Below are 53,622 nucleotides of genomic sequence, written 5' to 3'. Positions count from 1 at the left end.
ATGAACGAGTTTAAAAGTTTTAAGAGTTTAAGACTTTTAAGAGTTTAAGAGTTTTTAAGAGTTTTAGCCAAATTCTTTATAATATAGTATAGATATATATATATATATCATGTAGTAGTGTATCTATTCAGAAATTGGGTTCTTGATTGATATTATAATGAACATCATTAGTATTTGTCTAATTACTTTGAGGAGTGTTTTCTCGAAAAACCACAGGGATCAAATTTGTAGTTTTAGAAGTTAATTTCAAAGTTTATTCAAAGAGCGCCATGCTGCTGCCACGTGTTAGCAACGTGTCGCCGTCCGGACGTGGTTCAGTGTCAGTCGCCGGAGCTCGCCACGGCAACTGAATCTTCAGGGCTATTTAGTCACCGTAATCAGATAAACCATCTCCATATCAACAGCAATGTATGGTAGACTCATCAGCTTCGCTATGAACAAAAATGTTCACCAATCCACCATTAGGGTTTACAATTATCCCCCTAATTTCTTTTCTTCAAGGGCTACCAATCCTAATAACAAGGTACAGACGATAAAATCACAAGTTACCGACACATGATTTCGTTGAATCTGATTGTTAACCGATACATCTTTGTGGTATTTATGCAGGATCCAAACTTAGTTGATGATATTAGGGGATCAGAATCGGGATCGTCAACGGGCAGGGATGACCGTGTTAACGCTGTGAAATCATCCACAACTCCGTCGTCTTCAACCTCTGAAAGAAGGGAGAACGTCGGTGAGACGGCGAAGCAAGGAGTAGTGAAAGCTGTGGAAACGGGATTGGATATGGGAGAAATGGCTAAGAAGACATTAGATAACGTGTGGGATGTTACGAAGGATACTAGTCATAAGATAAAGGAGGCGGTGGTCGGCGATCGGGAGGAGACGAAGCGTGTGGAGGATGTTCCGGCGACCGATCATTTTGTTGAAGATCTGAGGAAGCGTGCCGACGGCTATGATTTGAAGAAGAAATGAGTTCAGTTGTTAGTTGCGAAGTAGGAAGGGGGGAAAGTACCATGTTAACCCAACCGAATACTCTTATAAAGAACTGTTATAAGTAACATGTTAAATATGGGTTCGGTTCATGCAACATCACACCATTTTCGAGGTATGTGAGATCATATTTTTACAATTTAAAACTTCACTGATAAAAAAAATTCTAAGTTTCACAACAAAAACATCATGAAGGTTACCTTGTTGTGAAGTTTTAAATGTAAAAAATTGATATTTCAAGTGTAAAAAATGGATATTTCAAGTGTAAATAAGTTGATACTAAATATATTTAAATATCGTTTATTATGAAGCATGTCTTTAAAGGCATGGTAATTAGTTATATAATATATGAACGAGTTTTAAAAGTTCTATAGAATAAGTCCCTATAAAATTAATTGGTAAAGTGATAATTATAATAAGCTCTATAAACTTACCTATTTTTGGTAAATTAAATGAGAGCCGTTTTTTTTAAATATAGCCGTTATATGACCCTTTTTTGGTCTTTTTTACCTTATATATAAGTGTCATGAAATATTTACATATCAACTTATAAAACGTTCACAATTCTCGGTTTTAATTATAATAAAACGTATTTGTTAAAAAAATCTATTATTAAAAAAAATAAAAATAAAAAATAAATATCTTCTTTTGCCCAACCATAACCGGTTACAGGAATGCTTAATCGGGCTTTGTATTTTCGATTGGGACCGGTTATAACCGGCACTATAGAGGCCTGGGACTGTTTTTTTGGCCATCACTAATTGAAAGGTTCCCTTATTGATTCATCGGTAAAAAGTTCTCTCGTTGATCAGTCGTTGAAAAGTTCTTTCGCTGACAGCATTACCTACGAACTTTTGACCGACGGATTATCAACGACGAAAGTCCCCTTTAGCAAAGGAATTTTCCCTCGTTGATACTCCTCATTTTTGTTTTTGTAGTGTCGTAATAAGATATTTCATAAAACTGATAAATCAATTAAATACGAAACCACTAGCCTAATACTTTCGTCATCAAAAACAGATTCAAAGTTACATTTGGTTTAAACAAAATATAGAAATAGCACACGAACATTACTACTGGAACCTAACAACAATGCAGGAAATGTCATCCCTACTCTTCCTCCCAACTGCTTCTTTAATCACTCGTTTTGCAGCTAATCGTGGATCCTCCACATCCTTTATGCTCTCTACTGCCTCTTCATTCGACATTACCTACCAAAAACACTGTTACCGTTAATTTATGTTTACTGTTACAATCCCACATCAGCTACACTTTTAACCATTTCTCCCCCGCTTCAAAGATTCTTTTACAGTTCTGCATATTCTCAAACGGTATTAAAACCAATGGATTCGTGGGTCATTTTACCTTATCGGATGAACGTGACAAAGATTGATAATCTTAACCGTTACGAAAGATGACAAAAACCAAGAGTCATATCTGATAAGTTCCGGTTTGTACTAGGTAGGCGTTTGGGGGTAGATGACTGACCTTCCATACACCATCACTGGCCAAGATCAGAAACTCGGTATCATCATCCACCACCTCCACAACCACATCTGGTTCCGAACTTATGTGTTCCTTCAATCTTTTGTCGCCAAACGATCTCGACATTGACAAACTTGCATCGACACGAGCACAATCCCCTGTGTTCATAATATATACAACCTACCTAACGAATCCAACATATATTGAAAAGAAATGTTTCAAATGTAACGAGTGGAAAAATGGTTCCTTTTCATGGACTTGTGGTTTCAAGAAATCTTGATACCTGGAAATTCTGTTACAAAACCCCCTTTCTCTTCGATGATCTTGCGCTCCTTGTTCGGCTCGTGGTCGACGGATAACTGTTTGGCCACACCATCTTGGCATAAAACCGCCCGTGAATCGCCAACGTTGGCTACCACCAAAGTTTCGCAGTTTATCAAGATTGCTGTAACGGCTGTTGAACCCCCTTTTCGCTTTTTGATTTCTTTGTTTATGATGTTACAGTCGGTGAATTCATATGCTCTCCTAATAGCTTTCTCCGGCTCCGTCCAAAAGTCCGGCTAATTGTCATCCAAGAGGTCAGTAATGGGTGCAGTAGATGATTACCAAGAAAGAAGTACGTAGACAGGGCGGACCTCTGTACGTACATGAAGAAAGTTTTTACCTCATTTATGATGTTGTCGAATAAATGTGATCGGAGATAATCGGGAACTTCTTGGCTCAAATGACCATCGAATACAGCAAACAATCCAAGCTCATTGCCATCCACCTGCTTGAATTGTGCAAAAACATAATCTTCCATTGGATGGGGCATCTTTCCTTCAACTGAATGATATCCATGGCGGATCTTCTTGTTTATCCGGCTCCTTCCCTTTCCGGTTTCCACTGTAGGTGAACTCATATTACGTTTTTCCTATTAAAATCGGTATATGTAATCAGATAGCTACGAAATAAAAGAAGTTGATATGATCAAAAGTGTTGAAATGTTCAGAATTATTTGAAGTTTGAACAGATTTAGGGTTAAGCCACTTCTGATTCGTACTAATCTTAAATGAAATCACGAAGTTGGAGGAATTTTAGGGATACCTGCATCTTGTGGTGGATAGTAGGTCGTGATTGAGTTTTGGTGGATTTGGCGGACGTGATATAGAAACGGTGGCCGACGGAGAAGGAGGTGGCGGTGGGGGATGACACGTTGTGCAAACTTGACACGACGAAGAGATTGACGATGACTCTCTGCTTGTTTTAGCCAGCGGTGAAGTCACCGCCATCTTCGTCTTTTTTAAAATCAAAATTGCAGAACACAGAAGTCGAAACCAAGCAATATTCTTTGAATATATAAAAGATCGTTAATGTTTAGGAAGTCGTTACAGATAAAAGTTTACCTTTTAATAGTTTTATTATTGAATTATTAAGGGTAAGGGGTTGTTTATCAAATGTTTATTCGAGTAAGCACTTACCAAGTCATATTACCTTATCGAATCAATATAACAAGGACCAATAATCTTATCGGTAAGAACGAATGCAAAAACTGAACGTCTTACCTGGTAAGTGAAGAAGACGACGACTCTTACCACGGTTAGCACTTACCAGGTTAGTTGTTGCATACAATACCGTTTTGATGAACTAAAATATTAACCAGTAAGTAATTGATAGTTTTGAATTTTTCCGATAAGAATCTTGTTTGGCAAAAGAAATATTTGTTCTTGATGATTTTAAAATCATCCGCATAATTTTGCATCATGGACCTCCTTTAACCATTCAACCCCCTAATTTCATTGTAAATAATTACCAAACAATTATATTTTATGTTACACTATATCATAAAACCTCTTAATCATTTTGATCACTTAATCATTCTTAATCAAACATTTCAACAACTATCAAACAGCCTATAACAATTTATTAGATAGGTTCTTAGAGTGGTTTTATGTAGAAAGTCAAATTTTTTTTAGAGTTGATCATTTGCGGGCTTGGATCGGACCCGAGTTGGGATTAACCTATTCTTTTTCTCCAACCCCCCTAATATGGTAAAACCAAATCCGTTTTTACGGGATTGAAAACTTACTCATACCGTCCTATAAACGGGCCGGGTTTATTCATAGGCTAACGGACTTAAAAATCTTGTTATATTTATATGAAAACAAAAACTTATATGAAATCATAAGTTATGTAAAATAATTCAAAATACATGACAATTTTTTCAACTTAAAATTTGATGTAAATACATAACAATATATATAGTTTAGAAAGAAATTTTGTTTCACTAAATATAAAGTATTGATAAAGAAAATCACTAAATGAGATAATAAGGAATTGATCAATTGAGATAATTATATTTTCAAAAGAAATTTTTAAAAAAATAAAAATAAAAATGGTTTTTTTAATATAGGACCGGTTTGGACCCGACCCAGGACCGTAACCGATTACAAATACCTTTAACTGAGCCTTGATATTCTTAACGAGACCAAGACCGGTTCAGATTATTACTTGGGTTCACGTGAGACCAAAGGTTTTTCGTGAGACTCGTAAGACCAATTTATGTTCATTGATTAGATTTATAAACTAATGATCTAATGGTTTAAAATTGTACGATGACAATTTTGTAATCATTGAGAAGTCTCGTGACGTTTATGAATTTATAGATCCGACGATTGTAAATCTAATTCAAGGATTGAGAATTGGTCTTACGAATCTCACGAACAACCATTGGTATCCCAATTCGTTTAGACCAGGAACCGATTTAGTCGCAAACCCATTTTCTTCCTCTTCATTCGTCTTTTAATTGCCATGCCACCAACCCATTCCTAACGTCACGCTGACGTCATCAAACAAGTCATCTCCTTTGTTGTACCAAATGCTTCATATGTTTTAAATTTTTTAAATTGGGTTCCCATGATTTTTACCCCTCTCTTTATCAGCCCTTATTTTCAATAACAATAAAAATTCGAAAAACAATTCTGTTTTCTTGATCTCCTTCGAAGTTCGAACACTTTCAATTTTCAAAACCCCCCAAAACCATCTTCAACCTTACTGTTTTCGATTCGATTTCACAAACCCTACTTCATATTTAAACCCCAACAAGTGTTTTCAAGAAAACTCCACAAGTTCAAGGTGCTTGCTTTCTTTGGGTAGTGTTTCGCTTTCAGTTTCAGTTATATTGTCCTTCACGGTTTTTCGAAATCAATCTTTCAACTGCCATTTCATCGTCTTTCACTTCACCTAATGATTTTATACTTTTAACTTTTGAGTGTTCTTCTCGCCGCATTATGATCTCCATTGACAAAATCATTGCGTTTTTCTGTTGATTGTGGGGGTATGGAGTTTCTTGCTGATTGATGGGTCAATTCTTTTCTTAAAGTGTTGTTTCAGATTTGATAAGTTCGAAGTTGGAAACTGTAAAGGATTAGTCTTTTTTTGAGTGGAGATGGAAGATGCAGCAGGTCTTATGGTGGCGACAGGATCGCGGTTTAGTAGCCTTGAACTCATTGGAAGAGGATCTTTTGGAGATGTCTATAAAGGGTAATTCTGGGTTTTTGCCTGTTGCATATATACATATATTAACTTTGGATGATTGGCTTTCTAATGTTCTTTAACATGTTTTTTTTTTTCTCTGTTGAACCAACTTTAGAATTTTGCAGTCTGTTAACATTCAATGTGGGAATGCATGATAGTACTTAAGGGGCTGTTTGGTTGGTTTTCCTTTAAGTTATGTGTGAATTAATCTGTTCGTATAGATTGAAAAGGATTTTGTTTGGGAGGGTTCTTTTATAGAATGAAGGAGTGTGTTTTTTAATTGGGAGGACAGGTTTGGAATAACCTTTGCTTTCTGCATAAAGCTCTCCCCTAAAGCTTACTGAATAAGCCACTTTCTATATCATTACGCCACTACCAAACAATCATATATTGGTATAGTTGACCGAATAAGCTGTCAGTCCCGTTAAGCTCATTAAGCTGCTAATGAACAGGTCCTAATCTGTCTTCTTAAACATTAAATCTAGATGGATACAAGAAACCCATATGGTCTTTCTGATGGGATTGCATTATATGCTATTTTGAATGGCCTTCCTGCTATATGAGAGGATTAGATGTAAATTGAATGGTTAGATGGTAACCCTGATGTCTGAGAGGCCAACAGTCTTGGATGATGCTACTTAGATGCTGTTTGGTTGTTTTTTCATTAAGTTCTGTACAGGTAAAATTGCCTGTGTGGTTTAATCTGTCAATATAGATTGGAAAGTTTTTGTTTGGGAGGGTTTTTTCATATAGATGGAAGGAGCATGTTTTTTACTGAATAAGCAACTTTAGTAAAAAAGCAACTTTCTATATCATTAAGCCACTACCAAACAGTCATCTATAGCTTACCAAATAAGTTGCAAGTCCCATTAATCTCATTAAGCTGCCAACAAACAGGCCCATAGATGTTCTTCCTGCAGCGTGAGAGCAATCGGGCATTAGGGTTTTGCAATACTATGTGAAAAGCACGCTTGTTTAGTGTTTATATTGTGCAAAATTAACTTTTTTAATGCTGTTTTTGGTGGTTCGTGTAAGCATAACGTTTCCTGGTTGTAATTAACTTATATTAGACAAGGATTTGGTGTAACTGTCAACCAAATTTCCAGATCCTACTGCTACCATACATGGAATTAGTTCACTTAAGGAAAGATGTTTTCGTTTATTTGGTTTCGGGGAATTCTTAATGGGAATTCGTTGGTTTATTCTTAATGGGAATCGTTTATCCGTTTATTTGGTTTTGGGTAGAAACTATTTGGACGCAAATTCATCGTGAAAAAACGCTCATCATTATGGTTGGACCAATGTTAGCACCATCCATTGTAAATAGTTGCATGTCTATTGACTAGTTGGTACATGTGGCGTTCGTATATACATTTCTTCTCAAATTATTATATATACAAATGCGCACACGTTATTAAAATGGCATAACACGACTTTACAAATAGGTCATGCCGAAATTTCGGTAGAAATGTTAAATACAATTTTTGAAAGTGAGTGAAAATAGAACACTATAAGTTGAATCTTGTTATTTAATGTGATATTGCTCTCGCTTCATCATGTTTTCCCTTCATATTTTATATCATTATACTTGATACTCTATAAACACATTACAGTTATCTTCGCCCTTTTCGCCTTGATGACTAATATGGTAAATTGGTCATTTTGTTGCCTCTGAAAGAACGTCTCTTCGTTTATCATACATACAACTTTATCCATACAGGTCTTGATGGAAAAGGAACCGAACAGCCCCTTCGTTTTCTAGAATAATTCTTCAGATGCATCCAAAAGCAGGGATGTCTGTATGCATTGTAAAAATAGGTTGGGTCATGGCTGAACTTGAAAAATCGCTCGTTAATATCTTGAAAGGCTCAAAACAGACGAACTAAAAAGAAGCAACTTGGACACAAGAAATGAAGGGGCTTTCACAAATCTTTTCATCTTGATATATTTCATTCCGTATTCTTTTTGGTTCATATCTTTTTATAAGCGGATTCGTATATATACATGGTCACAATGTCATTATCCTTGCTAAGCCAACAGCCGTAACTTTTTCTTTTCGATGTACAGGTTTGACAAGGTTCTAAACAAAGATGTTGCTATTAAAGTTATTGATTTGGAAGAATCGTGAGTTTCTTCTATCTTGATAACGTTTAATAACCACTCGGGTTCTGGCGCACTGGTTAAGCCTCAGAGGATGTAATGGAAAATCTCATCTACCCCGGGTTCGAATCCAAACGCTGCCAAAACCAATGTGGCCATGGAGGTTCACCTGCCGCCCCCGGGATTAATCAGTGCGCGTAAATTGGCCCAGAAACCCACGTTTACTCAAAAAAAAGATGCTACTAATTACTTTTCGTGTTTATATTAAAATTTTCATCTATGTTCTGCAGAGAGGATGAAATCGAGGACATTCAAAAGGTACATCCATGTCCTTATAAATTGTATTTACTTCTAGTAAAACTGTAAAATATTAATAGCTTTGTCAATAATATTTCTTTCAGGAGATAGCAGTTTTGCAACAGTGCCGATCTCCGTATATAACAGAATACTATGGGTCCTACCTTCACGAAACTAAACTGTGGATAATAATGGAGTACATGGCTGGCGGCTCTGTTGCCGATCTAGTAGGTTACTTCACTGACTTCTTGATGTTTTTCTGAAGTATGTAATAATATACGGCAAATGCAACAAATAAACTCACACACCCTCCTCATCTTTGGTGATGTTTGAACCCCTGACCTCCTAGGAGGCCAAAGGCTACGATACCGCTAGGCCAAAGGCCCTTTGGTGACTTCTTGATGTTTATTTTCACAAAATAACACATTTTTATATTCCAAACAAGAATTACATATTCCCGTCTCCCATTTTCTAAAATAATCAATTGATGAAGTTGTTCTTTCGCTTAAATGTTCATTTTATTTTATTTTTGTAAAATAATTAATCGATAAAGTTTGTACCTTTCTTCCCCAGATCCAACCAAATCAACCGTTGGATGAAATGTCTATAGCCTGCATTTTACGTGACTTGCTTCTTGCAATCGAATATCTCCACAACGAAGGGAAGATCCACAGAGACATCAAAGGTTCTCACAACCCCTAAGACTTAGTAATGAGTTACATATATAAAATTTAGATCGCGGGTGCTCGGTTTTTGATCAGCTACTTCTTCTAAAAATTAGTATGGAACTTGCCCGAAGGAAATCTTTGATCTTTTTGCTGAGAAAGCGTGTTTTTACATCTTCGTTTTCGTTTTTCCTGTATACTACAATATTGGGGGAATAAAATTCATAATATGTTGAGGAATAAGATGATATATTTTCTTTATAGGTAATTTTTGATATTCTATGATGTTTATTATTTTACGCCTGCGTGCGTAACGACAAAATTTTTCTCACATTTTGGCAGCTGCAAACATTTTGTTGACGGAGAATGGTGATGTTAAGGTACTTCTAACGTTAATTTGTGTCAATCGAGGGTCATTATTGCTATATTTGGAAAAAAAACTCTTATGACGACGAATGATGCATGTAGCCATGTACTAAATATGAATTTTTGTGCTCACGGTACTTCTTTTCTCAATCTTGTGACAGGTTGCGGACTTTGGTGTGTCTGCACAACTAACCAGGACAATTTCTAGAAGAAAGGTATGATCGGGTTCATGTCCTAATGACCGTGTTTTCCAACGTTGTGTTTTTCATGTCCTATTTGTTTTTATATTGAAGGTAAAATATTGACAAACGGTCGGTTTTTAATAGATTTGTTGGTAATAGACATTTGTAGGAACACCATTTTGGATGGCGCCAGAAGTAATTCAGAATTCAGATGGATACAATGAGAAGGTTCTATTGCATTTTTACCTTGTACGTTTGGTACAGTGGACAAGATAGAACAGAACGGGAATCACTGTTCCACATTTGACAGAACTTTTATTCGGAACAAAGTGAAACAAAGTGGAACAGTCGTATTCCATCCCCACCCCATGGAACAAGGTGGAATAGACTTATATTTTACCAATATAACCTCAAAATAGAACTTAATTCTCTTCTAAAACATCATATACACCTCCTTTACATTTTATTCATTACTTAGATTTTATTTATTGTATTTTATGCTATTTAAACTTTCACTTTACGGTCCTCAAACTATAAAAAATATTTAGTTTATCATAGTTTCATAAATTACATAATTAATAAAAATATACAAACAACTCATTAGGGGTAAATTGGTTATTTTATCTGTTCTGTCATGTCCAATTCTGTCTTACCAAACGCTGAATAGCTCTTCTGTCCTGTTTAGATACCAAACGCACCCTAAATGGGTAAGACAAGATTCAAAACCTACTCCATTTGGTTTATTTGCTTCTTATTTTGGTGCGTTTATTTGCAGGCAGATATTTGGTCTTTAGGAATAACTACAATAGAAATGGCGAAGGGGGAACCTCCGCTAGCGGATCGTCACCCAATGAGAGTACTTTTCATTATACCCAGAGAAAGTCCACCTCAGGTCCTTAAATTCTCTTTCTGTAACATCATTTAGGTTGCCTTTTATATGTGATTCACTCACCCTTTTTATCTAGTGGGGGCGGATTTTGTGTAACGTGATTTTAAGACATTTTCATAACCGGGGTCTTTATTTTTTATTGGACATGTTCTTTTGGATGGGTTTTGCTTATACGATGAGTTACTAGAGGTTACAACGTTGGCATTTACTATTGGATCTTTCTTGCAGTTAGACGAGCATTTTTCTCGTCCAATGAAAGAATTTGTTTTGTTGTGTTTGAAGAAGTTGCCTGCCGAAGTATGTACTTTTCCCCCTTTGACTCCCACTCATTTGCGTGTGATCTTAGTATGCGAATTAAGATTTGACTATGTTGCCCTATTTGTTTGGTTTTCTTTTGAAAAATATTTCAATATGAAGCTTAATGATATACAATCTCTATATTGTGGTAGAGAAGAAAAGCGTTTTACAATTTAAAATGTGTGCTTTTGTTAACTAAGCGGTTGTTTGGTTGGTTTTTCATTAAGTCCTGTATGGATAAAACTGTCTGTGTGGATTAATCTGTCTGTAAAGATGGGAAGGTTTTGGTTTGGAAGGGTTTTTTCATAGATGAAAGGAGCGTATATTTTAATTGAGAGAGGCAGGTTTGGAAAAAACTCGACTTTCTCTGCATAAAGCTTCCTTCTAAAAGCTTATTGAATAAGCCACTTTCTATATCATTAAGCCGCTACTAAACAGTCATGTATAGCTGACCGAATAAGCTGTAAGTCCGTTAAGCTCATTAAGCTGCTAACAAACGGGTCCTAAATGAGGTCTATTAAACTATGACTATTGGGTCCTTCTGCTTATGCTGTTTCATATTTTTTCATATTTCAGAGGCCAAGTGCAAAGGAACTTCTGAAGCATCGGTTTATTAGGAATGCTAAGAAGACTCCAAAACTCCTGGACAGAATCAGGTGCACAATTGTCCCAAAATTACTGTCCATTTTCAAACGTAAATGCCTACTTTCCAATTCTGCCCTTAATTAAAAGATGGAGAAATTCATCACTCCCTCTATTATCAAGGGTAAAATTGTCATTTAGTTAATTGAAAAGTGCAGTAATCACACACTTCTAAAACTTTGGCTTGTAAGAAATTTGTAACATCTAGTGTGCTATTATTTCATCCTCCTCCCCTCACAAGTAGATTGACAAAATTCTTGCGTTTTTTTGACAGAGAACGGCCAAAGTTCCAAATAAAGGAAGATGGGAATTCACCAGATGGAACAAACGTATTGGGGGAAGGATCTGATACCGTGAAAACGGCGAGCGTTTCAAGAGTTGAAGATACTGTTCAAGTCAGGTGGATTGTAACCAAGAATATGTTAATTAACGTTTGACCATACTTGAAAACTTTGGCTGATTGGTGTTTGCTATGCAAAACTATCAGAAATGCCGGCTGGGATTTCAGCATAGGGGGGTCTACAAGTACTGGGACAGTTAGAAGTGCTATAAAACCACCTCAAGCTAGAGAGAGGAAAATGGACGGGCTTTCAAATCAAGCAACTCAAAAGAAAACGGTTGGAATTTCTGGGGGTGCATCATATCATGCCTCTGAAGTTTCGATTGGTAGAGATGTTGGAGAGTCATTTCAAGAGGAAAAACAAGATTATTACAAGGATGATGTGAGTCTTTCCTCCGTACCTGACGTACTATGCGTTTCTTGTCCTGTTTTTGTCTGAAGTTGTTTTAATTCCTTCCCACAGGAAGTTACATCTCTGGGTGGCACAGGAACTATTGTCGTTCGATCTCCGAGAGCACAAACATCCTCACACTCCAGTGACCAGAGTACTATGGTAGGATAAAGTTGTCGGTGTGGATTATCTGCTATATAGATTGGGGAGGTTTTTGTGTGGGAGGGGTTTTTCGTAGATGGAAGGAGTCTGTTTTTTAGTTGGGAATGACGGGTTTGGAAAGCACTTGGCTTTCTGCATAAAGCTCCCCCTAGAAGCTTACTGAATAAGCCACTTTCTTTATCATTAAGCCACTACCAAACAGTCCTGTATACTTGATCTAATAAGTTGCGAGTCTCATTAAGCTCATTTAAGCTGCTAACAAACAGACCCTCAGTCTAATGTCATGCCAAATGTGCGACTAATTTTCGTTTTGCTCTGTCCTGTTTATTCTGTCCTGCTTACCAAATGCACCATAATTGCATGATGTAGAACTATGTTTGTCCTTGGCTTAATGGATTTGTTGGTGGCTGTACAGTTGAGCAGCATGTTTACTTCTCCTGAGGATGCTTCCATCAATGGCACTGTTGTGTACCATGGACAACATGACAATTCAGATTCTCCTCGAACTCCTAAGTCAAGGCTGGGAAGTCAAGAGAGAACTTCAATTGCTTCCCCTGAAGACAGTGCAATAAACCTTGCAGAGGTTGTTTGATATATATATATATATATATATATGTTGACATTGATGTTTTTTCACGATCAATTGATAATCTCTATCACCTTCTAAATTGTTTGAGCTCGTATGATATCAGGCAAAGGCTGCAATTCAAGGAGGAATGAGGAAAGGAAATGTCAGAGATAGGTCTGGTTTGGGTAAGGCTAACAAAGATGCCCAAGAAAGTAGAAGAGCAGAGAAATCAACAAATACTACTGATTCTTCGAGGTAAGACTTGGTCTCATCATGGTTTTATAAATCATAACCACACCTGAGGTGGCGCCTCTTGGACCTTGGATGAGGCTTATGCCTTGGTTCAGTGAGGCGGTTTGGTGGTGCGTGAGGCAGTGTCGAGGCGTATGCCTCTGATGATCTTCTTTGCTAATGGTTTTTTTTGACTTTTTTATAAGCTTTACAGTAGTAGTTGTACTTTTATTTATAGTATAAGAGTCTTTTTACTTTAAGAAAACAAAAAGTCAAAAGTGCAATGGCCCCAATGTGTACTTTTAATATTTTAAAACCCAAAAAGCGAGTACTTTTCTCACTCAAAAAGTGTGGTTTGACCCTTTCTCTTCCTCCAAGCAACCAGATTTTCCACCCTTCTCGGCGATCTCACGGTTTCACTCTTTCATCTGTCAAGAACCGCTGAACCAACGCTTCTTAGTGATTATCATATATATGTATTATATATATAATATTATATAGGGATTTGGACCCTTGATCACCTTTAATCTCAAACCCATCCATGAATCGCGCTTGAGATGGGGACGGATCTGGTGCATCTCATCCTAATGTGTATCCAAGGGTGGAGATCCCTTCTTACGCTTCTCACCTTAACTCTCCTCACTGAAATCCAACCCATATTATATTCTCACCTTAACTCTCCTCATTGAAATCCAACCCATATTATATATATAAAAGGGGTTGGTTCCGGCGAGAAGGGAAGTTACAGTGAGAAGCGTAAGAAGAGAACTCCACCCTTGGATCAATCATAATTGAATGTCAACACTAATGAGGTGCACCGAGATGCACCAGATCAATTCCCTTCTAAAGCGCAATTCATGGGCGGGCATGAGATTAATAGTGATCAAGGGTTCAGATCTCTTCTTACACTTCTCACCATAACTTCACTTCTCACACGATCCTTCGCCTATATACAATTGTATATAAGTTTGTGTAAGTATATACATATTTTGGTGTATATATCTCCGCCTTGTGCTTACGCCTCGGACCGCCTTGAGGCTTACGTCTCGCCTCGTTGAGGGAAAACGCCACAAGGCCCAATTCCGCCTTTTAAAACCTTGGGTCTCATTATTATAATCGAGGTCTGTTAAGTCAAGCCTGTTATGTTGGAAGACAAACAGGTAACTTATTTTTAATTCTTTTATTACAAAAATCGTCCCTTGAAAATTATTTCATCATTTTCATCTTCCACCACTATTGCCACCATTAGAAACATTAATTATCAGCTAAAATATTGTAATCCTTGCTACAGAGATAACCATGACTACCATGATGCAATAAAATCATTTTCGAAACCTCGGCAAGCAAGTGGTGATGAAGAGGAGAGACTCCGAGTATCTGCAACATCAGCGTCTGCTCCGTTGTCTGTTCTGTTAATGCCTTCTTTGAAAGAGGTGGGCATGCTTGTTATATTTATCACACATTATGGCATGTTTAAGGGGTTGTTTGGTTGAATTTTCATTAAGTCCTGTATGGATAAAGCTGTATGTCTAAATTAATCTGTCTGTATAAATTGGAGAACTTTTTGTTTGGGAGGGTTTTCTCATAGATGGAAGGAATGCATTTTTTTAATTGAGAGGGTCATGTTTGGAAAAAAAAACTTGGATTTCTGCATAAAGCTCCCTCCTAGAAGCTTAGTGAATAAGCCACTTTCTATATCATTAAGCCACTACCAAACTGTTATGGATAGATGACCGAATAAGCTGTAAATCCCATTAAACTTATTAAGCACATTAAGCTGGTAACAAACCGACCCTAGGTCTAGTAATATGATGTTGATTCGCCTCTGCAAAAACGTCATTGAAAAAGAAAAATAGCCACTAGCCACCCATTACATAAGACAACAAGGACCTAGAATAGTGCAGTTATGTTGCATAATAAGGTGAGAGCGTATATTTTAAAGGTTGTGATGAACTCTAGTAGATGCTATTTGCCTACATTCAAATAGGAAGTGAATCTTTTGTTGGAGATGATCCTAAAGTGATTTGTTTTTGCATATAATGTAGGCAGTTTCTGACGATTTAGACACTTCTGTTGTGCATACGGTTATAAACTCTTTGATGGATATGGAGTACACAAAGCCTGGTTCTTGTGAATTCCTTGTTACAAGGTTGCTTCACCGGCTAGCAAGGTACATGACCTATTATATTCCCATGCTCTCATGTCATACTTCTAAGGGTTCGTTTGGTATCCGTTTGGTATCCAGGCAGGTAGGATAGGATAGGACATGACAGAACAACTATTCAGCGTTTGTAAGACAAAACTGGGCAGGACAGAACAAATAAAATGACCAGTTTACCTCTAATGAGTTGTCTATATCTTTTATATATTTTGATTAATACATGGGGATGGAACACGCTTGTACCACTTTGTTCCTGTCTGTTCCACATAAAAAAGTCCTGCCAAACGTGGAATAGTGGATCCTTGGTTTGTCCTATCAAGTATACTAAATGTACCCTAAAGGCTAGACCTTGGGCCTCTTCCCCATTTGTTGTTAGTTCGAGTCTCCTCATGGCCACTAGCGATTTTCCTAGCTGTTATGTGCAGGGCCCCATGGGATTAGTATTTCTAAAGATATACTTTTTGTTGCATTTTTACATAAAGATGCTCTTTTCTTTCAGTTCAAAGGAACCATCTTTGAAAAATCTGCAAGATGTGGCGATTCGTGGTTTTTCTAAGGGTAAAAAAGCAAGTGAACCGCCAGTGAATGCGAATCCAGAAGCTGATAGCAAAAAGAAGCAACAGAACAAGGAGGCTCAGTCAAATGCTAACTTAAGCCCACTCGCAAAGTTCTTGCTTTCTAGGTATGTCAGCTGATCCCTTTTTTTATCCGAGCATCTTGCCGGTCTTTTTCAACTCGTGAATACAAATGGTGTCTTGAGCATTCTTTGAATTGGATTGTTACTTTATCTCGGTGTAATTTATTAGGTTCAAGTAAATAGATAGATTCTTTGCCATATGCCAACCTTTGAGGCTTAATGGAATGGATTTTAGTACCACCCGATGGAGGAAACACTGAACCCACAGATTTTACAGTTCCATTTCGTTAATACAGTACAAGAAATCAATCAAATTTGTTATGAATGATGAACTGATAAATTATGAATGGTTTTTATGGATCATATGACTGTATCCTATATATGTTTCTGGGAATGTGGTTGTAATCTGGACATTTTGTTTGGTGCAGATGGCACGGACATACTTCTCGAGATGCCAACACAGCTTAAGAGAGATTGGATTTTGTTGATTGCGATTTTATGACTTTCGTGATGCATTTTATGTTCTTTATCTATTAATTTATTCAAATGTACATAACATGTAGAGAAATCTGTAAATTGTTCTCTCGTAGTTTATCAAATCTTTTTGGCTGAAGCTTAGTTTATACTGCATCACTGTAGTGGAATGTTGTTGTACACTAAAATGCCTTGCCTACATCTCTTTTTGTTCGTGGGTTGTAAACTTTATGCATCTGCTGTAAAAGATCATACTGTAATTTGTTTAATTATTGATTTTGATCGGTATGTTGTATGGTTGCGTTTAGGGGTGTAAACGAGCCGACTCGAGTAGTAGGTTTTTCGAGCTTCGAGTTTTAAAGTGCTTGAGATCTAATGTTTTTTGGATTACCAAGCTAGATGCTTGTTTTATGGACTCGAACTCGCGATCGATTGTCTCGTTTATTGGCTTAGAGCTTGATAATTTTTATATTTTATGATTTATGAATATATGAGAATGTTTGACTCGAAAAAGTATATGTTCGAATAGTTCGGCCCGACTCGGAAAATTTAATTGAGTTCTCGAACGAGTTGAGTCGAACAATGGTAATTATTAAGCTCAAGCACGAGCAGCTCATTAAAAGCTCAAATCATTTACATCCCTTGTTGCACTTAAACTTCCTTTGATATTTTGTTAGGATCTGCTATTAATTGCAGATTCTAACGAAATATTAAACATATTTTACTAATATGGGGTTGGTACGATTCTTATTATGGAAGAACAACTCCATTTATACGAAGAATCCCAAATAGAAAATGGATAAAAGATGCAAAATTGAAACCAAAATCCTTTTTAGGCATATAATCAAACAGTTGGTGACCATAAAGCAAAAAAAAATGATAACCTCTGGTACCAAGAAGAATGCTAGCAACGAACCCATCATCTCGTTTGATCCTTGATTTTCTTTTTGAGCTTTGATAGACGCTTCTATTAACTCGAAGACTCGAAGAATTATTGCAAAATCTTTTTCACGCATAGTGTCAAACAGAAGAGACCAAATTCCCACCTGATTTGATTTCTTCAGGATGAAGCATCTTCTGCAACTTGGGTATGGCTGAATAGAGCACCAATGCTGCAAATTGAGGAAAAAACCATGGCAGACTGGGTTCTGTGGAGTCTTTCCGGTGATGGAGATGAGTGGATCATGGAGATGGCGATGTGGACCGACTGGGTGCGTTTTTTAAGTGTTGATTGACGCCATGAAAATGTACTGCGATAAGATTTTTGTGTTATTTTCTTGGTTAAATATTTCTCTTTGCCCCCTCGGTTATCTGACCTCAGGCGCTTCTACACCATGTCAATGCTGCTGGCTTCTTTCCGTAGTCATTTCTTCAAACACTTGGCGTGCACTTCCTTCTCATCGATTCGCAACACTTCAACGCTCACTCATGGATCCACTTCTATGTTAATTGGTTCCACCAGAGATTATCCATCAAGAAAGTTGACAGACTTCTTGAATTCCAATCCAATTACTGCAGCATTCTCTACATCTTCTTCTTCGGTTTCTGAAACTTCGACCAGTGGTTCATACTTAACTGTGGACATCCAATGTCGTCAAGATGTTGCAGTAAGATCTTCCCTCTAACCCCTCTTCAAGTTCATGGAATTGAAATTAGAGAAAAGCAAACACACCTTTTCATGTATACCCTAATATGGTTACTGTTCATGTAATGATTTCAAGTTCCCATCTTGTTTGATCAGGATATGCTTTCAGAGGCGCTTTTATGTTTTGGTGCAGCTTCCACAAGCATGGTTGAACCAGACACCTGCAACTCTAGTGATGAGGTAAATCATTGGATGGGGTTGGCTTCTCATGAAACCCGTCTGTTTTTTTGACACCACGAGATCACAAAATAACACTGAACCTTCACAGCAAAACACACTAGGTACAAAAAACATTGAACTTCACAGCAAAAACAGCGAGAAGGTTTACCTTCATAGTGTCCCTTTACGGTGTTTTTGCTATGTGTTATAACACTGAACCTTCACAATAAAACACCGTGAAGGTAAAAAAAACGACCGAACCTTTCACAGCAAAAACACTATGAAGGTTTACCTTTACAGGGTTTTTGTTGTCGCTGTTATCACAAGTGAAGGTTTACCTTCGTAGTGTACCTTTATAGTGTCTTTGTTGCCGGTGTTATAACACTAAACCTTCACAATAAAACACTATGAAAGTACAAAAAACCACACAACAAAAACACCGTGAAAGTTTACCTTCATAGTGTACCTTTACAGTGTTTTTGCCGAGAGTGTTATAACACTGAAACTTCACAGCAAGAACACTGTGAACGTACAAAAGAACACATAACCTTCCACAGCAAAAACACCAACTCTGTGAAGGTTTACCTTCATAGTGTAACATTTACAGTGTTTTTGCTGTCAATGTTATATTGTGGTCTCACGGAAACAGGTTGGTTTCACATGATCTGAAATCTCATTGAAAATATAATATTGGAGTTTTTACTCTTTTGCTTCCTGAATCCATATCACTTCGCAGATCTCGTTTAGTTCGATATTTACTGTAAATCAAGATGTGCATCGAAGTATTTCACAAGCTGCCGACTCCATAGGATTGAAAGAAACACCTGTTTACAAAGTCACAGTCGGTTACCAATCCGATTGGATTGAGAATTCTCGGGTTAGATTGCTTTCTTACCTCTGCTACTTAATCCATACAGACAGCTATGGATGCTACTTAATCCATACAGACAGCTAAATCCATACACAGGCTTAATTCAAAGTCTTGGTATATAAACTTTTGTTGCAGGATTCTTTCCATCCCATTGAAGTTACGGAAGGACTTTGGATTGTGCCCGAGTGGATAACTCCCCCAGTATGATTTTTCATTTATTCTTCTCTTTTCTGAATGTGACATCCCCAGCCAACCGTACCAGATATTATCTACTTTATCTATACCTGGACTTGCTTTTTTTAAAGCGCAACTGATAGAGGAGGTATCCAGTTCCTTATAAGGCAACCTTTGTTCCCTTTATCGGTTATGAGATCTCATACTCCATTCCCCCAGGGATCCCATAGCAGTCCAGTTCCCGGCTCTGATACCATTTGTAACATCCCCGACTACCCGTACCAGATATTTTCACTTTATTCGCACTTGCACTTACGGTTTTAAAACATGAAAACGATATTTGACAGTTTTTTTCCATAACAATTTAGCATGATGGTTTTGGACAGGATCTTGAAGCAACAATTATAAGTTTAAACCCTGGGTTGGCATTTGGAACTGGAGACCACCCTACTACCAAGTTATGTCTCTTGGTATTACATGGTTTAATCAAAGGTGGAGAAAAGGTTTTGGATTACGGCACCGGTTCCGGGATTCTTGCAATTGCGGCACTAAAGGTAATTCCGCTCTACATCCATCCGGACCCCACCTTCAGGTCGGTTTTCATGAAAACGGTAGCTCTATTATTTCAGAGTAGAGGTCAGATCTGCTTTCAAAATGAAGAAAATATGAGACAAAAGGAAATCTTCTCCGTATTTGAAAAAGGTTGAGAACCGCTTATTATGTGTTGTTTTCACGTTGTGAAATAATGCATTGGGGAACATTGTTGTTTCAAAATGTGGAACAAACAGTATCAAAAAGTACGAATAATGTTGTGAAACAACGTTGTACTTTCACATGAATTGTGATTGAAACAAGTCAACAACACATGATCAGTGGTTCTCAATGTCCCTACACACACACACACACACATATATATATATATATATATATATATATATATATATATATATATTATGGAGAAGCCGTTTGAGATGCTCTAAACATCCATCGTGTAACCATTTGCATATGGCTTGAATACACAGTTTGGTGCAGCCTCATCAGCAGGGTTGGATATAGATCCTCAAGCCATTACAGCCGCACGCCATAATGCCGATCTCAACAACATAGGCCCCGACAAATTGCAATTGCAGCTTGTTCCTAATAACACCAATCCTTTGTCGACAGACGGATGGCAATGGGCAGCCAAGGCTAACGACGTTGATTTAAATGGCATGGAAATGATCTTCGAGAAAGCGACATACGATGTGGTTGTTGCAAACATTCTTTTGAACCCTTTGCTAGATTTGGCAGATGAGATTGTTTCTTATGCCAAGCCTGCTGCTGTAATAGCTCTTTCTGGTATCATATTGGACCAGGTATCTTCTAAATGGTCAATGATCTTTACGTAACCGTTATCTGGGATCATGTGAGACAACATTGTTTTCGTGAGACAAGTGAAACAACTTTTTTACACTTAAAACTTCACAGCAAAATACTGTAAAGGTAACCTTCACAGCGTTTTTGTTGTGAAGGTTCGACTTCTTTTTACCTTCACAGCAAAAGTGTAAAAAAGTTGTCTCACGTGAACCCAACCCACATGGTCAGTATACCTCTAATTATTCACTGCACTTTCATTAGTTCATGATTCTCATATGAATATGCCCCTAGTTTTTTTTTACGGTGTAAATCAGCAAAGCAACTAAACGGCGTTTTTCTCCATCTTAGGTACCGACTGTTGTAGATCGATACTCGAATCTTTTGGAAGGCATGACAGTGTCGAAAATCGATGATTGGGCTTGCATAAGTGGAAAGAGGAAGGTGAAAGAGTAGTTGATGGTTATAGACATGAGATGAGGTTTGGTTTGTTGAAACCATTCATCATGAATATCCTGTCAACATTTGATGTGATAAACAGTAACACAACAAAAAATGTGATGAATTTGCTATGTCACTAAATAAAAAGTCTGCAGAAATTTACATCAAATTTGGAGAAAAATCTCATTCTTGGATCATTTCCCATATTCATCCTTCCATTTTCTCCTACAAATCCGACGATCATTGTGGTCAATAATCACGCATTCTCGATCTCATCCTGCTATCAAACTCGTATAAATCTCGACTTGCAATCCAAGCTCAACGATTATGGCACACGAGTCAATCAAAGCAAAATAAAAGCACGTAACAAGAAATATTTCTTTGCAAGATAAGCATAGATGTTAATGGATAATGCGAAGAAAAACCAAGTCTGTTACAGCATATCCTTTATTTCACATACAGTTTGTATAACACAAACTTGACCAAATATAAAACCACCACCCGTATGTTCGTTTTAGCAAAATTACGCACACTCACTTCCAACTTTACCTTGATTCAGGAGTAAGAAGAAGGGCGTATGTTACCATAAACATGTATTGCACGTCACCGCTTGAGTTGTCTCCGAGCCAGAGCAGGAGCTCTGTTGGGGATGTAAACCTTATAGCTCACCTGGCATCAAAGATTGAAACAAATTTGCATAATTCATTGAACTAAATTAAATAAATAAAAAAAACTTAAATCAACACCAATAACTGCACAAATTTTCACTGGCATTCACTCCTAGCATGAAATGGTATTTGTACCATAGAAGATTGTGTTTCATAACATGCACACTCGCTGTGTTCTCGAAACTTTTATTACAAAGGAAAGGGGAGGAGAGTCAAAAAAGCTCGTGTTCTCAAAACTTTTTTAGGTGAGAAAGCAAAGGAAACGAATGGAAAATAATGATAAGTTTCCTCCCAAACTTGGGAGAAAAGGAAAGGAAAGGAAAGAAATTAAGATCCACTAAAAAGATTATTAAAATTACAAAACTACCCAACCATTCATTAAAAGTCATATTTGTAAAAATGACATATTTCCTTTCCTTTCTTTACTTTTCCTTCCATCTCGAGAACACAAATAAAAAAATTATTTTCTATTCCTATCTTTTCATCCCTTTCTTTTCTTTTCTCCCCAAATTCGAGAGCACAATGTGGATGTTTGCTGCTGAAAATCTGTGCAGAGTAATAATTTACCATCTCTTTACAGTTTCCACATATTCCCCGTCCCAAAATAAATGTCCACAATGAAAAGGACGGTTTTAGATATGGGTAATTAGTACACTTTCTAATCAACTAGATGACAATTTTATCTAGAGGGAGCAATAAATGTTTCCATCAGATAGAATTGGAAAATAAGCGGTTACTTTTGAAAATGGACATTTATTTTGGGACAAACTAAAATAGAAAAGTGGACACTTATTTTGGAATGGAAGGAGTACTAAAGATTGCACACAGAAAATGTGTCAAATCATATAAGCCATCATTTCACTATTTGTGGCTTGGAACTACAAGCAATAAACACTTACCTGCACCATTTCACCACCTCTCATCACAGACATTGTCTTCTTCTCAAACTGTGAGTTGTTGCTTTCAGTTTGCTGCTCCTTTGAGCTACCCTCTTTGGTTTCAAGACCAGTAGTTGCCTTTTGGCCATCATTAGTTTCTATACCACCAATACTGTGACCAGTGTTCTTCATAATTTTCATCTTATTTTCTACACAAGGGGTGGAAGATAAATTTGCAGTTTGTAATTTGGGTGCAGGTGCCTGAGGTCTACAAGATTCGGTTCCACTGTTGGTTGCAGCCTTTTCTTCTTTCCCTATGGTAACAGAAGGATCTCTCCGCCATGTAAACCTACTCCTCGGGATTACTGGTTGTGGCACAGCCATCGTGCTATAACTATCCTGCTCCGGAACAGGTAGTCTGCTTGGAGTTTGAATAATCGACTGCTTAACACCACTTTGATCACTTTTATGTTTATTATCAACAGGAACTACTGTTTTTGTTTGAATCCCACCTCGGAATCTACTAAGGTTTTCTAAAGCTTTTTGTCTCAATATTGACTCCAGTTTATCCACTTCTGATCCCATATTACCAGAAGCATTGCTCTCGTCTTCCTTAGAACCAACACATTCTTTACCTGGATTCTTGTCAGGTGAGACGGGTTCGTTATCTTTTAGGCTAGAAGATGAGTTTACTTCTCCAATAACACTTGTTAGCAACCTTCTTTTCTCAGGTGAAACATTAGAACGATCAACTAATTCCTTCTTGCTTTCGCCATCGTTACTATCATTGCTTTTACAGGATGGGTAATCATCATAGTCATACACAATCTCTTCTTTAAGCTCGTCCTTTTTCATATCTTTATCGTTCTCTTCTTCGTTCTCTGGTGGTTTTGCAACAGTAATAATAGACTTTAACCGCCTCGAGTTGTTTTCCACCATCACTTTCTCAATGTTGTCATCATCATCAAAACTATTGCTCAATTTGCTCGGTGAAGAACTCCTAGACCTACTCCTATTCTTCCTATGTCCCTTTCTACCCTTGATAGAATCTCTATGATCCTTTTTCTTTTCTCTGGACCTACTCCTTCGCCTCCCAAGTGACGCCCCTTCGTCACTACTACTATTTCGATCTCCGCAAGTGGAGCAGCTTGAGGAACCACTGCTTGCAGAACTAATATAAGCATCTCTTCTCGACTTCTTCTTCTTCTTGATCTTCTTACTCTTCTTCCTCATTTCTGAGTCAGCTTTTTTCTTAGACCTCTTTCTCTTCTTCACAAGTGGTGAATCCTTGCCGCTCTCTTCGCTCAATGACCGTCTTCTGGACCGTTTCCTACTACCCTTTACTTCATTCCGTGTGTGAGAGCGTGCCCTTCTACTTTTATACTCACCCTCCGAACTGGAAGATGAAACCAGTGATGAACTAGTTGACACATCATCATCATCAGAAGAAAAAGAATCATCATGACGACGAAGCTTCTTGGATTTATTTCTGCTACTTCTCTTTTTCCGACGACCCTATGGACGTTGTAACCAACATGAACATAAAGAAAACTGAAAGTGAGTTCAAAGTGTTTCAAGTCAATACTTCTTCTATCAGGCTGTTCCTGTCACCCCTATCCAAAAGGAAGATATGGAAGTAAATCAAATAAAGGACATATACAAGAATTAGGGGAGATGCATTCGACAGAACTAATGACTAAGGGTTTCTTTTTTCTTGCATCACCAATCACAACCAGATAAAGATGTTACCATTCCATCCTTCCACCATTTTTCATTTCAAGTTTTAGAATAACAAATTAGTCCATTCTATAGCAAGTGAACTAGAAAAGAAGGCAAAAATAAAAAATGTCGAAACCCCATTAAGGCAAGCCAGGAGTCAATTTGCTTATCCAGTTGTAACCTCGTAAATTGACTGAAATTTCACATTGTAAATTTGTAATCACAGAACATTGTGGAGAAGTGTCAAGGATCGGCCAAGAAACATGAAATTAACATTATACGATAGCAATTTAAGAAGATCAGAGAAGAAGCTGAAACCCTAAAACTAGAAACTCGCATAAATTTGACAAACCTCGGAAGAATCCTTCATACTCTTTTTCTTCGAGTGTTTTCTTTTGGAGGACAAACCACTGCGCCCCATTAAGCTTCTAATTCCCTACTGATTTCACCTGCGATCAAAATTTATAAACAACAAAAGAAAACGCGAGTAGATGGAAAATTTCCGGAAAACCAAAATTGATTAGAACGTCATAAGCGTGAATCGATCAATTAGCAAATTAAAACCGCCATAGAAGCCAAATCTCTCTCTCTCTCTCTCTCCCCCTCCCACATACACACACGATGATCCGTGGAGCCACCAGACGACCAATCGGATTATGAGGACGGACGACGGAACAAAAGTGTCGAGCAAGTAGATAGAATTCTCCTTTTTTTTCTTTTAAACGGGAAAGTTAATTACAATAATGATCCCTATACTAATATTTACTAATATACAGTTTTGATCCTATAAGTTTCGGTTTTGTCTTAACAGTCCCCTAAATTATTTCAATTTTCAAAATTCCTTGCTGGCTGGTTAGTCACGTTACAGTCCCCGAGTCTCCACGGTTTTAGTCTAGCAGGTAAAGACGAGTGAAAGATACATGATTCAACTCCAAATACAACCCACACGCCCGTGGGACATGTGATTTACGTACAATAGGATGAGAATGCTCTAGATGGTAGCGTCATACCCACTTCGTAGAAAAACGCTTCCAACGTTTTCATTTTCTCGAACATAAGAGAAAGCAAAGAAAAGGTATCATTTTTACAATTATATCCTTATTCTATTTGACAGTTACTTGTGTAAATGTGTGTGTTTTCTGAACTCGAGAGTAAAGATAAAGCATTGCTCTGGTCGAACGACGATCCAACACAGCAACAATCTACAACTTATTTCCAACATACAAAAACATTTTTCCATCATCTTACACCATTTATTCTTGTATGTATATATTAGTCTAGGGAAAACAGTAACACTAGGCTTCTTCAGCATCGCTTGAACTCGGACGGGTATCAATGTAAAATTCTGAATCAAGTCCGTCGATGATCCTTCCTCTGTCCAACAAACACATATACGTCATCAAATGGAAAAAGAAAACCTTTTTTCGTCCCACCCAGTCCCTGTCCCATGTGACTATACTAGTAGTTGAGTGCTCCTTGTTCGGATCTTGACCGGGTGACCCCTAATCCACCTGAGGGTGGTAGCAAGGCCCCCTCTGAGGGTGATTGGAGCCAAACATGGAACAGTGAGTTTTTGTCATGTTACATGTCGTGCCAAACGTGGGGCAGCGAGTTTTGTCCTGTTTTGTCCAGTCTCATGTACCAAAAGCAGCCTTAAAAGACGAGGGCATACCTTTCAAGAACAAATTTGCCTTCTTTATACTTTTGGGATTGTTCATGTGCAGTCTCCTGTTTTCAAGATTCATCCCAAATGAAACCCGTAAATTTTTAAAGCGCTAATCACGTTTAAGTGAGAGAGCCGACAATCAACAATAACACAAGTGCGAGAATTCTGCAGCAATACAGGTTAAGAAGGGGTATATTCAAATGAGAACTGTAGATATTTTGAAAACTTATGAGCCAATTATATTATGAATTATTCACAATGAATAACCCTAAAATATTCATGAATATCATACACTTTCATTATTCATGATGAATAACCCTAAAATATGATTAAGGATATTCATCATATGAATAATTCATGAATAGTTGGTTCTTGTTTACGGTTCTCATCTGAAATTACCCCTACAGGTGAAATGCATATGCATTTTCAACTAGCATACGCGATATCGGTTGTAGCCTTTGCTAATGGCCCGATTTTGCATTTGACCTGGTGTGATAACTACAGAATTTCGCCAAGAAGTGCACACAGGGACTCATGTGGATGAATCTCTGTGACGGTGTGTGATCGGTGTGAGGGGGGAGGCTTACATATTTCCAGCCAACGATTTGTCCACAGCATACACAAAATATATCCGTAACAGTATGCATTCCTGAAAGCATCATCCTCTCCTCAACGGGTCCAGCTGTGACGTTCACCCTAAATCACAAAACGCTTGTACAATAGTAACTAGAATGGTTACCTCAACACAAGGCCACCGACAAACTTTCTTGCAAGAAACAATACAGTGGTGCCAATCATACAATATATGGAAAAGAAAAATTATTGGTCCCTTTACACCGTTCCAAAAGTTTTTTATTTTTATTTTTATGTGCTGAATATTGTGTCTCGCTTAGTTGCTGAGCTGTAGCTTTTAACTTTTAGTTTGCATGGTGATTTATATTTGATTGATACTAAGCCATTTAGAATTTCGCAATAATCATACCTGAAACATTTCTTCCCTCTATGCATACATATATATAGTGAGGTTTAAGGGAAGACCCCCAAGAAAATGAAAAATTGAGGAACACCCTAATAATCGTTCATCTGTATGATATGCATATGTGCATGCAAGTAATGAAGATGTTTCCTGATTTCTATGCACGTGTGCATATGTATACACATGCATGGCGGACAAATTACTTGTATACACATATGTATACTATCCAAATGGATGCTTATTAGGGGTGTTCCTCAGTTTTTCAATTTTCAAGAGACTGTTTCTGTTCTTGTTTCTTTAGTCTCTTTACCTGCGAACTGGCTATATGGGCGGGTTATCCCTCGCTGCTGTACGATTTAAGGTGGCATTGTCCACGGAGAAACCACCCATTGACCAGCCAGCTGGGTCGGTTTGGCTATTCTTTTCTATTGAAAAGGAGTTTTTTGCAGTTTTCCCCGCAACCTGACCGTGTATATATATATATATATATTCGCCCATGTATGTGTTCTGGACAATAGTTGTGGATAGCATTTGTGTAGTGGTAGGAATAAAGTAGAGGGGCCGAAGTATATTTATCATAGTAGATTTGAAGAAAAGACATTTGAGCTAACAGAAGCAAAGGCAAAAAGGTTCCACCAGAAATATATGCCTCGGGAAGAATTATATTGATGTCATCTTAATGCATAGCAACTGCAAATGATACAACTCTCCCTTTCCGATTGTTAGTAACATCTTCCATTCATTTTTAAAAGAAAAAAGTCTTATCGGTATGGCATGGATCGTCTTCTTAATTGTTTGTGAGCCTGGATTTCACTGCAAATAGTTGGGAAGATGGAGTTCAATCACTCAATTGTTTTTAGGGAAGATTTTCATCAGAAGAACATATTACGAACGCTAGTTAGGGCCTGCTTGTCAGCAGCTTAATGAGCTTAATGCGACTCACATCTTATTCGGTCAACTATACATGACCATTTTGTAGTGACTTAATGATATAGAAAGTGGCTTATTCAGTAAAGCTTCTAGGGGGAGCTTTATGCAGAATGCAAAGTTTTTTCCAAACATGCCCCTCCCAATTAAAAGACAGGCTACTTCCATCTATGACAAAACCTTCCAATCTATACAGACAAATTAATCCACACAGATAACTTTATCCTTAGAGGACTTGATGAAAAACCAATCAAACAGCCCCTTTGTCTAAATTTACACCAACTGCTAGATGACTTGAAGACGCCATCCAACATTCAAACCAGATTGCTTTCTTTAAAACTTCCTCCCTAGCCTAAATAAACCTCCTGCCAGAGCAAAAGGGAAAAAAGGAGCACAATGAAGGAGATTTTCCATCATTCAGATGATTCAGCCAAATTATCATCTAGCTTTTCCTCACTAATAGTCGTATGCCTTATGCAGTAACTAGATACTGATACATTGATAACATAAGACGTGTGCATTGCCCTACAACCAATTCCATCATTTAATATATGATGAATGTGCCACATGGTGTGAGCAGAAAAGTAGAATTGAGAGCAGATGTGGGGAGACTAGCAAAAAGTGGCAAGAGAAAAGAAGAATACTTCCATTATGAATCTCAATCAATCAGGCAGTTGAGCACAAAAAGGTTCTTGTAAGTTTTTATATCCCCACGACATGTGTCACACAGTTTACTGCTAAGGAGTACATAAACCTCTAGGGTCGCACACAAATAATACGAATACTTCGATATGATTTTTGGATAATCAGAAACCCGAATAATATCATCGTTATTCTAGCTGAATAGTTAAAGTATGTGCTAAAGTGTAATTATGATAATTACAGGGTTTTATGTGTAAATATATTTTGGCTTGATGGGCTTTTAATATATGGGCCTAAGAATTATAGTAGGCCTGGCCCATGTTTGGGAATTATGATCTATCTACAACTCCAATGGCCACCAATAAATTAGGTGATAAGCCGAAGCCTAAATTAATTAATCCTTTTAGAATTTTAGAGATTACCATATAACAACATAAAAGAAACCTATTTTCTTTTATGTTAAAACACATACTAGAAAAGGGTTTCGGGCTAGCACTCTGTTGAGGCCAGGCGTGTTGGTGTGTGGATTGCGAGGAAACCTATTTTGGTTTCTGGTGCTCCAGAATCTATAAAGAATCTTAAAGGTAAACAACTAAACACCCTATGGTTTGTTTAGATATGTTTAAATGTGTCATTGGATCCGAAAAGGGTTTCTTTTACTAAAAAGTTTTATACAAAAGTAACCTAAAATTATTTTCCGCTGCGTTTTTCAAATGTTAATTCACAAAAGAAACCTTACAATTTTATTGCTTTAAATAGTTATAGCATGGCTTCTAAATCATGATGACGACAGTGTGTGCATAATTGACTAAAAGCTGTAGATCCTTGGCCGAAAAGATGATAGGCCCTTCCTCCCATAATAACTAAGCTCCTTGCCCAAGTTTACAAGTTACCATTCCCACATTCTCCACATCCACTCAAGGGAATATTATATTTGGATAAATATATAGAAAATAAAGAGATCGTGTGATAAGCCCCTTACTACGCACAAAGTAACAAATACAAAATTGATCTCATTATTAGAAATCATATTATTGAATATTTGGAATAAATCACAGAATTACTACGTCAAGAAGGGTAAAAGAGGTAAAATGTAAGGCAATATTGGTTGACCATGCAATAAGGGGCTGTTAAGCTGTCCTAAATAGTTAGTTTGGCAACTTGGCATTGACATATAAAAAAGGTGTTGAGGACAATATCTATTGGCAGTAGCCTTTGGAAGAGTTTTCAGCCTCTCAAAAGCTGGAATCACTATTGGAATCATCCGATTTTTCTTGCAATAGAATTGACAACCTACAGAGGTGCATCATAGTGTTTGGATAGCTTTATAAAAAAGAGCAATGTGGGTTGATAATTAGATTTCCGTTCCATATAAATAGACATTTTATCCACAAGGCTTAGAGTGGAGTAAGAGAACACTTCTATTAATATTGATATTGGCTAAAATTCCAACTAGTACAAAAAAAGAGGCAACTAATCTTAGCTTGAATCATAGTTGTTAAAGGCGCGCTTGAGGTACACCTGGGCTCTGAGGCTCACAAGGCTCAAGATCTTGGGCTTTTCTTAAGTCGAGGCTAGGCGTATTCACGAGGCTCACTAAGGCTGCGCCTTGGCTTGGGCGCCTTGTGGGCCTAGGCGCACCTCATAAAGAGTTATTAGATGACTAGTCAAACCCTAATATTAAATAAGTTTTCTGATCTTGTCATCTCCATTACTTCTTGAAAAGAAAGTTATTAAATAGATGACATAAGTCAAACCCTAATACTAAATACCCAGTCCCTAGAACTTCAGGCCTCCTTCACTATAAAAATTCAGGCCTTAAAACTTCTCCCTCATGGCGCATGCTTTAAACACTTCTCTCTCATGGCTCGTGCTTTAAACCCTTCCCCCTTTTGCCTCTGTTGAAGTACTGTTCGTTCTTGCATTGGAGGCTTGTACTTGCTGCATATTTGAGTTGTGTGTACTGTGTGAATGTGTATATGTGTGTGTGTGTGTGTATTGATCAGATGCGCCTCGCATTTCTGAGGCCCACACCTCTCGCCTTGACCTCCAGACCCCTTTGCAACTAAGTGCGCCTTGAGGCCTTAACAACTTTGGCTCGAACATTGAAATTTTATATACCAATTGCACAAATCTTCTTGTGACGGTGCCTAAATAGACCCTACACCCTAGCATACTGTGGAACCCTAGTTCTTTATATTAATAATTTAGAACTCTACATTTCCTTCTCTTCCTAGTCCCATCCCCCATGGATCAAAAGTTAAATTATTCTGTGAGCATATCTGTTCTACTAATGAGACTTAAAATCATATCAAAATTTAATCAAAGATTCATAAAATCCACTATAAGTTCAATTTGCTACGTCAATCCGAGAACTATCGATCACGCCTGCATTGCACCCTCCCCAATCAACCTAAAAGCCAATCGTCTTCCAAAATTGAATATGCCCCATGTAACTGTCAAGCCAGCTGAATCATAAGACATCACACAGCTTGCAAACTTAGAAAAAGTGAAATCCACTCCAATTAACCAAAAATCCAATTATATGAAAGCTTTGGTTCTGAACTGCCTCTCTGCAATCATTCATAAGTTGCTCATTTTTAACACCAAAAGAAAATCAACCTTTGGTAGCGTATGTTCATACTATTGACGTGCAACTGCAAGGTGTGTTTAATGCAAAGAGTATTTATTTAATCAGTACATTAAACAAGCATTATAGTGAAAGAATGAAGTTTGAACAACTTACACGTTGCTGAACAGGTATGCTTTTCCTCTGCGGCAATGAAAACCCTGATTGTTTAAAAAAAGAAAAAGTTAAAAGATGCAAGCATAAGCATGATGTATTATCCATAGAATCACCAAATATCATTGGCAATTTTCTCGTGAAAAATCAAAATATCAATCATAACTTTATATAAAAGATTTTATATAGTTTATAAAACAAAAGAATTCTTGCAAGAGTTCTTGAATTCAAATTCAAAATGTTATTTGACTTAAGAAATGACAAATGCTTTGTGGGAAAGATTTTTTATAATATTCCTTTAAACACTATAATGGTTATGGAAGGATTGATTTGGCATGTTACACAAAAGTTCTTGCTTTTTCAGAGGGAAAAAATCTAATTCGGTCAATATGGAAGTCCGGATGTAATAAACAGGGCTTCCTGAGTACTATTTCTGACTTGTTTTCCAAAACGATCAAAATGTTATATGCGCTTTTTAACTCTATTAGTTCGAACTTCCGGATTGTGCCCGGATGATTTTTCTATCTTGTACTACAAATATAAAATATTCCTCACCATTGAAGGTTGAACACCCATACTCACTCAAAGATAAAAATGTGATATTTTGTGCGAAAGAAAGCCAGAAAAGCCATTGTTTTGTTATGAAAATATTTTGGCAACTTACACTCGTTTATCATATGATATAATCACTTGAACATACTTGTATCTTTCAGATAAGTAATTTAGTCTTAAGACACATCACTAGTTGTGTTGGTGATGAATCACCAACTTATGGAAAAGTGAGGGAGTGCCCTACATTGTATTCTTCATCTCAAACTTTTTATATTTCCGCACTTGTAGTTGAGTGAGTTGTTTTTATGTTAAAGGTTCAGAAATATAAAAACCGACAAGAATCATCAGGAAGCAGGAATAACCTATTTGCAAGTTGACCAAATTTGTATTTTCATTCCATTCATCACATAACCACCATCGGTTTCTCATTAAATAAATTCAAACCTAGTACATTTCACATTCAAAAGAATCTGACATTTTAAGTCATTTTAACTCCTTATATTTTCCAGTTTAAAGATTTTCATATAGTTCAAGGTAGTCTACCACTTAAATCTAACCAAATGGGGACTCTCTTTTTCGCCGAGAGTATGTATTATTTTCATGTAGTAAACGAAGTCCTAAGGAAGCCCTGAAATGAGGTCCTAACATAAGCAGCAAAACCCAAAATGAGGGCTACAACCTCCCCCCTTTCAAATTCAAATCATATGTACCGCAATTACACAAGAGCAGTGGCTTAGGGCCTGTCCTTTAGCAGCTTAATGAGCTTAATAGCATTCACAGCTTAAGCGGCCAGCTATCATGACTGTTCGATAGTGGCTTAATGACATGCAAAATGGCTTATTCAGTAAGCTTCTAGGGATAGCTTTATGCAGAAAGCCAAGTTTTTCCAAATCTGCCCCTCCCAATATTAAAAAACAAGCTTCTTCCATCTATGAAAAAAACCTCCCAAACAAAAATCTTCCCAAACAGACTGATTAATCCATGCAGTCAGTTTGACTTAATGAAAAACCAACCAAACAGCCCCTGGTGAAGTTTTGTATCAGATGGAAGCTCAAAAGTTCAAACACAGCCACCATATTCTTTGATTACAAGTATCATAGGGTTTCGTAACCACATACATAACACAATTACTACAATTATGCAAAGCCATTAATCGACCCACACAGCTTCTAGATTGTTATCAAGCACTTAATTAGGCAGAAACTAATAAAAAATCATCAAAAAGGTGACGAATAAACAGTAATCATAAATCCCAAATCAAACAAATCGCAAAGAACCCCTAATTAATAAAACTAAAATAGAAAACTTGTAACAGTATAAAATAACGAATGAGATTTAAGATCATACGGAAATCATTACCCGTGAAACGACATTCTCGGCGAGGGATAAATTTGTTTTGCAGAACTTGCATTTGTAAGTCCTTCCTTCTAACTCCACCAAAAATATCCGACCCATTTCTCTCTACTGGAAACAGAAACACTAAAATTCAGTACAGTTTATCAAAACCCTAGAGGACTGATTTCGTTATGGAAGGAGAGTGATGAAATTGGACGAGAGCTCACACCAAGAAATCCACATCCACCGCCCATTTTCCTAGTTACGTGACGTGTCGTAAGGTACGACGCCGCTAAGGTTGTTGAAACAATTGGGCCTTATTGGACAATGGCTCCCCAGTCCCAACCATCAATTTTGGGTAGAGTAGAGATGGCCAAAAATGAGTTCCGGGTCGGGCCGGATCCAATTGGTCCTAACCTTTCTCATAAGCGGTCATAACCGGTTCCGGTCGAAAATGATAAGACCGGTCAAGGTATTTTATAATCGGTTATGGGTCGTCGGTCCTCGTCCCAACCGGTCCTTGCATTAAAAAATAAGATTGTTTTTATTTTTTTAATGATATATATTTTTAATACATTATAAAATTTACAATTAGGTCACTCAAATACACTTTAAAAATGCGTTTTAATATAATTAAAATTACGTTTTCTTATAAAAATACATTATAAAATTATTTAAATATAAATTTATTTATAAAATTATTTAAATATAAATTTATTTATAAAATTATTTGAATTTTTGGGCCGGTCCATAGTTGGTCTCATAACCGGTCCCGGTCCCACGAAACTACCAAAAACCTCAACCGGTCCCAGTTTTCGGTCTCATAACCGGTCCTTATCGGTCCCGGGCAGGGCCGGGCAGATTTGGCCATCTCTAATTTTGGGCCTTATATCAAACCCTTTTTTAATATCAGCCATCACTTCTGATCATATGAAATCATATTGCTTTTGTGAAATCATATAAATAACACTAAACTTTTTAGCAAAACACGGTGAAGAATAAACTTTTTATGGTGTTTTTGTTATGAAGATTCAGTGTTTTTTGTATTTTCACAATATTTTTCTATGAAATTCCAGTGTTATTTTGTGTTTTCATGGTTCCCACAAAAACAGGTTGGTCTAACGTGAATTCATCCTCATGGGTTATATTTATATTGTAAGGGAGGGTTTCTTGTTTTTATGGAAATGATTAGATCAATCTCCGACAACGATTACTTTAAAATAGAGATTCTAAAAGATTACTTTGAGTAAAAGGCCTCACATGGAATCCACTCCTAGCATAGCGGTTCAAGTTCTCCTCCCCGCAGGATTGGAACTTAAAGCTAGTGAGTATTTTAGCAAAATTGTTCTGCCTCTTTGCTAACTGAGCTAGGCTAAGGGTAAAGATGGTAATTTGCCTCGAACCGGTGGGAAACCCGGCTCACGGACCCGAACGAGGACGAGGATTCCCCACTAAAGCGGGTCCCGGGGCCAAGGCTGGGGATCCCCGATAGAGTCGAACCGGAGCGGGGGCCGGGACCGAGGTTGTTACTCAAACTGGGGTTGGGGCCAGGGTGGGAGATCTCCGGTAAACTCAAACTAACAGATATGCTTCATGGGGTTTGACCGGGGACGGAATGTTAATCCCCGTACTCGTGGGGATCGGGACCTGTTACTACAAATCGGGGTCGGGGATTGAAAACCCTTCCCCGTTGCCATGCCTAGATGAGGGCGATTCTAGAGTTTGTAGTTTTGTTCTGCATGGGGGTAGCTTGCAATGCATTTGGAGATTATTACTTAAACAGTTATTTTAGATTGTTTTGTGAAATAAAGAAACAAGAGATAAAATTTGCAAATTCTTAAATTTAAGGGTTGTTTGTCAGTTGCTGAATGGTTTGGTGCAAAATGATTAAAAGACTCTCATGAAATTAGAGTGTTGAATGGTTAAGGGAGTGCCATGATATAGAATCATTCAGATGATTTTAAAACCATTAAGAGACAGACTTTTTTTGTCAAACAAGATTCATCTCTTAACGATTCAGATATTACATTTTAATGGAATTATTAAAAAGTAAACAAAAAACCCGTTAGATAAATGTCTAAAACTCAATCAGAAAGTAAGATTTTTTCCAACTGAAATCACTAATAATGTTGAATAAATTGTTACTTTTAAAAAAAAAATTGTATTGGAATAATAAATTTATAAAATATTTTATTAATGTTGAAATATTCAAGTAGAGTACCTCTTAAAATTAAATACCATTTTTTTAATCTTTTATTTCAATATTTTAAGAAAACTTTAGAGTTAAAAATATGCCAATAGCCAAATAGTAGGGATTGCGTGATTTAGAGATGGCTAAAAACCGGTCGTCTCTTTGATTTCCTTTTTATAATCGGTCCTCCTGGTTTCGACCAAAAGTCCGTAGCCCGGTCTCCTTTAACCATAATCGATTCGTAGAACCAGTCTTGGTCCCGGGTAGGGCTCAAATCAATCCCAAGTTCTAAATCTTTGTTACAAAAAAAATGTACATGTTTTTATAATCGCAATTTTTGAAATTTCGTATTAAAAAGTTCCAAACAGACTTATAAAACTTAAAATAAACTTGAAGTTTTTAATTTGCGATTAAATTTAAACATTATATATGTGTTTTGTTTTTAACTATGATAATTACCTTAGTTTATATTTATATTTATATTTAAATAAAGTGAGAAAGTTTGTATTGGATTTGAATAAAATTGTGTTTCATAATTTTTTCCAGTGAATTATATGGTTTTTTGTGTTTATCTGTTTCTAAGGAATTACAGTACATTTTTTCTTAAACAAAATCAACAGATTATGTTCTCAGTGGTTCAATTCTAGTAACTGAGTCGCCCGAGCTGCAACACCACTGATACCAAGTTGCAGGTCAACAAGAAAATCCCTTAGACTTCATGGATATGTTATCTGTTATGTAATATAACATGTTTTTTACTTTTAATCAATTCGTTGAGACTGGGTTTTTTTTTAATATAATATTTACATACATTGCTCATATTTCATTAAACTTAAGTATTTGATTTTTAAAAAGTTGGCTCTACCAATAACCCGTGTACTATTGAACCAATAACCTATTCGGTTTGACAACTTATTGTTTTTTTTATTAACCCGGATACCCAACCCGTTATGCAAGCCGACTAATCTCAAGCTGACCATTTGCTCCCCTTGTGGCCACGAGTTCAAATACAGTGATTCCGGATTATTCGTGAAACAGGTGACCGTCATACGATTAATCGACTTTCATAACGAGTTGGATATCTAGGTTAAATACATATTGACATTTACTTAACACGACCACTATGTATTACTATGCTCTGACTTTCAACCCATCATTTTAAAATATGTTGGAAAGTTGTAAAAGAATAGATAAAAATATTTATTATTTTTAATAAATAAATAAATAAATAATAAATTGATGTCTTATGACGAATCAAAGAGCTAAATTGTTATGAGTTAAGAATAAAATACGCGTAATTTATATGATAATTAAATATAAAAAATAAAGAAATAAATTTATTATAAAAATGGTATTTATATTTATATTTTTTATTCATAGTTCCACGTAGTTAGATTCCAAGGAGCCAACACACGTGGACCCACCAAAAGCGGCCGCCGGGCCTGTCGTTTTCACGTGAACCGGCGTCTTTTTTTAGATTATCAATTTTTTTTAATCATTGTAGTAAAGCACGTATTTAAATTAATTTTATTTATGAAAAATAATTTAAGGAAACCAATCGTGTACATTTTCTTTTATTCTATTGTTCCTTGAAAAAATGTTAGTTTATTTATATTATATTAAAACCATTTTTATATATGAATTACTGGTTATTGATGCATATTATTTAAAATTCAAAATCACAAGTAAATTGTGTGTAAGTATTATTTATTAAACTTTATGTTTGAATTCGCATAATTAATCGTAGATAAACATAATCAAATACAAGATAAAATTCTCATTTTAAATATATCTAAAATATGATTAAGATAATTATTGAATTCTAACAGAATACTTAGTTATTATTTTTATAAAAATTATATATTATTAAACCAAAAACAAATTACTTCGTCATAAACCTAAACTAAATTATAATAAAAAATTGAAATAAAGAAATTAAATTAAAAAAATAGAACTTTTATATATTTTTTAAATTCTTATGATATCTTTAAATGTATATTCCATTAAGAAAGAAAAAAATTATTGTTTACTCAAAACCACATAAATTCGTATTATAAGTCGACATAGACCAAAAAAATAAAATGAAACATTAAAATCGAGATATATTTCGCTGTATTGCGCGAATACACTTCTAATATATGTAAACCGATCTTAACTGTTACGAAAGATCGTATGAGAATACGAGTTAGATGAAAAACATAAGAAGGGTAAGACTTCGCATGATACTAATTTTTTTTAATACCATGTATCAACCAATTATAACTGATATTTAAAATCTTATACCATTTACCAACCAAGTGTACTTGGTACCAACTTTTTTCGGTTCTTACATGTTGATATTACTTTTGTATCAACTTTAAGTTACATATATAAAATTTGTCATTATGTTCGAATTTTGAGTTTTCACGTAACATCTGTGATTTTTTAAAAGAAGTAAAACTTGCAAACATTTAAATGTGTCAAACAAAACCTAATATTCAGTACATATTAAATTTAAAAATTAATAAATAATTAAATAAGTTAATACCATGGTAGTAACGTGGTACACGAGTTCCAATATCCTATAACAACCAACTTTACATACACGGTACGTACCATTAACCGATGGTAATTGATACAGATTAACTTGGTACCAACTTAATTTATACGATCGTTGCACATGTTGATTGATTTAGTTTAATACAGAACTGTCACCCCTAGTAATGATATGTTGGTTTGCATAATTAACAAAGAATCATATGAGAATAAAAGTTAAAGCGAGAAGCGTAAGAAGAGATCTTGATCTGGATTATTGATCATTTTTAATCTCATCCCCGTCTCATGAATTATTGGTATCACTGGAATTGGTTTGATGCATCTCGATGTCAGTGATGGACCTATAGTGGTTGCCAACTGTGGCATGTGCCACAGTATTATTTCTCCGTCGAAGGGTAAAAAAAATATAGGTTCGTGGAAAGTGCAACCGTACTAATTTGTTGTGTGTCACCGTATGTATTTTGAAACTACAACGTGAACAAGTTTTCTTTGGTAGTGTTGGTTTGCAAGGCTTTTATTCCATCCCATACCCGATTTTGAATCCTGTTTGTGTCATTTTGTTAATCAAATGGTGCCACAGTTTGAATTTTTTTCTCTACGTTTGTTTCTATAGTTAAATTGTGTCATAATTTGAATTTTTATCCCTATATTTGTTTATTATAGCCAAATGGTGCTACCGTTTGGAAAAAAAAATTGTGCGTCCATCCCTACTCGATATATCGTATTAGTATTAACCTTCACTATGATGGATCCGGTAGTGAAGTTCATTTTTTACTATTCTCACTATAACTTTCATTGTCATCGGAACTTGACCGTTGTATAATAAGGTGCTGTGTGGCAATTGCTGAATGGTTTGGTGCAAAATGATTAAGTGGTCAGAATGATTAAGAGGCTCATGATATAGTGCAAAATAAATATACTTGTTTGATAATTGTGTACAATAAAATTAGAACTCTTAATGGTTAAGTGAGATCCAAGATACAAAATCATTCAGAAGGTTTTATAATCATTAAAAGGCAAACACTTTTTTTGCCAAACAAAGTTTATTTCTTAATGATTAAAATATTGCATTTTAATGAAACTATTAAAAAATAAACAAACCCGTTAATAATAAAATATATATAAATGAAATGAAATGAATGATAGTGTTAAAATAGGCAATTAGGAAATAAATGGAGACGGGATTGGGACGGTGAAGTTACACGTGACGACCTCAGGAATCCCGACATAGACTTCGTCAAACACCTCATTACCTCTTTTGCCCCCACCATCATCATCATCATCATAATTCATATCCACCCTTTTTTTAATAATTAAATTCTAAATAAAAGTAATTACAAAAATCGTCATTTTTTAAAAAATTTTATAAGGATGTTTAAAAAAACTGTTGAACCGTTCAAATATGTTAAACCAAGTTAAATCGGACTATTTCAACAGTTTGGTCTGAAAAATAGTCAAGTTTGGTTCCGTCTAGTATATAGTTTGAACGTTTTTTTGTGGGTTGAACTGAATCGACTGTCAAAAATACATATATTAATTATATTTGGGTTTTAATGTTATAGGTTCAACTTTATACACATATTAATTATATTTAGTTTTCATTTCTCAATTGACCGCGTCATCTAAATTGGCAAAATTCCGAACTCTGTCAAAAATCGAATCCAAAATTCCGAATAGTCTTTCGACTTCTTCAATGTTTGTCTTAACTTCCAACTACTGTTACTAGATTTGTATAACTTTTTTTCAACTTTTTCAATGTTTTTTACTTATAAAAGATAGACATTTCTTTTATAATTCGATATCCTACTTTTTAATACTGTTATATTGATAGAATTTTCATTTTTAATATAGATGTTATGTTATTCTAAGTTTAAGACCTGTAAGAGGCACAAACTGTCTAAACCGGTCAGACCAGACCATCTTTTTTATGGTCCGATTTGACCGGTTTGGTCACTTGCTCCCATACAGCTCGGTTTAAAAAAATTCCTCAACCGTCATTGATGTTTGATTTGCGGTTTAAGGGATTAAGCCGCTCAAATCGGACTACAAAACACCCTTAGAGTTTTGTATAATGCCATGGATTTCAGCCTTAAATCTAATATCTTAGATAGGGTTTGGATCAGGGAGAAAAACGTAAAAAACAAAGAACCGAGAAATTTTAGGTATTCAGAAATTTTATCTTTCCTTTCTCCCCTCTCCTCTCCAGCATAAACATCCCACTGTGATACTTACTGTATATACATTATGATAAATTGATTAGGATAATTCTCTCTATATACACAATGATATCTACTAATGTCCATTGTGATACCCATTGTATACTGTAAACGCCCCTAAAATATGAGTAAATTTAAGCCAAATGTCTAGATGGAAATAGATTCTATCTAATAGGAAAAAACCTTAACGGAGTAAATGAAGAAGAAGGTAGAAGTGTGAAATAATGACTCAAAGAAAGTAGAAAATCGGATTTTAACCCGCTGCCCCCTCCCGACGACCCTGTCATGCGATCGTGACAGTGTCACTGTCATTGGGCACTATAGCCAGAACTGTACCGAGAGTCCCTTCCATGATTTGGTGATTATGGTGACCCTGCCCGCTATTGTACCATCTAGCACTATTGTCGGACACTATAACCCAAATGTACCGAAAGGTTTTCTCATGTATCATCAAATTGAGCCATTTATTAGCCTTAAAGATGATGCTTGATATAATTTAAATCTCAAGGAACTAAATCACCCATTTTCTATTTACTTAATAAATACATTATCATCTTAAATGAGTGGCTCATATCAAATATCATGGATCTCACAAATGTTAGAGTTCATATTTGATTAAGGGTTATGTTATTGTGAAAAATGAAAGTTATTGTGAGAAATGTAAGAATGGATTTTCACCATTGAATCGATTTTAATTGAATATCAACACTAATGAGGTGCATCTAGATGTTTCAGATCAATTCCGTTATAAGCACAATGCCGCAATTTATAAGGTGAGGGTGAGACTAAAAGTGATCAAGGGTCTAGATCTCTTTTTATGCTTCCCGTTTTAACTCGTATTCTCAATTGATATAAAATAATATGCCAGTTAGGAATGTAGTTAGATTGGTAGGGTGTGAGTGACATTTGGTTCGCAGAATATTTTTGGATATAATTGAATCTGTTAGAGTAATTTCACTTTGAAGGAATTTGAATGAAATGTTGTCAAGTTTAACCACATGTTTGGTTGACATACATAAGAATGAAATCTGTTAAGCAATTGGAATATGTATGTTTGTTTTTATAGAATGTAGCTTTAGAATTGGAATAAAATATTGGTAAATGACCAAAATGCATTTTTTTGATTTTTTTTTACAACTAAAAATACTTTAATGAAATAATTATTTAATATGTAAAACAATATAAAATATACAACCCAAATATAACCGTAAGCCAAACGATGATGGTGGTCAGCAGTAGTTCAGATCGGTGGTGGTTCCCAGTGGTTCAGATGGTGGTCGTCAGTAGTGGTTCACATCGATAGTGATCCGCGGTGGTTTAGATCGGCGGTGGCGGCGGTGGTTCAGATAAGTGGTTGTTCAAATCGTTGGTGATCGGCGGTGTCCGACGGTGATTCAGATCAGTGGTAGTCACCGGTAGTCAGCAGTGGTTCAAATCGGTGGTGGTCCATGGTGGTTCAGATGGCGGTGCCCGACGGTGATCAGATCGGTAGTAGTTGGTGGTTTCAGATCGATTGTGGTCTGTGGTGGTTCAGACGACGATGATGGGCAGTGGTTCAAATCGGTGATAGTCCATGGTGGTTCAGATCAACAGTGGATCATATTGGTGGTGATTCAGATCGGTAGTGGTTGGCGGTGGTTCAGATGGTGGTGGTCGGCGGTGGTTCAGATCGACGATGGTCATAGGTGGTCAACGATGATCATATTGGGTTTTATGAGATTAGGGTATATTATGTTAAGGACATATTTGATATTATGAATATAAAGAATTTAATTTCATCAAAATATCATATAGTTGTTAAAGAGTGTTAAATTTATTTATTTGCAAAAGTTTTAGAATTTTGAAGATTCCTTTTATGGAAAAAAAAATGAATCAATCAAGGAAATGAAATTCAACATTCCAATTCCATAAAAAAAATTCAAAATTAGCGAACCAAACGCCCTTTATTCTCAAACGATATAAAATAATATGCCAATTAAGAATGTAGTTAAATCGGTAGAGGTGTGAACGCTGCGACTTATTCCCATTTACTTTTGCAAAACCTATTTGCAAGAAAACTTTAACTTTTTTACCGTATCCACAGTCAACAAGACAGGTAACGATTAGGATAAGTGTTATTTTATTACCTTATTTATCTAAACTTAAAGGTAAATCTTGTTTAATATGAGTGTTTTTTGATATTATATATTAATTAATTATAATTAATATACAAAATTACTTTTACCTTATTAAGACCTCTAATTACTTATAAAGCTACTTTTTAGGTTCCTAAAATAAAAAAAATAAAAAAAATTGATTATTGAAAAAGAGTAAACTCAAATTTAGTTTGATTTTGTTTTAATTTCCTTAAAAGTTCATTGATTATGGTGCGACCAGTCAAAAAGGTTACTTGATTATGGTAATAACCAGTCAAAAATAAGTAATTAAATTAAATTAAATTAATATTTTTGTTTTTTTAATAAATATATATCAATTTAAAAATAAGTATTATATTCTTAATAATAGGATTAAATATTTTTTTTATCTCTTTATTATAAATGAAAAATTGTTTTATAATTAATTAAAAAGTGTGATAATTACATATTTTATTTTAAAAGATAAAATAAATCATATTTAACTCTTACTTATAATTTGCTTGGTTGGTTTTCATCAAGTACTGTACGGATAAAAGTTGACTGTTTGGCTTAATCTATCTGTATAAATTAAAAAGACCTATTCATAAATGGAAGGAGGAGCGTGTCAAAAGTGACTATTTTGGAGAGAAAAAAAACTTGACTTTTTGTATAAAATGTCCTTTGGAAACTTATGGACTGTTTGTTTATCTCTTAATAATTCAATTAAAAGACAACTTTTGAATCGTTAAAGGTAAATCTTGTTTGGTAAAAAAAAAGTATGTCTCTTAATGGTTCTAAAAACTATCTGAATGATTATGTATCTTAGATCTCCCTTATCCATTCAGCACCCTAATTTCACTGTAACCAATTACCAAACAATTATATTTTATTTTACACTATATCATGAGAGTCTTTTAATCATTTTGCACTAAACCATTCAGTAACTCTCAAACAACTCCTTAACAAATAAACCATTTTTATATTATAAAATCATTATCAAATAGTCATGTATAATTGATTGAAAAATATTTTGTCTTTCCTAATTTTTTAATTTTTAATTTCTAAAAATATTTTGATATTTAATTAATATATTTAATTTTATTAAAAGTATAAAATTCCAAAAGGTATTAGAAAGACGGAGAAAATAATGAAAGGGGAGTCGCCGTCAATGCCGTCCTTGGCAGAAGCACTAGAATACATACACCTTTCTTTTGGTAGTAATAAATGCGACCGCCAATATCCACCGTTGGATCTCATGATTGTTTTTCGTCTTAAATCCATCCACCACCGTTAGATCTCATGATTGTTTTTGKCTCCCATCCACCAGCAGCTTCACCTATTTTAAAGCCAGCCACCGTTTCTGCTAACTCCACCAGTCGGCGCTCCCCATAAAAATTACTGCGCCACGTGCCCTCCCTTTATTTTTCGTCTTTTTAACTAATTAAAATTAAAATATTTAATTAAATACTACCAAATCTTTAGCTAACGGAACGAATACTTTTTTATTAATTTTTTTAATTAAAAAAATGGTGTAATACAAGGAATTTCTTTAAAATTATATATTATTAAAATATTTATAATTTCTTAAAATAAAAAATTAAAATCTTTAAAATAAAATACAATTAATTTCATCAGATTTTCCATTTTAAATTTTTTTTCATTAATTATATTATTTAAATATTTTATAATTTTAAATCTTAATAAATTCATTTTTGGGATAAATAAAAACTTACTTTTTTTAAAATTTTATTTTATATTTGAAGTTTTTTTTATGATTTTTTATTTTATATAATAAAATAAGAAAAATATTAAAGTATTATAGAAAATAAAAAGTTGATTTTCTCTGTTATATAAAAGTTGTTGCTTTAGCATCTTTAACGGAGGTTATTATAAGAATTCACTTTTTCAATTTTTTTCTATTAAAAATTTATAACCATTAAAAACAACACTAAAAATAACGATGTTTTGAACACTAAAGAGCATCGAAACATCTTTAATATCATAATAATAAAATAATATATAATTATAAAAATTGAATAAAGTTTTAGTTTTCAATTATAAAAGACTTATTTTATTGACCTTCAAATATAGAGACCAACATTTTTTATCTCCATTTTTCTTAGTATTTTAACTCAGTTGGAAATGAGAACACTTTCATTTTTGTGTTTTTAGTAACGAATTGGAGATAATCCAAGGGATTTCCAACTCACTAATTAATAATACGTAAAAAAAACTCGATAATGATAGTTCTTATAAAAACTTATTATATGAGTCATATATAATATAAGTCAAATAAATATTTAAATACAAACTAAAATTAATAGATATCAAAACTTCAAGATAAGAATCAAGGTTCTTGTAAAATAAATAAATAAAAATAAGGTTCCCATTCATAATGCTGGTTCTTGTAAGAAACTACACTTTTTATTTATAAACAGATGCAAAACACGATTACTTTTTTAGTGCTCGCTAAAAAGATGCAAATACGAGAACTTTTTAAAAAATAATATATTATAATATTATTTTTTAACCGTAAAATTATGGTGGAATTCGGTGCATTAGCGTTTTTATTTTATTTTTTATTAAAATTAATTTTAATGGTGTTGGGAGATGGGGGGCGGAGGAAGCATCAATGATCGTAAGCCGTCTGTTTCGTTGCAGCAATGTCTTACACTTGGCTGCACAAATGGATCTTAACAGAGTACAGTAATATATGCGCATGGTACAATCAATCAATGCACAGACGCCATTATCGAACATAAAAAAGCTTAACCAGATCGATTGCAGCAAAATTGTGATTGTAAATGGAGGAAAGTAAAATTGCAGGGATGGAGTTTTGGTGATGATGATGTATGTACAAAACGAAGGAAGATTTAACATTATCAGCGCATCAAAACATTATCAGGCTGCTTTAAATCCTAATACATTTTCGTTTTCTTCTCTAATTTTTAGGTTTGATCTGCTATGGTGATGGAAAAAAGGGGGAAACCAAGGGGCGGGGGTGGCGGAGGGGTACAAACTACATCAGGCAACTTCCGGTGGAGGAAAATTTAGATCGAGATCGAGAGCGAAGGTTTTTTCTGGCTGTGGACGATCGGAAGGATAACTGAAATTGACGACGGATGAAGAGTCGGAGTCGCTTTGAGCGCCGTTGACGACGGCGGCGCCGATTGTGAGACGAGGTGCACGAACGACGGATCCGTCCAATCTGAACATATCCAGACGGTTGCTGTGTTTACCGTTGTTGTTATTGTTGTTGTTGTTGATCTGCGAATGGTAGAGGAACAACGAATGAGCCATCGGAAAACCAACCGGGAAGTGCGAGAGGCTGAGATCGAGTGCCGAAGGTGGAAGAGGAGCGGCGGCAGCAGCAACAGCAGCAGCAGCAGCGATCGGAACCGCTGAGTTAGACGACTCAACGGTGCTGCTCTCACCGCTAGGGCTTTTCGTCACAACCTTCTTCCCACCGGCGCCGCCGCCAGCGGCGGCGGTCGGCAGAGACAATTCGGTCGATGTAGGAAAGTTCGTCTTCGCCTTATCACCCCGAAACTCACGAGCGGCGGAATCGTAAGCACGCGCCGCCTCCTCTGCAGTATCAAACGTACCTAACCACACACGGCTCTTCTTACCGGGATCCCTGATCTCAGCTGCGTAACGTCCCCATGGCCGCTTCCTTACCCCGCGATAGCGAGTCTCGGAGCCGCCATTACCGCCGCCGGCGTTGCCGTCAGGTTTCCCGCGAGGAGCCATGGTGTAAGAAATGGAGAAAGATTGGACATGAGAAAAAAGGGGATGGGATGTGGTGGGTTTTTATAGTGGATGATGAGTCGTAGAAAAAAGGGGCTCCGCACCACTCTCATGACAAAAGGCGCGTGTGGATGAAATGTTAGGCTCCTCCTCCGTGGCCTGGGCCTAATTTCAAGAGGTTTTACCACCCACCCATACTTTCCTAAATTAAAGGTGTTACAATTCACCCTCTTTTTTCACTTTACCACCTCCAACTTCCAACTTTTTCATTTTCAGACCCTAAACAAATCTCTCCTTTGACTACCGGTTTTACGGTAAAAGATCGTTTGTCGTACCTTCATGGTGGTTAGGTTACAGTTACATATTACGTCGTGTAATACCATTCATACGTAATGCAACTGCTTTATAACAAACGTATCCTTTGGTCGGTGTCGGGTATCTTTGGCGTCTTCTAACGTTAGCTGACATTTGAGGTTAGCACGTGGAACAATCTTTCCGGACGATACAAAAATGTATGGCACGTGCGTGATTACGTGGCTGGATATTAGAATGATGAAGGTTGGTTTCACGAGTTCGTTTGATAGAAGTGTGTAAGTCTATGGGCGTTAGGGGTTGTAATGTCATGTAGATGTGAAAGTAAATTTATGACGATAAAGACGGTTGGTCTTCATATGGTCGTTACTGTTAGATTTCGTATGGAAATATATGTACTTGATGTATCTTGTGTTATAATGAATGCATTCTTTTGTCGGTGTTGGTTGTTAAGACGTGGCGCGTGTGTGATTACGTGACTGGTTATTGGACCGATAAGGGTTAGTTGTGCGGAGGTGTTTCACAAGTTCATCGATAGAAGTATGTATAACCAAATAAATCAACGATTGTTAGGGATTGTAATGTCGTGTAGATGCGAAGCTAAATTTATGTCAACAGAGACGACCTACCTTAATGGTCGTTACTGTTAAGTTTCATATAGAAACGTATGTAACTGATGTTTACTTCGTGTTTATAATTAATCTATACTTTTGTCGGTGTCAGCTGCTAGACTTACAACCTCGTTATCAAGTATTTTATATTACAAGGTTAATAGACATATGAGGTTTTAACACGACGTGATCTTTCCAAACGATACCTTTCATATGCACGCGTTGATTACGTGGCTGATTGTATGAGTGATAAAGACTGGTTGTTCAAAGGTGTCTCACACGTTCATGCACAAAAGCGCATACATGTATAACCATATATCTCTACGAGCGTTAGGGCTGGTAATGTCATGTTGACGTGAAACTAAATTTACGTCGTTAGATTTGCACAAGTTCTAGTTCAGACACAATAGTCAAGTTATAAGATATGTACTTAACAACTAGAAAGTTACCTATTTAACCCTCAACCATCATAAAAACGACAAACTGAAAAAAAAAATGCTCGAAGTTATTGTAACCACTGGTTATCATATGGAAGAAAATAACCAGAATCTAATATCAGTTCGGTTTCACTGGTTTCTCCTTACACATTGTCTTACAGTTACTCGTTTATGTCTCCCATAATGTCTCGACAAACGTATTGGATTTTTTTTTTCTTTCTAAATGCAACACATATAGAAATTACGTCCTGATCTAGGCTTGCAAAATTATTGGAATTGACATATAACTATCATGAAAGACGTTAATAGAAAATATGCTTTTTAAAATATACGCATAACAAATAGCAGCATAACTAAAACTATATTAAAAAACAAAACAAATGATGACGGTAACTTTATACCTATACTCGGAATCTGATGGCAACAATTCTACCATGATTCCCGTTTTTTAAACACCTTCGTTTTTAGTTGTTATTATTTTTTTCACAGCTTCCTGACTCGTTTTTTTCTGTTACGTCCATTCTAATCGTTGTCTGTTTTATGTCATTAATAAAGAATCTACCAATGATCGTCCACTGATGTTGAAGATAAGACGAATGAGATTACCCAATGATTATTTGATCTTTTTGTCACCCAAATTCAAAGAAATATATTTTTAATGATTTAATTACATATCAGTTCAATTAAATTTGTACGTCAGTATCAAGACATGGTTAACGTATATATAATATAATAATTTATAGCACAGTGGTAAAAGCTAAAACATCACATGAACTAAGGGTTTGTTTGGTAGTGACCGGAACGATTAAGAGTTTCTCATGATATATTGTAAAATGAAATATAATTGTTTGGTAACTATTTACAATGAAATTAGGGCGCTGAATAGTTAAGGGAGGTCCAAAATACAAAATAATTATGAGAGTTTTAGAACCATTAAGAGGCAATATTTTTTTGTTGTCAAACAAAATTCACCTCTTAACGATTCAAAGATTGCCTCTTAATGAAAATATTAAGAGATAAACAGATAACCCCTAAAATGTTATATTTCATACATTTTTTTCCATCAAATTACTTATATCAACATTTAATTTCAAAAAATATAAAATATAATTAAAAAATTAAATAGTAATCAAGTTTATTAGAGCATTTAATACTAATATATTCATAATTAATGAAGAAAATCTCCATGAATGCTAATAAATCACAACATTTTTGTATTAGAAATTTGAAATAGACCTAAAAGAAATACATTAATTCCCACATTTTATTGCCTTTAAATCAAAATAAATATAATATTTAAAAGGTAAAAAATATTTATTTTCTTTTTATAATTCAAATTAAATTATATGAAATAAAACCAATTTTCACATTATGCCATTTTTATTAATTTAATTTTTAATGTTAATAATAAAATTAGAAAAATAATTCCAAAACATGTAAAAATACTATATTCCAAAGCATTATATGTGTTTTATTTTATCGACCACTCGCCTCCTCTGACAACTGACGGTCTAGGTTTGCCGAGCAAGTTGCAACCGGAACCGTCGAAGGAGGAGATAGCTTAATGAGTACTAAGTCACTATCGGAAAACGCCACTAAAAGAGCGAATAAACGTATCGAGGTTGGTGGAGAAAATTGCAACGAGAAGACGTTATTAATTTTTTTTAATTAAATAATTTTCTCAGACTTTGATGTTAAAGAAATGCATAAAAAATACAACGGACTTTACTTTATCTCCTATTTAGTAACGGTACTTTTTTTGTTATAAAAAAATTTAACCTTTTTTAATTTTATTTAAATTTTACTTGATATAATTTATCGACTTACATAATATCAATCGATGTTGATTTAATATTTTTTAACGTAATTAATAATTATAATTTAATTTAAAATTTTGACAGCCACGTAACTATTAATTATAAATTTTACCATTTATCAGTAAAAATACATAAGAAACCATAAATAATTATACAGGTATTACATTAATCTTGAAAAACAGTATTTATTATTAAACTAAAGAATAAATAGCGTTTTTCCGTCTTGTTGTTTTATGAAAGTTTCTATTTTCGTTTTTTGTACTTTTGAAATTATAATTCTCGTTTTTATGGTTTACAGTTCGTTAATGTTTTCGTTCTTATGGTTTACAATTTATTGTTATTTTTTTCACTATGATTTACAACTCATTGTTGTTTTCGTCTCTCATACTTAACAGGTAGAAGTTAGTTTGAAAACAAAAATAGCGTAAAAACAGTAATTTTAAAACACCTGAAGGACGAAAATTGAATTTTCGATAAACATTAGGGACTAAAAACGTAATTTACTTCACATTAAATAAAAAAGAGGGCTATTTACATTTTATTTTGACCAAAAAAGAAAATGTTATTAATGGATGAGGTGGTAAAGGAGCGCGTAGCTCACGCGCGGAAAGTGGCGAGTAGGCACGTGATAGCGGTGAGTTTGAAAATATTCAGCAGAGTCAATCTCAAGTTTGACTACGTGAGTAGGAGGAGTAAAGCCCACCTCCCCCTCATGACGTTGCCTCCTTAATTGTATCATACTTTTACACCTTGAACTTATATTATAATACATTTTTGGTCCTTTAATTTTCATTTCCATCAAAACATACCTTCAATTTAATGCCTATTAAAAGTTTCACTAAAAATCAAATCAAATAAGAATTAAAACATCTATATATATTATTAAAGAAAGAAGTTCAAAAAATATGATGTATACAGACATTTTCTGTATCTTAAAGAGTAAAAAACAGTTTAATAATCAAAACCAGATATTTTACCATCACCCACGTATAAGACAGTTAGAAAGAATGAGACGATCAGTGATAGTTCGATATCTATGATATACTGTTGCTAATGATTGCATTTTAATTGTGGATTTGGGGTTCTAAACCTGTCGTCGGTTACTTTAAAGAAAATTACCAAGTTGATGTTCCCGACTGACTGAACTACAATCCAAGATTGGAACCTTAACCTCTTAGGATTAAAATCGGGTGACCAACGAATAACGATCAGTTTGTCTCTACGATCGGATCCTAAATTGGTTTCGTTGCAATAAATTCCTTCATGCTTACAAAATCTGGTTGTTTTTGCTTTGAAACTAAAAACAAAAATTTCCATGTAAAACAAAATTGATTACTGTTGCTTCGAGTAACAATAATTAATCAAATTTGTAGCATATTCAAACACCCCGCTTTATATCTTCAGTGTTCATTTACGTTTGTTGTCGTCTTTTAATCGATAACTTTATTCCATAGACGATTAATTACATGTCATTTACGTTTGAAAAGTTAAAGCATCTCCAACAGCTTCTCCAAAATAGAGAAAATGAAGATTTTGAGCCAATATTTTGTTCCAAGAGTTTTATCAAAATTATCTACAAAATGAAGAAAGTAAGAGAGAGAAAATAAAAGAAATTGTTTAGTTTTCTATAATATAATGTGTTTATTCCTGGTTAAACTGGGGGAAATGAAAATGACAGGGAAAATTCATTCCCTGTCATTTTTATTTTCATTCCTCAGCATTAACCAAACAATACATGAGAATCTGTTGGAGATGCTCTTATATAAAAATGTAAAAACTATACACCAAAAGTTAAAATCAAGAAAATGTTAGATTGGATTTTTCCTTGAGCAAGCCATTTAATCACTAAATTGAGATTGTATTGATAAATTTATAACCTTGTTGAAGAATGTAACCAAATTGTCATGAAAATTAGCATTACCATAAAGTTGGAGGACTTAAATGAAAATATGAAAAAGATGGGGGACCATTTGTTACTCCTAAGAAACTATGCTGACGACAGGAGAGAGAAAGCGTGTGTATGTAAGAATTCTCCTGGCTCGGGACTTCCTACAAATTCCGGTTCAACCGCTCCCATATTAAATTTAATTAATAAATATTTAAAACATATCCAACATATTTTTTTAAATAAAAAATTTCAAAATATTTTAAGAATATTTAGATAAAAAGTAAGATTATCAGCGATCTTAACTGGTCCGATTCGAAACTTATATCTAACGATACTGACGTGGAAAATATTTTTTTAGCTTATTCAGTGGATAAGGACTATTAGACAGTTCCTGAATGGTTTTATACAGAATGATTAAGAGGCTCTTATAATATAGTGTAAAATGGAATATAATTGTTTGATAATTGTACAAAATAAAATTAGAGTGTTGAATGGTTAAGAGAGACCCAAGATACTAAACCATTCAAATGATTTTAGAATCATTAAGAAACATACTATATTTTTATCAAACAAGATTCACCTCTTAGCGATTCAGATGTTGCATCTTAATAGAACTATTAAGAGGTAAACAAACAACCGTAAAATTAACTGAGATCAAACTCAAAACCTGTTTTGTATTTAGTTGGTGAAATCATCAATCTCCTTTGTTAAGTCAGTTACATATTAGAGATTTTTTGTTCTAACAAATTTTTTAAAATATTTATTTAAAATAAAAAAGGTAGAAGATATGAAAATTTTCAAATTTGGAGAATTATTAAGAAATAATATTTACAAAAAAGGATTATGAAAAATAACTTTAGAAAAAGAAATAATATTTTATCAGATATTTGAAGTATTTTAATAATATAATTAATTTTGCAGTTAGTAAATAGAGATTTGGAGTTAAATGTATTTCTGTATTTGAGATTTTGAGTTTTAATTTTACTTTTTAAAATAATTTTTGGAGAATCTGCTGTAGATGTTCTTAATGGTAAAAGTTTAAATCCAGTATTTAAGAGTATCTCAAACATTTATGTTAAAATAGGGATTTTTGATATTTACAATGGAATTAGGGCGCTAAATGGTTAAGGGATGTCAATGATACAAAATCATTCAGAGGGTTTTAAAGTCATTAAAAGACAGATTTTTTTTTTGTCAAACAAGATTTACTTCTTAATGATTCAGATGTTAACTTTTAATGAAACTATTAAGAGGTAAGCAAACAACATCAAAATGTGTTAAAAGTTGTCTTGCTGTCAATTTAGTATGACAAAACGAGTGTTCTGGTATTTCAATTTTATATTTAATTTGATCGGTAACCAACATAATTGTAACTATTAATTATGCATATATTAAGTTTTCAAAGTTTTTTGTTACATGAAAGACATTATAATAAAATTAACAGATGTCATATAGATTGAAAATCCATTTATCAGATAAAATGAATTCAAATAAAAAACAATGAATGTTTACTGTATAAACTAAGAAAAAGAGGTTTATCGTTACACTTACATTAGATAATATTTAAGACAACATTCGTTACTTTTGATGAATTTTATTCTAAATTACATTGAAAATCCTATTCGGTACAAAGTTCGACCAATTGTATTTATGTATGTTTCTCAGATATAATTATCCGACCAAAAAAATTATATATATAGATAGAGAGAGAAAGAGAGAGAGATAGAGGAGCGATCAAATACAAACCACTCATATTTGTACAAACCGTGCAGACCACCCTCATCCGTGGATTTCATTGTTTAGAAATTTTTTCATGAAATTGTTTAATTTTGTGAAATTGTTTCATATAATACTTTTTCTTAATGAAGTTGTTTCATATATGGTTTTGTAATTGTTTCATATAATATTTATGAAATTTTAATGAAACTGTTTCATGTATTTCTCTAAAAATAATATAATGAAGATGATAATATCCATGATTAACACCCTCCACGATAAAAATGATTGATCAACCTCTCATGATTACAAAAAATGAACAAAATGAAAAATTATGATTTGGTGAATGGGATTTGTACGGTTTATACAAATAACATGGTTTGCAAAATAAACTTCCTCTCCCTCCCTCTCTCTCTCTCTCTCTCTCTCTCTCTCTCTCTCTATATATATATATATATATATATATATATATATATATAGTTGGGTTCATGTGAGACAAGGTTGTTTTCGTGAGACATGTGAGACAAGGTTGTTTTCGTGAGACATGTGAGACAACTTTTTTACACTTGAAACTTCACAGCAAAATGTTGTGAAGGTAACCTTCACAGTGCATTCACAGCAAAAACACTGTAAATGTTACCTTCACGATATTTTGTTGTGAAGTTTCAAGTATAAAAAAGTTGTCTCACGTGTTTCACGAAAACATACTTGTCTTACATGATATTAAGTGTGTGTATATATGTATGTGTGTGTATATATATATATATATATAGGGTTTATTTCAAATACAACCTATTGCATTTGTACAACCAATGCAACCCAATAAATTGAAATATTTATGGAAATGATTAGAGTTCATTTATTATGATTTAAATATTTATGGAAGATGA

The 53,622-nt window shown here is 35.0% G+C and overlaps 7 protein-coding genes across 10 annotated transcripts; 3 read left to right on the top strand and 4 right to left on the bottom strand.

Annotated features, from left to right (window-relative positions):
- The first annotated feature begins 413 nt into the window (after positions 1 to 413).
- LOC112508200 lies at positions 414 to 1,135 on the top strand. Its single transcript, XM_025112989.1, has 2 exons — positions 414 to 523; positions 610 to 1,135. The coding sequence occupies exons 1-2, from the start codon at positions 434 to 436 to the stop codon at positions 976 to 978; spliced, it is 459 nt and encodes a 152-aa protein (XP_024968757.1). The 5' UTR covers positions 414 to 433; the 3' UTR covers positions 979 to 1,135.
- Positions 1,136 to 1,948: 813 nt separating this feature from the next.
- On the bottom strand, positions 1,949 to 3,747 carry LOC112507397 (probable protein phosphatase 2C 39). Of its 3 annotated transcripts, none has more exons than XM_025111969.1 (5): positions 3,568 to 3,746; positions 3,146 to 3,394; positions 2,765 to 3,041; positions 2,485 to 2,639; positions 1,949 to 2,207 (listed from the first exon to the last, which is right to left on the bottom strand). In XM_025111969.1, exons 1-5 carry the CDS (start codon positions 3,571 to 3,573, stop codon positions 2,070 to 2,072), a joined length of 825 nt encoding a protein of 274 aa, XP_024967737.1. In that variant the 5' UTR covers positions 3,574 to 3,746; the 3' UTR covers positions 1,949 to 2,069. The 3 variants fall into 3 exon arrangements, with proteins under 3 accessions (XP_024967737.1, XP_024967741.1, XP_024967738.1); XM_025111973.1 differs by having other exon boundaries at positions 2,155 to 2,219; XM_025111970.1 differs by lacking the exon at positions 1,949 to 2,207 and adding an exon at positions 2,253 to 2,310 and having other exon boundaries at positions 3,568 to 3,747.
- A 1,744-nt stretch (positions 3,748 to 5,491) lies between these two features.
- Positions 5,492 to 16,774, top strand: LOC112508124 (germinal center kinase 1-like). 2 transcript variants are annotated; one of them, XM_025112903.1, is made up of 20 exons: positions 5,492 to 6,003; positions 8,065 to 8,121; positions 8,388 to 8,415; positions 8,499 to 8,621; positions 8,968 to 9,079; positions 9,402 to 9,439; positions 9,587 to 9,640; positions 9,767 to 9,835; positions 10,383 to 10,499; positions 10,725 to 10,793; positions 11,370 to 11,449; positions 11,710 to 11,835; positions 11,923 to 12,157; positions 12,239 to 12,328; positions 12,744 to 12,911; positions 13,021 to 13,151; positions 14,419 to 14,560; positions 15,173 to 15,297; positions 15,788 to 15,970; positions 16,354 to 16,774. In XM_025112903.1, exons 1-20 carry the CDS (start codon positions 5,909 to 5,911, stop codon positions 16,391 to 16,393), a joined length of 2,082 nt encoding a protein of 693 aa, XP_024968671.1. In that variant the 5' UTR covers positions 5,492 to 5,908; the 3' UTR covers positions 16,394 to 16,774. The 2 variants fall into 2 exon arrangements, with proteins under 2 accessions (XP_024968671.1, XP_024968672.1); XM_025112904.1 differs by lacking the exons at positions 5,492 to 6,003; positions 8,065 to 8,121; positions 8,388 to 8,415 and having other exon boundaries at positions 8,536 to 8,625.
- Positions 16,775 to 17,119: 345 nt separating this feature from the next.
- On the top strand, positions 17,120 to 21,223 carry LOC112506547 (ribosomal protein L11 methyltransferase). Its single transcript, XM_025110672.1, has 7 exons — positions 17,120 to 18,006; positions 18,141 to 18,224; positions 18,940 to 19,080; positions 19,210 to 19,275; positions 19,635 to 19,802; positions 20,271 to 20,603; positions 20,953 to 21,223. The coding sequence occupies exons 1-7, from the start codon at positions 17,734 to 17,736 to the stop codon at positions 21,055 to 21,057; spliced, it is 1,170 nt and encodes a 389-aa protein (XP_024966440.1). The 5' UTR covers positions 17,120 to 17,733; the 3' UTR covers positions 21,058 to 21,223.
- Positions 21,224 to 21,400: 177 nt separating this feature from the next.
- LOC112506546 (transcriptional regulator ATRX homolog) lies at positions 21,401 to 25,386 on the bottom strand. The gene is made up of 3 exons (XM_025110671.1): positions 24,660 to 25,386; positions 22,610 to 24,103; positions 21,401 to 21,711 (listed from the first exon to the last, which is right to left on the bottom strand). The coding sequence occupies exons 1-3, from the start codon at positions 24,726 to 24,728 to the stop codon at positions 21,646 to 21,648; spliced, it is 1,629 nt and encodes a 542-aa protein (XP_024966439.1). The 5' UTR covers positions 24,729 to 25,386; the 3' UTR covers positions 21,401 to 21,645.
- Positions 25,387 to 25,487: 101 nt separating this feature from the next.
- On the bottom strand, positions 25,488 to 33,430 carry LOC112506548 (protein yippee-like At5g53940). The gene is made up of 6 exons (XM_025110673.1): positions 33,376 to 33,430; positions 33,173 to 33,277; positions 31,265 to 31,308; positions 26,561 to 26,669; positions 25,980 to 26,035; positions 25,488 to 25,681 (listed from the first exon to the last, which is right to left on the bottom strand). Exons 2-6 carry the CDS (start codon positions 33,266 to 33,268, stop codon positions 25,603 to 25,605), a joined length of 384 nt encoding a protein of 127 aa, XP_024966441.1. The 5' UTR covers positions 33,269 to 33,277; positions 33,376 to 33,430; the 3' UTR covers positions 25,488 to 25,602.
- An 11,632-nt stretch (positions 33,431 to 45,062) lies between these two features.
- LOC112506356 (ethylene-responsive transcription factor 4) lies at positions 45,063 to 45,954 on the bottom strand. Its single transcript, XM_025110364.1, has one exon. It carries the CDS (start codon positions 45,952 to 45,954, stop codon positions 45,229 to 45,231), a length of 726 nt encoding a protein of 241 aa, XP_024966132.1. The 3' UTR covers positions 45,063 to 45,228.
- Between the last annotated feature and the right edge of the window lie 7,668 nt (positions 45,955 to 53,622).

This window comes from Cynara cardunculus (assembly GCF_001531365.2).
Source record: "Cynara cardunculus var. scolymus isolate 2C chromosome LG 2, CcrdV1, whole genome shotgun sequence".
Lineage (NCBI taxonomy): Eukaryota > Viridiplantae > Streptophyta > Magnoliopsida > Asterales > Asteraceae > Cynara > Cynara cardunculus.
This window is presented reverse-complemented; position numbering and strand designations above follow the sequence as displayed.

Excerpts from the sequence above, each read along its gene's own strand:
- LOC112507397 (XM_025111969.1), bottom strand. Across the intron at positions 2,640-2,764 it reads TTTTGTAACAGAATTTCCAG|GGGATTGTGCTCGTGTCGAT; the intron begins GTATCAAGATTT and ends TTATGAACACAG. Across the intron at positions 2,208-2,484 it reads CCAGTGATGGTGTATGGAAG|GTAATGTCGAATGAAGAGGC; the intron begins GTCAGTCATCTA and ends TGTTTTTGGTAG.
- LOC112506548 (XM_025110673.1), bottom strand. The coding sequence starts at position 33,268 with ATGGGTCGGATATTTTTGGTGGAGTTAGAAGGAAGGACTTACAAATGC. Across the intron at positions 26,036-26,560 it reads AAATCGTTGGCTGGAAATAT|GAGACTGCACATGAACAATC; the intron begins GTAAGCCTCCCC and ends TCTTGAAAACAG. Across the intron at positions 25,682-25,979 it reads GGCAAATTTGTTCTTGAAAG|AGGAAGGATCATCGACGGAC; the intron begins GTATGCCCTCGT and ends TTTGTTGGACAG.
- LOC112506356 (XM_025110364.1), bottom strand. The coding sequence starts at position 45,954 with ATGGCTCCTCGCGGGAAACCTGACGGCAACGCCGGCGGCGGTAATGGC.
- LOC112506547 (XM_025110672.1), top strand. The coding sequence starts at position 17,734 with ATGTCAATGCTGCTGGCTTCTTTCCGTAGTCATTTCTTCAAACACTTG. Across the intron at positions 18,007-18,140 it reads AATGTCGTCAAGATGTTGCA|GATATGCTTTCAGAGGCGCT; the intron begins GTAAGATCTTCC and ends TTGTTTGATCAG. Across the intron at positions 20,604-20,952 it reads CTGGTATCATATTGGACCAG|GTACCGACTGTTGTAGATCG; the intron begins GTATCTTCTAAA and ends TCTCCATCTTAG.
- LOC112506546 (XM_025110671.1), bottom strand. The coding sequence starts at position 24,728 with ATGGGGCGCAGTGGTTTGTCCTCCAAAAGAAAACACTCGAAGAAAAAG. Across the intron at positions 24,104-24,659 it reads GTATGAAGGATTCTTCCGAG|GGTCGTCGGAAAAAGAGAAG; the intron begins GTTTGTCAAATT and ends CAACGTCCATAG. Across the intron at positions 21,712-22,609 it reads GAGGTGGTGAAATGGTGCAG|GTGAGCTATAAGGTTTACAT; the intron begins GTAAGTGTTTAT and ends CTTTGATGCCAG.
- LOC112508200 (XM_025112989.1), top strand. The coding sequence starts at position 434 with ATGAACAAAAATGTTCACCAATCCACCATTAGGGTTTACAATTATCCC. Across the intron at positions 524-609 it reads CTACCAATCCTAATAACAAG|GATCCAAACTTAGTTGATGA; the intron begins GTACAGACGATA and ends GTATTTATGCAG.
- LOC112508124 (XM_025112903.1), top strand. The coding sequence starts at position 5,909 with ATGGAAGATGCAGCAGGTCTTATGGTGGCGACAGGATCGCGGTTTAGT. Across the intron at positions 9,440-9,586 it reads CGGAGAATGGTGATGTTAAG|GTTGCGGACTTTGGTGTGTC; the intron begins GTACTTCTAACG and ends ATCTTGTGACAG. Across the intron at positions 12,158-12,238 it reads AAGATTATTACAAGGATGAT|GAAGTTACATCTCTGGGTGG; the intron begins GTGAGTCTTTCC and ends TCCTTCCCACAG.